Source organism: Drosophila serrata, unplaced genomic scaffold (genome assembly GCF_035046125.1).
Source record: "Drosophila serrata isolate PLE 108 unplaced genomic scaffold, ASM3504612v1 contig_361, whole genome shotgun sequence".
Classification (NCBI taxonomy): Eukaryota; Metazoa; Arthropoda; class Insecta; order Diptera; family Drosophilidae; genus Drosophila; species Drosophila serrata.
Genome location: NW_028257259.1, coordinates 62,807 through 134,895, shown reverse-complemented (window position 1 = coordinate 134,895; position 72,089 = coordinate 62,807). Strand labels below are relative to the sequence as shown.

At 40.8% G+C, this 72,089-nt stretch overlaps 4 protein-coding genes and 1 long non-coding RNA gene across 5 annotated transcripts; 1 reads left to right on the top strand and 4 right to left on the bottom strand.

Moving 5' to 3' along the window:
• Window positions 1-9,236: 9,236 nt before the first annotated feature.
• On the bottom strand, window positions 9,237-10,385 carry LOC147642755 (uncharacterized). Its single transcript, XM_086838971.1, has one exon. It carries the CDS (start codon window positions 10,383-10,385, stop codon window positions 9,237-9,239), a length of 1,149 nt encoding a protein of 382 aa, XP_086695097.1.
• Window positions 10,386-31,141: 20,756 nt separating this feature from the next.
• Window positions 31,142-32,426, top strand: LOC147642754 (uncharacterized). The gene is made up of 3 exons (XR_015273057.1): window positions 31,142-31,693; window positions 31,754-31,989; window positions 32,168-32,426. It is a non-coding gene; the product is annotated as an uncharacterized LOC147642754 (long non-coding RNA).
• Window positions 32,427-44,759: 12,333 nt separating this feature from the next.
• LOC147642753 (uncharacterized) lies at window positions 44,760-45,260 on the bottom strand. The gene has a single exon (XM_086838970.1). It carries the CDS (start codon window positions 45,258-45,260, stop codon window positions 44,760-44,762), a length of 501 nt encoding a protein of 166 aa, XP_086695096.1.
• Window positions 45,261-45,907: 647 nt separating this feature from the next.
• LOC147642752 (uncharacterized) lies at window positions 45,908-47,195 on the bottom strand. Its single transcript, XM_086838969.1, has 2 exons — window positions 46,696-47,195; window positions 45,908-46,493 (listed from the first exon to the last, which is right to left on the bottom strand). Exons 1-2 carry the CDS (start codon window positions 47,193-47,195, stop codon window positions 45,908-45,910), a joined length of 1,086 nt encoding a protein of 361 aa, XP_086695095.1.
• A 50-nt stretch (window positions 47,196-47,245) lies between these two features.
• On the bottom strand, window positions 47,246-51,025 carry LOC147642751 (uncharacterized). Its single transcript, XM_086838968.1, has 2 exons — window positions 50,447-51,025; window positions 47,246-48,256 (listed from the first exon to the last, which is right to left on the bottom strand). Exons 1-2 carry the CDS (start codon window positions 51,023-51,025, stop codon window positions 47,246-47,248), a joined length of 1,590 nt encoding a protein of 529 aa, XP_086695094.1.
• Window positions 51,026-72,089: the final 21,064 nt, after the last annotated feature.

Sequence of the window (72,089 nt, the reverse complement as noted above, 5' to 3'; positions counted from 1 at the left end):
ACAAACCGCTTTGCTTCGCTGTCGCTTACTGGCATTCGGTCATAAGCAATAAACGCGCGTGTGCCAAACCTCCGCTGTTGCGAGGCTGACAATTACAACAACATTGTCGGGGTTCCGTTGCATCTCGGTGACGCTGAATAACCTCTAAATTTGCAAGGTGAAAACTAAACGGGTTCCTATATACCGAAGCGGTCAGATATTTTCCCTTTATTAATTCTTTTCGCGTGAGAAAATAAAGATGTCTATCACAAAAAAACTCGGTTCAGCATCAAAATGAGTCGCCAAGTGACGTGGACTTCTACCGAGCCAAGGCCCAATCCCTTTTTCGGCAATTGAGCTCGATGAATTATTATATAAACCCGGAGACTGTAGATCAGTTTGATGAAGCTGATTTACTGGCGCGACTGGAGTAGATTAATTCATTAAATCTGGCCTTTGATTCCGCACAGACTTCGCTGGAAATATTTGACTTTTCGGAGATAGCAAGCGACCATCGGATTGAATTCTCCACGGCGTTCATGGATGTGAAGGCGAAGATAAATCGAGGTTTAGCGGCGCTTCGCAAATCTCAATGGCCGGCTGCAACCGCTGCAAATTCAACATCCATAGACATTATAAATCATCCGGATCTCTCTTTCCGATCTAGGAAGCCTCGGTTGCCAATTTTGGAGATAGCTAGGTTCCATGGATCCTACTCCGATTGGCCGGATTTTATTGCAACGTTCAGCACGGTCATCGGAAACGACGAAGAGCTAAGTGATATTGAAAAATTACAATATCTAAGGTCAAGTTTAGGTGGCGTGGCTCTAGAGACCATACGTTCGCTTGAGCCCTCGAATGCCAATTATACAAAGGCTTTGGACTTACTCAAAAATAGATTTGATAATAAAGTTCTACATTTTCAGGCACACGTATACGCAATATTTGGGTTAAAAGGTGTCGAGAAGGGATCAGCCAAGGGTCTTCGGGAGTTAAGCGATTGCATGAATTCGCATCTGCGAGCAATCCGTACCCTGGCCACTACGCAACAAATCTTGGACGGATTGCTGATTCACATCGTCGTACGGAAGCTCGATCAGAGGACGCGGGAAAAATGGGAAGAGGATTTGTCCATCAACAACCTAGCTACGTGGGATTCTATGGAGTCGTTCTTGCAAAGGAGGTGTAGGATTATGGAAAATTCGGATCAAGCCTTGGTAACGCAAATACCAAGCCGGCAGGTGGGAAAAGCTCTGCATGGGTATAGCTTCATTGCTTCAGTTGGTAGCTCAAATCTTCCCCTATGTACGTTTTGTGATGCGAGCGATCATTATTTGCCAAAATGCTCTCGATTTCTAAATTTGAGCCCGAATCTTCGATTTAGAGAAGCAAAGAAGTTGCACCTGTGCCTCAACTGTTTGCGCAAGGGGCATAGGTTGCAGCACTGCAAGTCAACGCACTGCAGATACTGTCATATGAAGCACCACTCATTGTTGCATTTTAATCAGGACCCATATGTACCATCCACCGCCTCATCTCTATCATCCGATCCATTTCCCAACTCTCAGCCATCAACATCATTTTCATCAGCATTGGCATCATCACATTCATCATCGCATTCATCATCCCAATCACCGTTCACCGAACCCTCCACCAAGCCCCACAGATATTGTGCCTGTTGATTACTATTATTAACTATTATTATTATGTGAGGAATAAGGCTGGAGAATTTATGCCTTGCCGAGCAATCTTGGACTCGGCGTCTCAGATAAATTTCATAACGTCTCGTCTAGCGAATCAACTTAATTTGAATTGTCGAAAGTCGCATACCCTAGTCGCTCGGATTGGGGAATCCTCTCTGAATTCCGATACGGCAGTCGACATTGTAGCGCAATCCCAGAATTCAAGCTGTCGTGCCTCATTCTCCGCGGTTGTGACTGACAGTATCGCTGAATTTAAGCCACATTTCAACATAAATGCCACATCATGGAAAATTCCGGAAAATATATCGCTCGCTGAACCTCACTTCAATCAATCAGATCGAACAGATCTTATAATTGGTGCTGGACTCTTTTTTAAAATAATGGCTACGGGACAAATTCATTTGGGTAGCGCGTTGCCAACCCTTCAGAACACCAAACTTGGTTGGATCGTGTCTGGAGGGCTGCCGAGTGCGTCAACTCCTCAGTCTGTCTCAGCTGCCGTCGTCAAGGATCCTACGAATCATTTTGATGGTGACACACTTGCTGTCGTAGGAAAGCCAGCTGCCTTCTGGAAAAGTTGTTGACCAATTGGAGGCCACAAAATCGCCAAGCTAGCCGTTCTGCCCCAGGATGCCGATATAGTTGGAACAGTACCTCTTCCAACGGGGGGAGTATGCTTGGAGCAGACCGCTAGCGCCTAATCATGCGCGCATGGGTGTATGGCTGCACCTGCTGCGCTCTTAGCTTTTCTCTTTTCTTATCTACTTCTCTCTCTCTTCTTCTTCTGTCGCCTTATCTTTTAAGCTAAGCTAAATTGTAAGCGTTTTTTAATATATATTAAAGCTATTCGATCTGTAGTTGCAGCTCCGACCAGAGAAGTGAAACTAAAATATACACAGCATTTAATTAACCTAATTCGAGCGTTAGTTATTATTGCTCAAGGGTGGCAAATTGGTTGTCTTCCCCATAAACATTTGGCTTGCATCATTATTTTGAACCTATGGACGCCGTACTGAAGGCTTCAAACGCAGAGTCCATATTCCGAGATAGAACGAAATAAAGAAATATATAAGGATTTAATAACATAGGGGTCTTTGGATTCCTTCGACCACCGTTCAATCCAATCACACCCCTGGCTCTATTTCCCACAGACGAAATATGATCGATAAAGTCAAGTTTTGGATTCGAGCGGACGCCCAAATCATCAACTGAATTAATACTTTCTGAGGAGCTGTAGTTCAACGTATAAATTACAAGCTTGGGAACGACACGAGAGAATGTCACTAGCTTGCATTTAGAGCCGTTTTAGTATAGTAAATTTACGCTGCACATGTTTGGAAAATATTAAGATACTTTTATAAATTTGACTGGCAGGCGAGGTCCTTGTATTGCAAGCAAAGATTGACGTCATCAGCGTAATGAAGTGCTATGGAGTTAGTTAAAACTTTAGACAGATAATTTTAAAATAATGTAAATAATATGGGACCCAAATGGCTCCCTTGCGTGACGCCAGAAGTAACCCTTAGAACATTAGATTAATTATTCAAAAAGAGGACCTGCCATTCAGATAACTTGAGATCCAATTAAGTAGATCAACTGCAGCTTCCATTAAATCGAGTTTTCTAACTAGTAGAAAATGGTTAACAGAGTGAAATGCTTGACAGAAATTAGTACAAATTACATGTGTCTGAAAGTTATTATTGAATTCCTATATAATATAGGAAGAGATATCCAAAAGATTTGTTGTTGATCTTTGCTAAATAAAATCATGTTGACATGGAGAAATAACTGATCTACAAAGGTGCTGCAAATGGGGAGTTATTACGTTTTTGAAAAGTTTTGGAATGGCCGACAACTTATAGATTCCTCTACAATTATTGACATCCGATTTGCTTCCTTTTTTGTGGAGAGGAATAAAAAACGATTCCTTCCAAATAAGGGCAGATTGGCAGGTTTCTAAGAATAAGGTACATAATTTCAGAAAGGGAAGACCTTGCGAATAAACTGGCTTGACACGAAGATCAAAAAGAAGAGAGCTTTCGTTTAAAATTTAATTAAAAATCATAAATATAAGTTATATATAATGCATAAAAATCAAATACATTCCGTGAAAAATGAATTTATGGTAGCTACATTGTCACATGAATAGTTCGGATCAATTAAATTCATATTTAAATTTATCAAGCCGTTCAAAGTCCGCCTTCCGAAAACAGAGGACTTTTAAGAATTGTAAGTTAGACCTGATGTCGAGAGACACATTGAAAGTAGGATGAAGGCTATCTTCGGGTTGCGTCAGAGGCTAAACTAACTCTCGCTGGATCTAAGACGAAATAAAGATCAAGCAAGCGCATGTCGAAGAGAGAGAGAGTATTGATGGAATTATTATTATTTTTTTATTTTTACCAAGTTCGGTAATTTTTGATACACACCTTGTATAGTCGCTATGTTTAGGAGTTTGGTCGAATTTGACTTCTCCTGATATTTCTCTTATGGCGGTACTTGATAAACTAACCAATTAACCTCAATCAGTCGCACAACTTAAGACCAACAAAGGCAACGAAATCTTTGGTATTCACCCGAAAACACTAAAAAACTGATGAAAAATGCAAAAGAAAAGGGAGAAATTGTGCATAGCGATGGCCACGTATCAGATATTGCTTGCAAAAAGAGACCAAACAAATTATGCTGGACCAAATCTAAATAAAATGAATTATCATAGACAAAGTAAATCGCTTTCGCAGTGTGCCAATACGCCTGCTTGGAGCGCATGAGAACGTGGCTCCTGGCGTACAGATAAATATTATAAATAAATAATAAATATAAGATAAGATAAATATTAGGGCTTACAATAATAACTATAGCCAAAGTGATGGCTAGCATAAGGTTCTGCAGTTCCATCATTAAAATTTTATACCTGGCGAGAGTGTTTCGTTTAAGTGACCTGTTTCGATTTGTGCATTTTTCGCAGATTTGAGAATCTGGTTTATTGTGGCGGTCAATTGATTGATTTTAGTTTGAACTTTAGTGTTTATCTTTATGATTCCTTGATTTTCCCAAATCACCGACATCCGGTGTTCCTGTTACCATCTTAAGTATTCATCCCCTAAAGTCTAAGCTTCTGGCAACTCTGTAGTGCACGCCTAACATTTTCAGTAGTTCTGGTATATGCGCGGTGTTTACTTCTAGAAACTTCTTCACGGGAGACTGTAGAATTTTGTCATACACAATTTGCCATTGTTGTTTCGTCTATTATTCGCGCTTACTCGGAAAGGTTTGCAGTGTGTTTCACGTATGCAAGTTCTTCCCATACTAGCATCTCACCATCAACCATATATTCGTTTATCACTTCATAGCCTTTTTGTCTTTTTGTGTCAAACCACCGGGGTTTTTTTTAATTCAGCATTAAATATTATTCATTTTATACACCGTTTTGCTACCTCGCGTGCATGTGATTTTCTGTGTCGTTTATATCTATTTCTTACTACTTTTAGTTTTGTGCAGAGACGGTTTTCTTACTTTTCTTTTGTTTTCATGTGAGAATGTTTTAAGGTATTGTCTATGCAATTAAAAATTGCCGTGAAGGTGTTTCGGCTGATTAGCCGAGCCTTCATTGTTGGTTCTGCGACGCGGTAGTGCATGCAAAATGCAATGAGGTCACAGGCCGCATAGCAGATGCAATTTCCACCAAGGTAAGGTAAGGTTGCTGTAAAGCCTGTCGATCGCTTGAGAGGGAAATGTTGTCCTTCATGAGCCAGACCAGGAGCGGAGGACTCAGTTTAAAAGTATGAAGCTGTTAAACAATTCGCTAAAACGAAAAAAATCCGCTACTAGTCGGCAGCAACTGTGTAAGTCACAGCAAGCAATTACCTGCCACACCCCCGCGCTACAGCCCCTGAATCCAGTACCAAGTCCAATGGTTCTGAGATCTTGAGCGAAAAAGGGTTGGGAAAGCGAATCGAGCGTGGGGATAATGGTAACAGCTTCGCTTCCATTAACGACCGGACTTCCCGTCGATGTTAGTAACAATACGTTACGTAAGACCCTTACAGCAGTTCCACCATCGAAAACTATATTTGTTTCAAGTCTTGCCCCTTATCTCGCATAAGAAGACGTTTTAGCTTATATACAAGGCAAAACACAAGCCGATAATGAAAAGGTGGAAAAGTTTAAATTTTCATATGCCAGAGACATTTCACCTTTTAAGATAAGTGTCTCCTTCAAACTTTTTGGCACTATTTGCTCTTGTGACTTCTGGCCCGAGCACGTAGTAGTTAAGGAGTACGTGTTTAAAAATAAAAGGAAGCAAGGCCGGTGGGTGTACAACTACCCACGCTGGCATAGGCTACAGTATCCACTGTTGTACCTCCTGTCCCAAAAAACTAACCTCTTTCTTCCTTCTTTCCTATCAGAATACTAGGGGCTTACGCAGCAAGCTCTCGAAGCTTTATTCTGATAGGTTTTCTTTTGCATCCCAGGTAATTGTGGTTACTAAAACTTGGTGGAAGCCGGAGATACTCTGCTCCGAAATTCTTCCGGGTAAGTACACAATTTATAGATGAGACCAGCTTTTCCAGTTTTGATTGCCGTTGACTCTTGCCTTATCTTGGAACTGGTAGTGTCTGGAGATTTCGCGGATATAGAATTTATCTGTGTGAAACTATCATTTCCAGGTAGTTTTATTTATCCATCCATCGTCTGAAGAGCCAACTTATTGGAAACACATTTCGGCAATTCGGACCGTTTCCAATAGGCTTTCAGATAGTGACCAATTACTGGATCTGAGGGACTTTAATATATCTGGAGCACGTTTGTGTTCTGATGGTGTGTCAAATGTCCTTCAGACTGTGGCACAGCATGACCTCTTAGATGTCTTGCATGATTTGTCTCTATCTCAAGTTAATCATGTACATAACTCATTAAACCGCTTACTTGGTCTGTACTTGGTTCCTGATGGTGTGTCGAATGTCCTTCAGACTGTGGCACAGCATGACCTCATAGATGTCTTGCATGATTTGTCTTTATCTCAATTTAACCATGTGCATAACTCATTAAACCGCTTACTTGATTTATGCTTGATTTCTGATCCTGTAGGCGTAAACCTTAGAGTTCCTCCAATGACGCAACCTGAAGATTCTTACCATCCAGCTTTCGAAGTGACTATCGATACGGATAATATCATAGGAACTAAACCTAATCGAAAAGCTGACAAAGTCCGATGTTTTCGAAAAGCTGACTACCAAAAGTTAAGTGCTTTAATATCCGAATCTAATTGTCCGATCTGTGTATGTGTTCTGACATGGCAACCGCCGTGCACATTTTTTACAGTGCCATAAACTCGACCTTTTCGTTAAGTGTAATTTTCCATTATAATTTCCCCTTATTTGGAAGAAATCTTTTGTTGTTCCTCTCCACAAAAAAGGTAACAAATCGGCTGGAGGAGAAAACTTTGTATAAACAAAAAAGAAATTAAAAAAAAAAATTGTTTTTTTTTTTTTATTTTGACCAAGTTTGGGAATTTTTTATACACACCTTGTAACTTTGTTACCACCTAATTTTTTCCTTCCTCGCTTACATTTAAAAATGCTCCCGCAAACTCTGATAAGGCCATTGTCGATCTTTTTACAGAGTTCTTTTAAAACAACTTATTCTCCCTCTACCACTTAATGTCAGAGGTTTTCTCTTGTCTCTATTAGCTTCTTCAGTCCCATCTTGAACGAAAGCTCTTTTATTTTAGATCTTCAACGTGTTAAGACAATATATTCACCAGGTCCCGATAGAATACCAGGCTGCGTGCTAAGGTATTGCGCCGTGGCTCTGTGCCTCCTTAAGTTGTTTATCTTATCTTTCGAATCCTCATAATTTTCCTTTATTTGGAAGGAATCTTTTGGAATTCCTTTCCACAAAAATGGTAACAAATCGGATGCCAGTAACTGTAGGGGTATTTCTAGTGCCGACACTTATGTAGATCCGTTATTTATCAGTAGTATAAAAACGGAATTTTTGGGACCTTTGATGTCGGCAAAAGGGGTAATAAAAATGCAATTAATGGGTTAGCTGTCAAAACATTTAATTGCTTTGAGTAATAAAAATGCAATTAATGAGGGTTAGCTGTCAACCTGTCAATGGATGGGGGTAATAAAGATGCAATTAATTAGTATCAGTGTATGTAAAAGGACACTTGTGAACAAGTGTTCAAGCGCCCCAACAAGGATGTGGATACGAGTGCGAAAGGGAGGGGAGCGATCCTGAGCGATCCCGGAGCGCACGTGTACGTTCCCACGACCCTCACTTAATGAAAGGGACGGGGGAGGCAATTGAAAAGGTCGCACCGCAGCGATCCTGGGCCGCATCGATCCCGTTCACGCACGTGGACGTTGACCCACAATCCTCACTTAAAAAAGGGGCGGGGGTGGAATGGAAGAAAGGTGCTAACGGAAAATTCCACGCTCTGCTCGATCCTCGAGCACACTTGGACGATCACCCACGATCCTGACTTAAAAAAGGGACGGGGGTGGAATGGAAGAAGGGTGCTAACGGAAAAATCCACACTCTGCTCGATCCTCGAGCGCACTTGGACGTTGACCCTCAATCCTCTCTTAAAAAAGGGATGGGGGTGGAATTGAAGAAGGGTACATGTTTGGATCGGAAAATTCCACGCCCACGCTCTGCTCGATCCTCGAGCGCACTTGGACGATCACCCACGATCCTGACTTAAGACAGGGACGGGGGTGGAATGGGAGAAGGGTACATGTTTGGAACGGAAAATCCACACTTTGCTCGATCCTCGAGCGCACTTGGACGATCACCCACGACCATCACTTAAAAAAGGAACGGGGGTGGAATTGAAGAAGGGTACATGTTTGGAACGGAACAACCAAAGTACAACCATATGAATGACGCACACCACGAGCGTGGATTTTCCCCATCCTTTCACAAATTCGAGGAAGGATCACCCTCACCACCCTTTCTTTCATTGACCAAAAGATGTGCCCTTCTTTGATATGGAATTGTGACTTTTAAGTGAAAGAGTAAATCTGAAAAATAAATACTGAAAAAAAAAAAAAAAAAATACATCCCCAAACCCTTTTTTCCCAATAAAAAATGGATATATATTTATTTATATATTATAATTTTATTTATCAAGATAAATATCAGAAGCGATGTTCTAAATCAACATACATTTTCATAATTTTTAATGATTTTTGAGAGCGAACACTAAAAAAATGACAGGCGCAAGTATCGAGACCATTGTTGACATTATCATTCGCCCAAGAGCAAGATGTGAAATGTTGTCCATGTATATTTGAAACCAGCGGTGTATCAGGCATCCTCTGATGGAAATATTTTATCGAATCCTCCAGATATTGCTCGTGTTCGGGGAAAATTTTATTCTTATACATTTTCATGAAATTATTTATTCTAATTACAAGTTGATGTATTGTAAAAGAGGTTGTGGGTTTGGTTTTGTTTTCCAATGACATCATTTTTGATTGCTCCGTGGACGTCTACTCCCAATGATTATAAAAATGGAATGATCTTATCCTATAAAAATTTTTAGACGATACGTTGAACTAATCCACTCAATGGTGTATATTCAACTAGTCGATCATGGATGAGAAGGCAATATACCTTTGTATTCATCTCACTCGCCACACTTAGCTCTGTGGAAATTTTTACATCAATCGGTCCTGATTTTACAGACTCATTCTGGTATGAGAGATCAACAACAACGACAGGAGCCTTCCTTATAACCTCGATGGGTGATAGAAGTGCCCGTGGTTCTCGATTGTAGTAGCTCTCTTGGAATTTTGTATACATGTCGTACAAGACGGCAAACCGATTCTCATTATATTTAATATTCAAATCCTCATAGGGATAGACTTCAGAATTTAGATATACTTTTGCATTTCTCAAATTGTTTGTAATTAGCTGTCCATTTAACGTAAATGCAATGACAGCAAAACGTGGGCGTTCCCTATTTGCAGCCAACTTTACATTCCAGATATGATGTGTTCCCTGCACCAATGTTGGATTAATATAACAATCCCAACTCCGGAATGCGAGTGGGAGAGTAGCTCCACTTTTCACTACATTAAACATTTTAATTTTAGCACTGTCACTTGGAACGATGTGGGGAATCTTCCAACATATGTTATGTATAGCAATATTGTGTGTTTTTCCATCAACTGTTTTAATATACATATCATCAGTGTTTTTTGTAAGCAAGAGAACGAGCTCATGTTTACAATTTAACACTACTTTCTTGTAGTCTTCAGCGAATCCCATCAACTTTTTTAAAGGTACAGAAAAGCTGAAATGTCCTCCCGAAGGCATATTGTCTCCACCACTCCACCCGGCATTACGACAAAGAACTCCTTCCTGTTGGCCGACTGAGAGAAAGTTCTTAATAGTTGTTGTAATTCCAGTAAACCGTGTCCTATCCAATTCACACCCGTTTAACTCATATCTTATTTCATCTAGAAAATAGGCCATGCAATTATTTTTGAGCATCCCAGTAACTCCATTTGTCGAAGTCGTTCCTGTATTTGTGTCAATAATTTTGCTAAGTGTTCCCTCAAAGTGGAGAAAACTTTCACATGGAAGGACATACAAATCTTGGTTCTGTATTGTGATATGAACTTCATCATTTGGCTTGAAGTTTTGTTGATATGGATATATGATATGGTCATCCTGTTTAAACATTATAATAAAATTCGCATTGTCTCGAATTAAATGTTTCGGAATATGTGTATACGTTTGAGATAAATAGAATGAATCAATCTTCCTATGTCGTCCCATACAAAAATAATCTCGAATATTATCTTGTTTTTCGGATGCGACATCATCAAATATCATAATGGAATTGTTTTTTGCTTCTTCTGGTGACAAGACACTATCATTTGACGAAAATGTGTAATATCCCATTCCTCGTATTGGTTTCACAAGATTTTCCAAATACTCATATTTTGGTTGATATAAACTCTTTGAAAATATGTAAATATTTTCAAATTTTAAGCCATTTGGAGTTTCGATAAGACTTATCATCACATTGGTTTTTCCACAATTGGATGGTCCAACAATTAAAGCTCTAATTGTGTTTGGTAACAATGAACTGTGTCGTGGATGAGTAATTTCACCATGCACACCACCTTCAATGTTTCTTACTGTGATACTTTTATTTTGTCTTAATAAACGCATGATTTGAAGATAAGTACTTCATTCGAGGACAATCATTCGTTAATTGAGGTTGATATAAAATGGGGAAACATTTTTATAATATAATCAGTCATAAATCAAATGTGAAACAGGGAACTGGTATCATAAATAATTTAATAAACACTTTACCCTTTGAGGCTCATATACCTGGGTACAATTACTGTGGACCTGGCACAAACCTTGAGAAACGATTACTTCGTGGTGACCGAGGGATCAATGGTTTAGATGAGGCTTGTCGGGAACACGACATAGCATATTCAAATAGCAAGGACTTGAGTGAACGACATAAAGCAGATTCCATCTTAATTGATAGGGCTCGGGATCGTGTAAAAGCATTGAATAGCAGCATTAGTGAAAGAGCTGCAGCATATTTTGTGAGCAACGTGATGAAGCTAAAGAAAAAATTTGGGATGGGAACAAAGCAGCAGAAAAAGAAAGTTGTAAAAAAAACTCTTGCCTCAATCATCAGAAAGGCAACAATCGAATTGCGAAAGAATAAACCTCTTGACTTATTGAATGCAGTAAAAGTGGCTCGCTCTGCAGTATCTAACTCTATGGGGTGTAGGAAAAATGTTGTAATTCCACGGGTTATAGCAGTCCCTAAAATTGGTGGTTTTTTACCATTGGTACCTATTTTAACAGCCCTTAGCGCTGTGGGAAGTTTAGCATCAGGTAGCGCTGCAATTGTAAAGTCTATTAACAATGCAAAGATGGCAAAGGCACAACTTGAGGAAAACCAGAGACATAATAGAAAAATGGAATCGGTAGCGTTAGGCAAGGGATTGTATTTACATCCATACAAGAAAGGTTACGGTATATCATTTACAAAAAATAATAATACCAACAAACAAAAACGCAATCAAAAAAACTTCTAAAGCTGAGCTACCTAATAGAGCGTTATCGAATTTTGATATATTGAAGTTTGCCTTTAAAAATATTCCTCATTTTCGAGGAGTTTATATGAAAGATGAAATACCGAAATTTCCTCATCATTCTGAATGTGGAATAATAAATTTAGCAGACTCGACATCAGAAGGAACGCATTGGGTAGCCTATTTTAAGAAGGGGACACACTCGTTTTACTTTGATAGTTTTGGGAATTTACAACCTCCATTAGAAGTAATAAGATATTTGGGTAAAAATATAAAATATAATTACAATCGTTTCCAAAAATTTGGTACTTTTAACTGTGGGCATTTATGTATCAAATTTTTACTAGAGTGCAATTCAAGCCATGTCCTGCCTAACCTTCACTTTACATGAAGTGGACAATATGAGTCGATAGACGTTTCTTAGAATCCCCTCCCATTCCACACATACTGTGTAGTCGGAGGAGGAGAAATGTTCTCCTCGTCGGGTATAAAATCAGGGACCTCGTCTAGGAAAAATATCATTCAGCGAAGAACCAGCGCCAAGACCAGCCACCAGCCACCAGCCACCAGCTCAACTCCATCAAAACCCCCCTTAAAAATGAAGATGTTTGCCAGCTCCACCGCCTCCAACAGCTCCACCAGCTCCACCGCCTCCACCAGCTCCACCGGCACCAACACCAACTCCACCACCTCCACCACCATCACCAATTTACCCGAAGGGGTATCACAGGAGGACCTCAATGCCCTGATGAGGGACATTGAGGAGGATCCGCTGATGCTTGCCCTTAACGAATGTAGGGTTAAGGGTAAGCTCAGCTTTAGCAAACTCCCTGTCAACATGGAGTTTGACATTTTTTCAGCGAGGAGGGTAGCTGGCAAGTTTGGGCAAAATATAATGCTCGAACTTGCCAATGTATTGATCTATCTTCCTGATAGATATAATGCTATTGAAGATAGCCTTATTTATTTTTTTTTTAAAGTGCTACACCCTTATCAAAAGGGATGATGGCAATATTGATTTTAATTTAAAAAATATGTAATAGCTTTTAAAAAATAAATATATAAATAAATAAACATTTTTAAACTCAAATCATAAACTTTTTATTATTGGGAAATGGGTATTGGGGTTCTTTTTTTCACCATTTTTATTTTTCAGAACTTACAAAACTAGAAAAGAATATTAAATAAATAAAAAATTAAAAATGTAAACTAAAAATCAAAATTTTTTATTATTGGGAAATGGGAATTGCGGTTCTTTTTCAGCATTTATTTTTCAGATTGATTAAAATTTAAAAAATTAATTTTCATAATAAATTAAATTAAATTAAATTCAAAATTTTTATTATTGGGAAATATATTGGGTATATTTTTTTTTCACAATTTTATTTTTCAGATTCTTTAAAATCTTAATCAGGTCAGGTCTGTTTATCAGATCCGATCAGGTCGTACAACCAGGTCTGTTTATCAGATCAGATCAGGTCGTACAACCAGGTCTATTTATCAGACCTGTTAATACCAGGTCTGTTTATCAGACCTGTTAATACCAGGTCTATTTATCAGACCTGTTAATACCAGGTCTGTTTATCAGATCAGATCAGGTCGTACAACCAGCTCTGTTTATCAGATCAGATCAGGTCGTACAACCAGCTCTGTTTATCAGATCAGACCTGTTAATACCAGGTCTGTTTATTAGATCAGATCGTCCAACCAGGTCTGTTTATCAGACCTGTTAATACCAGGTCTGTTTATCAGATCAGGTCGTACAACCAGGTCTGTTTATCACACCTGTTAATACCAGGTCTGATTATTACATCAGATAATACCACACCTCTTTAAATATATATGTATATATGCTTATGAATAATTAATTTTTTCTCAGTACATTCCCAACCCCAAGACTGAAATAACGACTCTTATTCTTCGAATTTAAATATTTTTAAATTGCATCACAATGAACCAAAATATTTTATCACAATTAAATAAAACTCGAAATGCTTTGAAAAAAAAGTTTTCAGAGTTAAAACAATTTAAGACCCAGAATATTATGGGTTTGGAAGAAACATTTAAACACATAACTGATCCATTAAATGAACTTGTTAATAATAATAAAAATATTAACAAAAAATTCCTGTCCAATACAGAGGGAGACAATCAAAATGATCAATTTGAATTTAACAAAGAGATTAAAACTCCGCTTATGAAAAAAAGGAAACTAACATTTTACACTGCAGCTACAAAAAATTCAAAACCCAAATAGGATACATACAAACCATTGGATTGGAGATTAAAAAGTGATGATGATTATGATAATATTTCTGGTGGGGATGAGGTGGACGAGAACGATCAATTTTATTCCCAATCAGCTATAGATGATGATTCTTCATTCTCACCACCGGATCATCACTCACATCAATCATCACCAGTATTATCAAATCAAGCAACTGCTCACACAATTCAAACCTCCCCCCATACATCACCATTGATTAGATCTCCACCCTCAGTGCTTGAAGAGAGTTCAAAAAATTTTAATGTTAGTGAACTAGCACGAGATCATATTTTGGATAAAACATATGGACCATACAAAAATGACTCTGGTCAATTAATGTTGGGGAATAATCAAATAAATGTATCAAATAATACAATTGAGTTTGAGGATGGACAAAACTGGAAACTCACTAGCGGATTATATTCTTTAATATTCCATCATCTTCCAAAAAATTATAATACAGATGATCTGGAGCTATATAGAGAAATTTTACAAAAAACTAATGCCTACCGAAGAAATTTTCTACCAAACGGACAAGTGAAAGGAACGAGAGCATTAAAATATTCTCAAATTATCAAACCACTTTTAGCTAATTTACCCGTCACCAAGTCTACACCCAAACGCAATAAAGAAAACGTAACCGGGTCTGGTTTCATGTCACTTGAAAGGAATAAACCTAATTATGTATACTGGGACGATCCAAATGAGTTAGTGGAACGACTTCAACTTTTAATAGCTTCGGAAACAGCTGGAAATACAAATCACACAAACGAAATTACATCGATAATTGAAGAGCTCCGAGAGGCCAAAATTATATTCTAATTTAGTATATATTTATGTTGTAATATTCAAATGAGATTATACTCATCATGACCGTTGACAAGTTTGGACGTTATATCCATGAAAAGCAGAACACTAATAATTTAAAACGATATGAGAAAACTGAGACGGGACTCTACCTAGATACTGATGGAAACTTTAATATACAAAAAAGACGTATAAAAAATGGTGGCTTCCCAAAAGAAAACGCAGACATCGTCATCAAAGAATATGTTGATAAAGCTATTCATGAGTTGAGAGTATCCTTAACATCATTGATTACAAAATTTCAAGAAGCAATTGGTCAAAGTTTTGATGGTGTTACGGGAATCGATACTGATACAGAGGGTAATTTTAATATTCAACGTGAAAAAAATGTTGGGATTCCCAAAGAAGCTAAAGATATAGCCAACAAGGAATACGTCGACAAGTCTGTAAAGAGGCTGAGGGATTCTATTATTTCACATCAACAAGAATTAATTGTTAGTATTCCTGATGTGAAAACTGCAGATATTGAAGATCGAATAGAGAGACTGGAGGTTGTTGTCTCATCTATTATTGAAAAAATAGGATTTTCGAAATAATTGAATAGTCTTTTACCTGATAATGAGTAGGCGAGGAATTATTAATGAATTACACGCTCCTGCGCGCAAACATTTTCTACGTCGGAGGGTTATTACAAAGGGAATAACTTCGTTATGGCAGGTTGATCTGGTGGAAATGGGAAAGTACTCTGCCTCGAATAATGGATATCGCTTCCTACTAACAGTAATTGACACATTCTCAAAATTTGCGTGGGGTGAAGCACTTAAGTCTAAGTCTGCAAAAGATGTTGTTGAAGCAATGGAGAAAATATTTAAATCTGGGCGTGGAGTACCAAAACATCTTCAAACAGATGATGGAAAAGAGTTTTTTAACGAACAATTTAAGTCTTTGATGAAACGACATCAAATAAATCATTATTCAACATTTAGTACTTTAAAGGCTTCAATTGTTGAGAGATTCAACAGAACATTAAAAGAACTTATGTGGAAAGAGTTTTCTTACAACGGGAGCTATAAGTGGGTTGAAATCTACAAAAAATTAATTAACTTTTACAACAACAAAATACACAGGACTATAAAAATGGCTCCTATCGATGTGAATGTTGAGAATGAGAAACACATCTTGGGAACGGTATACAATAATATAAAAATGTTTACAGGTAGCAAACTGAAAATTGGTGACAATGTTCGAATTTCAAAATATAAGGGAGTATTTGAGAAATCATACACACCTAATTGGAATGTTGAAATTTTTAGGATATACAAAGTTCAAAATACATATCCAACCACATATCTATTAGAAGACTTGAATGGAAATCCTATTAAGGGTGGATTCTATAAGGAAGAGCTAAAAAAAACTAGATTTCCCAATACCTACCTAGTTGAGAAGGTACTTAAAAGAGAGGGAAAAAGATGTCTTGTACGTTGGTTGGGTTTCCCGAAAACCGACGACAGCTGGATAAATAACTCTGAAATTTTATAATGAAATAAAGACACAAACAGTTTTATGTTTTCTTTGGATATTTATTTTTTTATATTATTTTATTTTTTTTAATTTTATTTTTTTTTCATTGATTCAATTTTATTCTAATCTTAATATTATATACACATAGACTTAATTTATTATTAGTCTTAAAGTAAGTATTTTTAAATAAATTATTATACTAGAAATACAAAATAAATGATGTTTTTATTTAAATACAATTTTTGGATCTCTCATTTTATCCATCGAAATATAATGCCAAATTAAATTTTCTTCGAATTCGTCGAGCGCACTTTCGGTATCTTCTAATTTTCTTTTAAGAGTTCCTCTCTCACCCTCATTATTTGGGGTGTTTCCTAGAGCAGACATTCGGCTAAGCCAAACCCTTGAATCTGCTTCTAGAGCTGTCATACAGCCTTCAATTTCCCTACGAACTGTTTTGTAATGACCTATTGCTAGAGTGGATATTCCATCATCACATATAACTCTTTTATCATCCTTATTATCTAAAGTTATTTTTGTAATTTTTAATGTACTTATTTCATGCCCTCTCGACCTAAACATGTACATGCTATCACATTCTTGTTGACCTGTGAACAAACAATTTTTATAATTGTTAAAAGTTATCTTCTCCAAACAACTTCGTTTCACTCCCTTATTTTTCTTAACACATGTTTTGGGCTCGCTACCTACACCCGCTGCTGTGTAGGCATACATTTTTGAGCGAAGACCCACAAACTCAGTCATTGACCTACCCTGCAGTTCGTCTTTGAAGAACCCTAAGCGCTTCTTATTACACTGCTGGAAATTATATAGCCTAGCCAATTGTTCTGGATATTCAGATGTATCAAATTTTAAAGCAACATCTTCACGAATGTCACTATATAAATCCTCTGTTTTAATAGAGTAGATAAATGAATCTGTATCCATATAATTTAATTTAAGTGCATTCTGAAATTTGGGTTTCATATATGAGTAGTGAAAATCATACATCTTCCATTTGGATAACTCCAACACTACAAAACCCAGGTATGTTGGCTTATCACAAACGTTATAAAGTCTATTCATTTGAATTGCATACATGTTTTCACTTAACTTTGTTGCACTGTGAAAATTCGATCTGGCTATTAAGTCCCTAGCACATAACCTAGGATGCCCACCTTTAGGACCCACAGGTGGAGCTTCCCATTCTGTTACTAGGCGAATGTCCTTGCGCTTTAAGCTATTCTCCATCGTCTTGCCATAGACAGAGTTGTTTAAAAGCTTAAAAAAGTCTTTCTCAAAATTACTTTTAGCCCTAGTCCTATGCTCTGTGTTAATATCAATATATTTTTTAAGCCACGGTTTTTGCTTGAATTCGAGGATACTATGTACCTTTTCGAGCTCTAAACCATTATCTATACACTGCTTTAAAGTTTTATAGTGTATGATATATTTGGATTTATTACAAAGATCGGCTATTAATTTGGGAGTCTTTGACGTTTTTGAAGGGAGTCTGTTCCCAGGACAGAAAGGCAGGTCATTGTGCTCATCGTGAAGCGAGTATGGATATTTCAAGTCTACCTCTAAAATATATCCATACTCGCTTTCATCACAAATAGAATTAATATTAAACATTTCTATTTCTGGTTGATTCAACCATTTAAAATTTCCATAAGGGAGTGCTTCTGACATTGCCCATCCATATAAATTATTAGCATCCACATACATTAAATATTCTGACTCCTTACTCGGGTCAAAATCTTCAAGATATTTGTGGTTTGCTTTGGTATATCTATGACTACTTTGAACAAGTCCCCCTCGAATTCCAGATTGAATATATGTTATCATATCAATATCAGTCAGTAATTCGAGGGATATTCCTGTAGTTTTCAACATCGCATCCCATGACAAGCCTGGAGTTGTATAATAATGGGCAGGATCGAGTTGGTAGATATTTGAGCAAATAGCCCTAAAATTCTGAAAAACGTCTGTGAGCAACAAAACATCTGTCTTTAAATAGAGTTCCAAATAATCTCTAAGTGTTTGACACTTGAAGTGACTCCAAACCTGAACGGCATGAAGATAATCAGCTTCAGAGCATTCGGAGTCTGTCAATTTACTATAAAAATTTTCTCGAGGTGGGAGAGAGGTTTCTAATCATTTTTTATCAGAATCCAAGTATTCATATGGGAATACACCTTTCCTACGAAGTAGAGAGAAATCTTTTATGTCTGGAAATTGATTTCGAAGAACTTTGAAATCCCCTTCATTTAAATTTCCTGCAAGTTTGTCTAGGCTAGAGGGCATGAAGCGAATGGTATCTAAAAATCTAATTTCCATCTTATTTTTCCCTAATGGAATATATTTAGAAATGGAAATATATAATTCCTTATTCAAAGGAATTATTTAATTTTGGTAAATAGCGGACAAATCGGATGTTAAACTATCTACAAAAGTGCGCCCGACATTTAATCCGGTCTTAGATACAAATTTTTCTAACGAGGGGTCGAATGAACATTTTATATAATATGCAAAGGCTATCGGGACATGCTTATTTACTAATTGGGTTTTTTCACTTACATCTATTGTTGTGGGCTCAAGTATGCATTCGAAGTCTGCATACACAGCGAAGGGCACCTCCAGCTGGCGATGGACATTCTTAAATTTGACGTCATTTTCCCCTTCCTTAGGCTGTTGAGACACAATGTTGCTACATCTTTCAGAGTGCCTGTGAGCCCTTTCCTCACTCGTTGAAAAGGAAAGGCACTTGTTGCAGAACCATCGCCTATTTCCTTTTTTTCCTAACTGTGAAGATAGGAGGCTGGAATTTAACAATTAAAAATTGAGTTAGTCAATTATCATCATACCATATATTTATATATTTTTTTATTTTTTGTTTTATTATTTTTTTTATTTATTTATTTATTTTTTTTTTTTTGAGTGTGCTTACCCGGAAATATTTTTGATCCACATTTTTTTATTTTTTGTTTTATTATTTTTTTTATTTATTATTATTTTTTTTTTTTGAGTGTGCTTACCCGGAAATATTTTTGATCCACACATAATGTCCATTAATATCGGTGGTAGGTCCATCCAGATACAGCAAATTGAGATGATGCTGCTTCTCACTTCCATTTGTATAGAGGGGTCCAAAAATAGTGTCCTTATCCTCGTCATACCCAAACACATTAAGACTTATGTGAGGGTTTTTTTGGATGAATACATTTATTTTATCCGTTTTCATTGGGAATGTCAACCCAGTGAAATCGATTCTGATGTTGTTTGTGTGTATGATGCTTGATTTGATATCAACATCATACACACAACACCGCTCTCCCTTTTCCTTTGGGTTTAATCCGGATACGATTGCCCACTTAAAACAGAAAACATCCTTGTTCTGTACATTGACGCATGCTCTACGGGCTTTAAGGCGTGCAGGTAGATCGAAATATTCCGATCCTTTGAGAGGAACACATTGAAGCATGTTCAACTCCACCCTAAGTATGCGTGTTAGGGTCCATCCACTGTCCTTCTCTTGGAACTCATCCATTTTCGATTTTATACTATCCGTATGGGAATCGTATAAATCAAATAGGTTGGATGATATCGTAACCAAACTCATCTTACTTTGGAACGATTTAATTTCCACTTGCGTTTCATGTTCTTTTACTAACATGTACTCCGCAAACAGCTCAAAATTTATTTTTGAAGCTGTATGGAAACTGAGGACTCTTTCAATATGAGGGAGCAGCGCCTGGCCCGCTTCATGCAAAAATTCACCAGGAATCCTTAGAGCTGCTCCCTCATTCGTAAACATATATTGAAGGATACGTCCCTTGTATCCATCAATAATTTGCTTTACTTGCCCATCTAGGGGTCGGGTAGCAAAATATTTATGTTGTTCTGTGCGAACATGGTGATGCCATTGCACATTAAGTGGAAGGTTCTGCTGACAGGAGTTACAGAAAATTCCTTGCATGTTGTTGAAGTTGTTGTTGTTGGCATACATTTTGATGACGATGATGGTGATGAAGATGAAGATGAAGATGAAGATGAAGATGAAGATGAAGATGATGAAGATGAAGATGAAGATGAAGATGAAGATGAAGATGAAGATGAAGATGATGATGATGATGATGATGATGATGATGATGATGATGATGATGATGATTTTGTTTTTTGATGATTGTTTTTTTGTTGATGGTTGATTGTTTTTTGTTTTTGATTTTTATTTAATTTAACTTAATATTTTTTTTTTCTGTTCTGTGCTTTTACACTTTTGTAGTTTTGCACTTTTGCACTTTGCACTTTTGCACGTTTGCACTTTATAAATTTTTTAATAAACTTTATAAATTTTTAATAAACTTTTAAAAATTTATTTAATTTTTCCACTCTGGATAGATCAAACCGCCAACTAGAAGTGATTCTTAGTACTCAACTAGTTCATACGCGGACCCACGAAAATCAGAAAATGTATACCAAACACTTGACATTTTCTTACCCTTTCCATCCTTTTTAAAGCCAGCTCCGCCTTCACTGAGAAACCGTTACAAGTGTATCCCTTTCACCCACCACCCCTATTTAGATAAGCTAATTGTATATGTCATCACACGCATTCGAACAACTCCAGATGCAATGAGTGTGGGAAAACCCCTTCCTCCCATCCTTTTTCAAGGAAGGAATTGTGTGTTTCTCTCAAGGAAAATCACATCCATCCCTTTTTTAAGTGAGGATTGAGGGTCAACGTCCAAGTGCGCTCGAAGATCGAGCAGAGCGTGGAATTTTCCGTTAGCACCCCCGTCCCTTTTTTAAGTGAGGATTGAGGGTCAACGTCCAAGTGCGCTCGAGGATCGAGCAGAGCGTGCATTTTTCCGTTAGCACCTTTCTTCCATTCCACCCCCGTCCCTTTTTTAAGTGAGGATTGTGGGTCAACGTCCACGTGCGTGAACGGGATCGATGCGGCCCAGGATCGCTGCGGTGCGACCTTTTCAATTGCCTCCCCGTCCCTTTCTTTCAGTGAGGGTCGTGGGAACGTACACGTGCGCTCCGGGATCGCTCGGGATCGCTCCCCTCCCTTTCGCACTCGTATCCACATCCTTGTTGGGGCGCTTGAACACTTGTTCACAAGTGTCCTTTTACATACACTGACCCTAATTAATTGCATCTTTATTACCCCCATCCATTGACAGGTTGACAGCTAACCCTCATTAATTGCATTTTTATTACTCAAAGCAATTAAATGTTTTGACAGCTAACCCATTAATTGCATTTTTATTACCCCTTTTGCCGACATCAAAGGTCCCGAAAATCCCGTTTTTATACTACTTTTATCCATGTCACTACACTACACTACACGGTTTATCACTATCTTCTTTTAAGGAAACTCGATTCCATAAGAACTTATATGCTTAACGAATGCGCTTTGGAAAGAATCTGTCTTGTTGACGATCTAAGTGTCCGACTAGATCCTAAACTTTCGTTCTCCGAGCATATTTCTCGCATTGTTAACAAAGCCACAGGCATGCTTGGATTTATTAAAAGGTGGTCGAAATAAATCGATTTTCCTTATCTAACAAAACACTCTTCACGTCATTAGTTCGCCCTTTGTTGGAGAATGTTTCATGCGTTTGGAGTCCTCAATTCGGAGCCCATAGCAGCCGCATTGAATTGGGCCGAATTAATTTTTTGCTGTTTGCCCTCCGAGGCTTAACCTGGGATGCTGATTTAAGATTGCCGTCTTACTCAAGTAGACTTCTCTTAATTAATTTGCTCTTCCTAGCAAATCGTAGAGCCACGCTTGGCGTCTTTTTTTACATAAACTCATTCACTGGAACGTGGAGAGCCCGTGTCTGCTTGGTCAGCTCAATTTCCATGTTGCCCGACTAACATCTAGAACTTATTTTCCACTTATAATACATCGCCGTAGGAGAAATTTTGAAGTAAATGAACCCTTCAGGGCATTGAAAGCGGCTCTAAATTATTTTTATAGAATTAGCTCGTAATGAATCTTAACTTTTCCTCGTTATTATTATGATGTATTTTCTTTCTCTCGCGTCTATCTAGTAGGTAATCGTGCCGTACGTCACACGGCTGCGCCACTTGGTCGGTTGGGCGGGAGGTGGGCGTGGGAAACTCGCGAGACAAAAAAAAAAAATGTACTTCGCTTATGAATAGTCGAAGATATGATTCGACATCAATGGAAGGGATAGTAGTAGTAATAGGTTGATAAATCCGCACATGTGGGATGAACCTTATTTATATATTTTTGCGGAAGTATTTGATAGTTTTAACTTAATTAATAAATGGAAAAAAATGGCATGACTTAATGGATAAACTGCCAGGTGGCCAAATTGAAATTTATTGAAAAAATTAGGTAATAACTCCCATTTGTCTTTGTGGACCATCCCCTTAATGAGGACCGCAGTTCCCAGGTCTGCTTTAACGGCTTTCTCCTCGCATAGTGATGTGAGTTTATTGCAAAGCCTTCGGCTCGATTTGACCAAGACTTTCTTGCCGACCTTGAATACCTAGATTTGTTGGATTTTATTTTGGACTTCCACCTGTGGGTCGTCCGGGTACTTTTGCACAATGTCAACTGGTCGTTTGTTTCCGAGTGAATCGACTTGTTATATTTGGCAGTAGCCAGTAAAATTACCTCCACAGTATTGGATATTCTGTCTATTTTCAGACATCGAGCTAGCGCGACTTACACGCTGTGGGTAGGTGGTTCATTTGCAATGCTAACACCAAAATGGTTGTCATTGTCGCAATAGTCTACTTTAGCTCTAGGAAGCAATTTCATAAATTGTTATAGGGCCGGCCGGTCCTCAATTGTCCTTGAGGGGATATGTTGTACGACAGCAAACAGTGAAAACTTGTCGATGCAAGTAAGAAGTATGATTTCGGCGGCTACATTGGATATTTTTGAAAAGAAGTATTCGGAGAGGACTTGCTTTACGTTTTCCTTGGCCCGTGTCTTAGCGACTGCAATAATGTCTGTTACGCGATTTTTGCAATGCCAAAATTTGGTGGCTGGAAGTTGTCGAGCTAGTTTGTCCAGTACTATTTCCAGCGTGGGCAAATCGCAATGGATGGCATTTACGCTCTTTGGAACGATTACATATGCGAGCTATGAGAGTAATGACTCTTTGCAGGAAAAGTTAATCGCATGCCGTCTCTTGTTTCCAAAGAGGACAAAGCTGAGGTCATCAAAATAAAAAGACGTCTTCATTTGTTGAGTTGTATTTCGAACTAAATTTGTATTTCGCTAAGTCTAACTTAGGTAGCTAACATGGAATTCACATAGTCTAATCTTATCTCAAACTAGACCAACGCGGGTAATTTCCACTGCACTATATTCCTTATCCTCAAGGAAATGTTCTACAACCGCTTGCATCTGTATCTAGGGGATGAGTTCGTGTAACGCTCAAGCGTTGTTTATTTTTAGATCTAAGCAGACAAATTTGTACAATGCTTTGCTGCAGCGGTTCAGTCGTTTTACATAAAATTCTCATATATTTTATATCCATGTTCATGTATGTTCATACATTTGTGCCAATATTTAAATTTTACATTTCGAAATAAAATTAGATAAAATTTAACTTATTTTAAACCTTTTTGCTTACAATTGCCAGAATTACTTTTTTTTAACAACGATTTATAGTATAAAGATTGATTGATATCAGATGCACAAAGCTAAAAATAGGCAAAATAACGCATAGGGTAAGCACATGAATAACGCACAAATCAATGACAAATTAAATACAGAAATTTATTCAATTTCCGGCAAACACAAATTAAATTCAAAATATACTCTACAAACATGTAAAATGGAATCACACATGAGCAATGCAATCAATTAAGTTAAGTTCAAAAGTCATCTAGAATGATGTGGATGAACTGTCCAGGCCGATCCATGTAGGGGCATAAATAGCCATTACAACCAAAAAAGAAATCCCGTCTCAGCCCTTTATCCATATTTTAGCTCCACTTAGGTAGGATGAAATGCTGAAAGAAAGGAGGAAGATGACCGGATGAGCCGTTGACCAGGAGGAATCCGAAAAGGCCATGTACCAAGGGGGATCCGATGAGATTTTGCGGATTCCAAGAAGGGAGAGTGCGTCATGTGTCTTTCCAGCCATGCCCCAAGGCTACGTCCGTGAGACAGGAAGGGGTGATTTTGAGTTGTGCAGTCGGTATTCTCTTAGTTCGAATTTTGTTTATCGATTTTTTTCTTGTTGTGGATTTCAGATCTGCCGAAATTATGGTGCGACCTGTGGGCAGACGAGGAAAAATCCCTGTCCGAGACGACTGGCTAGCTGGCATTGCCCCATTGGAAGTAAAGCAGGTCGTAGCATAATGGCGCTTAAAGGTTAAACTAGAAGTGGGGGCGAAGGTCCTTGAAAAGGGACATCCGAACCCATACGCAGGAGACGACAAAAATAAATATTTTTCCAGTTGAGGGTGGAAATCCAAGTGGTCCGGCGGTCCAGGCTGGAAGGTTGAGATTGCTTATGTTGGCAGCTAAAAGTTTAACATAATGGCTCGCCGCTGAAAAACCTGGGTTGCCGGAAGAAAAAAAACCATCGAGTAAATTGGAGCGGAGATCCTCCAGAAGAGAAGGGATGGCTTTAGCGGCGACAAAATGTCAATTAGTAGGTTTCCGATCGGTGCCTGGTGGCAAACTGAGGATCCGCATGATGGCCCATGGGAACACAGAGTTCATCCTGCACATCCGCGAAATTGAACAGGAAGCAACAAGTATGTGAGTGCTCTCGATGCCCTATCTTCAAGCAGAAGATAGCGAATCCGACAGAGCTCGCAATAAATGTGTAGGGATCCACGGTGTGGTGGTGATAGATTGTCTAGATTGGGTTTTGAGACCTCAAAGTCTGGTGACCAGATTTCGGGGCAGAGCGATCCAGGACCAACGGCAACAGCAGGGCGAATCCGTGGATCAGTACTTTCGAGCGATGAGCCGTCTAGGTAACCGACCGGTGACACCCATACTGTAACATTTAAAATTGTTATGAAGGGACTTACCGCTGAGATCGTCAGGTGGGGTGCCAAAACTCCAAGGCTCGATGGAAAGGCGGCTAAGGAGTCAGTAGAAAAGGAAAGATTAGAAACGGTAAAAAAGGAATTCCTAGCTTTTGAGGACGTCGGTCTGGGAAAGACATCGGTGGAGGAAAACCGAAACCAACTCGTGGAAGGAGCAGAACCCTTTATGAACCGGCATTATCCTCTGTCACCAGCGATGAAGGAAATAGTGTGGGCGGAAGTGAAAAAGATGCTGAAGCTTGGCGTGAATCTGCGAGACGCGTACCCGCTGACAAGCATGTGATTCCCGTGCAGGTCAAGTCGAATATATCGGATTGGTGGCGGTATGTCTAAGGAAGCCAAATTTGACGATAGGGCTAAAGAAGTCAAAATTTTGCTTCAAAAGTTTAAAATAGCTGGGGTTTATCTTTGGCGGTCGGCTAGTACTAGACGATGAGGCCAATAGCGCGATACAGGTGTTAAAGCATTTACCTCCGCCCCGGTTCTGGTTCACTCCGATTTTAAGTGACCTTTCATGGTCCAGTGCGACGCGTCACACCATGGTGTGGGAGTAGTCCTGTTTCAATACGACTAAGTTGTCTTCGAGTCCGATAGTCTGAAAAGCTGAATAAGCACCAGTTAAATTATTCGCTTACTGAGAAGGAGTGCTTGGCAGCAGTACTTGCCATCGCAAAATTACGCCGTATGTGAAGTTAATGCCGCATGGTCAGCGACCACGCCAGTCTGAAGTGGTTGATGACCATAAAAGACATCAGCGGACGCCAGGCGCAATGGTCCCTCACATTGCAGAGTTTCGACTTTCAGATCTTACACCGGAATGGGCCCGACAATGTGGTGTCCAATACGTAGTCCAGATGAGTGGAGGAGCTGGAGCTTGGTGCCGGCGACGCTTTTGGATTCGTCACAACGGATTTCCAATCTGCGGAGTAAAAAGAAATTCGAGATGAGATATGGGAAAACCAGGCTCGCCTACCGGATATTAGCGTAGAAGGCGACCTCAACTTCAAACGCCTCGGGTTCGGCCGGTTAGAAGAAGAAATCGAGGGAGGTACATGGAAACTATGGAGTCCAGCATCGCTGACAGCCGATGTCGGGACATGGAGGAATGAGGAAAACGCTACAACGCCGCCAGCGGCAGTATTAATGGCCGGGGATGACGAAGCAGGTACGAGACTTCGTGGGACGGTGCATCCATTGCAAGGAGGCGAAGGCTCCGAACTACCGCACGCAAGTCGAGGTAGGGTAGGAAGGGGTGACGGTAAGGACTTCCCAAAAGCTCTATATAGATTTCCTAGGAAAATATCCACGGTCAAAGCGAGGTAAAGCCTGGATTTTGGCGGTCTTGGATCATTTTTCGAAGTTCAGGTTTTTTTGTCGATGAGGGAAGCCACCATCACGAACGTCGTGGAGTTCCTGTCGAACTTACTTCGACGACGTTTCAGGACGATATGAAGGCGTATGGCGTGCAACATATATGAACGGCGGTTTACTTGCCGCAAAGCAACGCTGCGGAAAGGGTGAACCAAACAGTACTGGCTGCGATTCGGACGTATCTGGAGCGGAATCACCGAGATTGGGACGTATTTCTGCCGGATATCGAAGACGCGATCCGTTACTCGATCGCAATGTTCGGCCAGAACATGTACCTGCACGGTTGCTGCCATAAGTTTGCCAGAAAGCTGCATGACGGATCACGGGTGACGAGGTAGCCACGCTAAACGCACGGGACAAACGAAATGTCATCCGCGAACGCATGAATCAGCACTTACACTTGGCGTACGAGCGGAGCAGCTGGCAGTATAACAGGCGCGCCAGGAAGTTTCACATAAAACCTGACCAAGAAGTGTTCCAGTGAAACTTCACACTGAGCGACTTCGTAAAAAACTACAGCGCCAAGTTCGCTTATTGAACAACTCGGGGTGAGCTAGGAAGTTGTCCATCACTCTTCGTTTATTTTGTTTATTTATGTTTTGGTGTAGGAATGCTCGTGAATGTTAGCTTCCTCTTCGATTGGCAAATTTTCGGGTGGTGTTGCATTCTGATGCCGCAGGCGAAACCAAAATCGCCTGAAATGCACACCGAAAGTATGTAGCGCTTGCTCGGTATAAGATACTTTTTATTAGCGCTATCTGTTGGTCGATCATATGTCGAAAGTCGGCTTTGCCAGTGTAGCAAGCGTAGGTCGGCTAGGGCACGAAAGATCTGGTGAGAAAGCAACAGAGGCATTTGTCAACGGTCTCCCCGTTTCCCACACTTTCACATTGGGTTACCGCCACTTTTCCGGCGTCATCTTCCAGCATTCCATTTTTGGCTCCTGAGGCGTAGTGACTGTTATATTTTGGCGACTGGCGACAGAATTTCGAAAAAGTATTCGCGAGTGTTCAAAGTGCTGAGAATACAATTTTGTTTATTGGCCCCTGAGCCACGAATAGAAAGGTGAGCGTATAGATAGGGAAAAGCATAGGCAGCTTGAACTTATTTAAGAATTTTAAAGGCTGCAGTTTGTACCGCTCGAAGGCCCGAGGAGAGGAGAGGGGCAGGCAAGGAAACGACGCCGGCGCAGCTTCTTGGATCTTTTAAACGCCTGGATCAAAATTTTTGGAGAAGGACTTCCCCGTCGCCCCGCTCAGCAGAGCAGTGTGCGGCAATGAGGAATATTATTTCGTTGCGTTCCTGTAAAAATTAGTGAAAAAATCTAATTAAATAGCGCGGGCCGAATGCGTAATTTTCTGATAGTTTCCCCTTACCTTCGTAGTCTCTTTTAGGGCGTCCCCTTTGGTTGTGATTTTTTTTTTTTTTGCATGTGTCATTTCCTCCCAATTTCCAGCTAGCTTCCGAGGAAAGCGCTTTCATCGGTGGAGTTAAAAAAATGGTGAGTGTATCAGTAATAATTTAAATAATTTCAAGTACAAAAAAAATAAATAAATTGAAAAGAAAGAGAATGTCCCAAATCAGGAACCGTTAATGTAAAAGAAGGAAACGAAAATTTAACCGAACCAACGGCGGAAAACGAAGAGGGAAGGGGAAAGAAAAGAACGCTGATACATAAGGCGATTGCGCTTAAGGCTAGTTATGCTGAGAGCTACTATGCTTACTTTTCTTATCTAATTGTTGTTTTTATCATTGCAACATGTATATTAATTTGCAGTCAGCGTAAATAATATTTTCCTTCAACTTGCCCAAAATTGTTTTGCCATTATTCTTTATTAATGCCCGAAATCGAGTCGAAGGGCGTATATTTATTTAACATTTGTATTCTAAGTTTTATTGTTTAATTGTCTATCTACGTTTTCTATTTTAAGTAATGAATTTATATTTTTCAAGTTTAAATAAAATTATTATAATGTTTTAAAATGTTGAGAATTGGCCGCAGCTGGCATGCGTTGTGATGTAGGGTAGCACTTGTTAAAGGGGTCGCTTAAGCTATATAGCGCTGAGGATGGGAGCGACCATAGGAAGGGTGGGCAAACTAGAGGAGTGCTGAAGAGGGGCAAGTAAGCCGAAGAGAGTTCAATTTTTCCTCAACTTTTATTTATGTGTTGTCTGCTTCTCTGTCCCGGTATAAGCTTGTTGTTGCACACATTCATTTCTGTTTAAAATTATGCAAAGGCAACCCGAGATCCGAGCAAGACCATCACTCTCGTAGCCGACGAGCCGAAGCCGGAAATATATCTTGCGTGCGCTCCGATCTCGAGCTAACAACTTGCCTGTAACATACATTTTTAGTGTAGCGATTCGTTACATTTATAAATAATATGTTTATCTATATAAGTTCTGAACCGTTTAAGCCCAAATTTTTACACAACATGCGTTGAGGTTCCAGCTCGGTTATTGACTACTTTTGATGTTGATAGCTTATCTGCGGTGGCGAATATATCTATTTTTTTAGCGTTTCCAAGTGCCCCTACTGCTGCGCCATCTACAGGCAGCCAGCTGAATCAAAGCATTTCCTGTCAAACATTCAAAACATATTGAAAGAAGAAACTTGAAAAGTTCTGAACCGTTTATGCCCAAATTTTTAGAGAACATGCGTTGAGGTTCCAGCTCGGTTATTGACTACTTTTGATGTTGATAGCTTATCTGCGGTTGCGAATATATCTATTTTTTTAGCGTTTCCCCGTGCCCCTACTACTGCGCCCTCTACAAGCAAATCAAAGCATTTCCTGTCAAACATTAAAAACATATTGAAAGAAGAAATTGGAGATACAAATTTTATTTTTTGTTCAGGTTCAGTAAGAAACGAAGTCATGCCACCAAAGAAGTCGAGATTGGGTCGTCGTATTCGCAATACAGAAGCAAAAAGACGTAAGATTACGAGTATGACTGACGAAGAACGGGCCTCCATCCGAGAGACGCGGCTGCGCGATGAACTTTTACTCATACAGGTTAATGGTTCAGGGGACCAATTCTTCGGTCCGAGGAATATATCCATTTGCGGGATGCTGTGATGAATGACCGTAATACAACCAACGTTGGAAAGCTCACGATTTTGCCATCCTCATACATAGGTAGTCCGAGCTACATGCATGAATATGCTCAAGATGCCCAGGCATATGTTCGTTGCTACGGCCGTCCAGACTTATTTATCACCTTCACATGCAATCCAGCTTGGGACGAGATAGTTCAGCTGTTATTTCCTGGACAATCATATAGGGATAGGCATGACATCACAGCCCGTGTTTTTAGACAAAAGCTCAAGTCACTGATGGATTTCATTGTGAAACATGGAGTTTTGGGATCTGAGCGGTGCTGGATGTATTCAGTAGAATGGCAGAAGAGAGGATTGCCGCATGCGCACATACTGATTTGGCTGTATGATAAAATTACTCCAGACGAAATTGACAATGTGATATGCGCTGAGATTCCACGGGCAGAGGTTGATACAGATTTGCATGCAGTTGTCATCAAGAACATGATCCATGGCCCATGTGGTACCCTCAGCCGAAGTTCACCATGCATGGTAGACGGGAAGTGTTCCAAGCGATATCCTTGAGCATTTACACCCAACACCGTAACAGGGGACGATGGATATCCTCTGTAAAGGAGACGGTCAACTGAAGATGGAGGGACTTCGGCAACTTTAAACATGAGAATTGGTGATATTGAGGTAGACAATCGTTGGGTGGTTCCATACTCAACACTATTGTCAAAATCATACAAAGCGCACATCAACGTAGAATATTGCAGTTCCGTGAAATCGATTAAATATATCTGCAAGTACGTGAATAAAGGCAGCGATATGGCAGTTTTTGGTGTTCAGGCAGAAAATGGTGACAGCAATGCAGTACGAGTTGTCGATGAAATATCTCAATACCAGGCTGGAAGATACAAAAGCAGCAACGAGGTTGCATGGAGAATTTGTTCGTTCCCCATTCATGAACGCTATCCAGCTTTAGTTCACTTGGCAGTCCATTTGGAGAATGGTCAACGTATCTATTTCACAGAAAGAAATGTGCAAGAAAGAGTCCTGAATACGCCAGCGACAACTCTGACTGCCTTCTTCACCTTATGCCAGGAAGATGATTTTGCCGGAACATTGATGTATTCAGAAGTGCCCTCTTAACTACAATATGCCACAGAGAAACGTGGCAGGGTACAGCTAGTCTTTTTATAATTTTAATAAAATTGGCGCCCAACGTTAAGGCCACATACATATATGATTATCATTTATGATTATCTTCTATCTTCTATATAAATAAAAATGAATTGCTGTTCGTTAGTCTCGCTAAAACTCGAGAATGGCTGAACGGATTTATCTTATCTTGGTCTTGAATTATTCGTGGAGGTCTAGGGAAGGTTTAAAAGGTGAGAAAAATTCGATTAATTGCCGGGAAAATCCTCAAAACAGTATTTTTCTATTTCCCATACAAACGTTTTCTAAATAAAACTACCTTACATCTACCGCCCTCTACAGGCAGCCAAAGCATTTCCTGTCAAACATTCAAAACATATTGAAATAAGGAATTGGAGATAAAAATTTTATTTTTTTGTTCAGGTTCAGTAAGAAACGAAGTCCTGCCACCCAAGAAGTAGAGTTTGGGTCGTCGTAAGCGTAATACAGAAGCAAAAAGACGTAATATTACGAATATAACTGACGAAGAACGGGCCTCCATCCGAGAGACTGAGCGGCTGAGAGCAATGCAGATGCACAAAGAAGAATCAGCAGAAAGACGAGCAGATAGGCTTGAGAGAAAACGATTAAGAGTTAGACAGTCGCGTTCTGCAGCAATTTGATTCACTCTCAAAATAATGAACGCGACAGGGCAAGGGTAGCTGAAGCGCGTTTACAGCTTGCAGAAGATCAGATATAATCCAACTATTGATTACAGCTCGAATCGAATGTCGTTATTGGCCGGATGCATCAGGTCTGCATATACTGTCACGCCTCTTAGATTGAATCAGACGAAACTTCGGTCCGAGGAATATATCCATTTGCGGGATGCTGTGATGAATGCTGCAACTCTTTTGAAGGATGGCAAAACTGCTCATTCTACTTTTAAACTTCCACTATCCGTCAATCTTGAACAACAATCTACATGTTCCATCCGCAAAAATGGACCTATTGGTAAATTACTACAAGACGCCTCATTGATTATGTGGGACGAATGCACGATGAGCCATAGAGCACATATAGAGGCCGTGAACAGAACCATACAGGATCTAAGGAACTCCTCTGCAGTCATGGGCGGGATTACTTTTGTATTTGCTGGAGATTTTCAACAGACTCTCCCCGTTATTAACAGAGGCACGCGAGCAGATATCATCGTAATACAGAAGCAAAAAGACGTAAGATTACGAATATAACTGACGAAGAACGGGCCTCCATCCGAGAGACTGAGCGGCTGAGAGCAATGCAGATGCACAAGGAAGAATCAGCAGAAAGACGAGCAGATAGGCTTGAGAGAAAACGATTAAGATCGATTTGATTCACTCTCAAAATAACGCGACAGGGCAAGGGTAGCTGAAGCGCGTTTACAGCTTGCTGAAGATCAGATATAATCAAACTATTGATTACAGCTCGAATCGAATGTCGTTATTGGCCGGATGCATCAGGTCTGCTCTCTTAGATTGAATCAGACGAAATTTCGGTCCGAGGAATATATCCATTTGCGGGATGCTGTGATGAATGCTGCAACTCTTTTGAAGGATGGCAAAACTGCTCATTCTACTTTTAAACTTCCACTATTCGTCAATCTTGAACAACAATCTACATGTTCAATACGCAAAAATGGACCTATTGGTAAATTACTACAAGAGGCATCATTGATTATGTGGGACATTGGGATTAAGGACAAATATGAGAGCTCATCTTCATGGAATCACTGATAGCGATTTCCCACAGCAACTGCTAAAACTTGGGGAAGGAATTTTTCCAACTCCAAATTTAAGCGGTCATTGTGACATTCTTCTGGATGAGTCTCTAGGCCAAATACTCCATAATTTGGAAAATTTAATAGATTCTGTATACCCTGATATCGAGAATTTGCACGAAAGAGACGTCCATTGGCTGTGTTCTCGGGCTATAGTATCACCTAAGAATGATACTGTCAATGAAATAAATAATCTGATTGTTCAAAAAGTCCCCGGCCAAACAAAAACATACAAATCGATCGACACTGTAACGAATATTGAAGATGCAGTCCATTATCCACAGGAATTTTTAAATTCGTTGAACCCTTCTGGACTGCCACCCCATGAATTGACGTTAAAAATCGGAATCCCAATCATGCTTTTAAGAAATTTAAACCCTCCAAGCATGTGTAATGGGAGGAGGCTGCTTATTAAGGAGTTAAAGGACAATTTAATTGTAGCAACTAATATCACTGGCCCAGCAAGTGGTCAACTAGCTCATATACCGAGGATACCGATGATCCCAACTGATCTGCCAATCCCATTTAAACGGCTTCAATTTCCGGTAAAAACATCTTTCGCATTAACAATTAACAAGTCCCAAGGCCAAACCTTCGAATTAGTAGGGATCGATCTGAGAAATAAATGTTTTACTAATGGATCCGAGAGACTGAGCGGCTGAGAGCAATGCAGATGCACAAAGAAGAATCAGCAGAAAGACGAGCAGATAGGCTTGAGAGAAAACGATTAAGAGTTAGACAGTCGCGTTCTGCAGCAATTTGATTCACTCTCAAAATAATTAACGCGACAGGGCAAGGGTAGCTGAAGCGCGTTTACAGCTTGCAGAAGATCAGATATAATCCAACTATTGATTACAGCTCGAATCGAATGTCGTTATTGGCCGGATGCATCAGGTATACTGTCACGCCTCTTAGATTGAATCAGGCGAAACTTCGGTCCGAGGAATATATCCATTTGCGGGATGCTGTGATGAATGCTGCAACTCTTTTGAAGGATGGCAAAACTGCTCATTCTACTTTTAAACTTCCACTATCCGTCAATCTTGAACAACAATCTACATGTTCCATCCGCAAAAATGGACCTATTGGTAAATTACTACAAGACGCCTCATTGATTATGTGGGACGAATGCAAGTGGTCAACTAGCTCATATACCGAGGATACCGATGATCCCAACTGATCTGCCAATCCCATTTAAACGGCTTCAATTTCCGGTAAAAACATCTTTCGCATTAACAATTAACAAGTCCCAAGGCCAAACCTTCGAATTAGTAGGGATCGATCTGAGAAATAAATGTTTTACTAATGGTCAACTGTATGTTGGTCTATCGCGAGTCGGAGCCCCTGAAAATCAATTTATTTTGCTGCCACAAAATAAAACAACATCAAATATTGTTTACAGAGAAGCACTAACTAAATAAATGTAATAAACTCAATAATTGAAAAAAAAAGGATGAATATGTGTCATATTATTATTATTATAATGAATGTGTTAAAATTGACTAATCTAAATGTAATGGGATCAGTTGTCATCATGCTGCGTAACATTAATCAACCTCGACTATGCAATGGAACAAGACTGGCTGTGAAAAGACTGATGAATAATGTCATTGAGGCGACAATCATAAAAGGAAAATACAAAGGAGAGGATGTCTTGATCCCGCGGATACCGATGATTCCAACGGACTTACCATTCGATTTTAAACGGTTACAATTTCCAGTGCGTCTGGCCTTTGCGATGACCATAAATAAATCGCAAGGACAGTCGTTAGAAGTTTGTGGAATCAACTTGGAGTTTCCCTGTTTCGCGCATGGACAATTATACGTCGCGTGTTCGCGCGTCGGAAAACCGTCTTCTTTGTTTATTTACGCACCACAAAACAAAACAAAAAATATAGTTTATGAGAAAGCTTTAAATTAATTAACAGACTGTATTTTAACAGTGTGTGTCTGTGAATATCAAATTTAAACCTTATAAATAGCCAGTATTTCAGGATGAGGCAGTACGAAGTCTGCCGGGTCAGCTAGTCATTTCATAATTTTAATAAAATTGGCCAACGTGAAGGCCACATATATGTTCAATGTGACTCAGTAAGACTATGTTGTGTTTACAGGTAGTCACCAAGCCACGGTTGCTCCAGCTGGTAGGAAGGCATGTCAATTTTTTTTCTCTTGGACGTTGATGCACTAAGGTCAGTACATTCAAGTGGCCCGTATGACACCAGACACGTGCCTGTTAGGGTTAGGTGTTAGTAGGCGCGATGGAAAATATAGGACAGAATATGAGGAAAATTGACTACCGGCGTGCTGCCAGATTGTTAGCTTGCATGCTTACTAAGTGTGTTAGTATTAAAGATTTTAATTTGGGAAGGGAATCTACGTTAGAGATTAGTGTGTACAAATCATTATAATTTGCACATAACACTCTAAAAGGTTCATGCAGTTCAAAGGAGGTCCTATAGTGGCGCAACACTAATGGGATATAGGATCTAGTGGTTCTACATGGTACATGGAAATTAAGCTGACTCAACAAGTCAGCACTTTCCACATCACCATGGATAAGGTTAAAAATAAAGGTTATCCCTAGCATCGTTCTACGATTGGCTAAGGACGGCAAGTTTATTAATAGGAGTCTACTAGAGTAGGAAGGTAATCTTTGGTTTGCATCCCAATTTAAACCGCGTAGAGCGAAAAGTAAAAAGTTCTTTTGAACCGACTCAATGCGTTTACTATGGACGCCGTACTGAGGGCTCCAAACGCAGCATCCATATTCTAGGATAGGACGAACTAAGGAAGTATATAAGGATTTAGTAACATAGGGGTCATTGAATTCCTTCGACCACCGTTTAATTAATCCAAGCACACCCCTGGCTCTATTCACCATAGACGAAATATGATCAATAAAGTCAAGTTTTGGGTCCAAGCGGACGCCCAAATCGTCAACTGTATTAATTCTTTCCAAAGAGCAGCCGTTCAGCGTGTAAGTAGCAAGCTTAGGAGCGACACGAGAGAATGTCATTAGCTTGCATTTCGAGTCATTTAAGTTTAATAAGTTTACACGGCACCAAGTTTGAAAATTATTAAGATCTGTTTGTAAATCCGACTGGCAGGCAACGTCATTGTATTGCACGCAAAGCTTGACGTCATCCGCGTACATAAGTACTCTGGAGTTAGTCAAGACTTTGGGCAGGTCATTTATAAATAATGTAAACAATAAGGGTCCCAAATGGCTTCCTTGCGGGACGCCAGATGTAACCCTTAGAACATTGGATAAATTATTCTTAAAGAGGACCTTTTGCGTCCTGCCATTCAAATAACTTGAGATCCAATTAAGAAGATCACTTGGAAAACCCATTGAATCGAGTTTTCTAACGAGGAGAGAATGGTTAACAGAGTCAAAAGCTTTACTGAAATCAGTATAGATTACATCTGTCTGACAATTATTATGGAAGCCCTTTATAATATAGGAAGAGAGCTCCAAAAGATTTGTTGTTGTTGATCTTCGCTTCATAAAACCATGTTGACATGGAGAAATAACAGATCTACAAAGGTGCTGTAAGTGAGGGGTGATAATGTTTTCAAATAATTTAGGGATGGCCGATAACTTAGAGATTCCTCTATAATTGCTGGCATCCAATTTGCTACCTTTTTTGTGGAGAGGAATAATAAACGATTCCTTCCAAATAATGGGAAAGTGGGAGGTTTTCAAGGACAAGGTAAACAATTTCAGAAGGGGATAGCACAGGGCGTCGGCACAATACCTGAGCACACACAGTCCACTCACAGTTGCTCGGAAGCATAGGAACACGGAAGAAGATGACTCAGGTTTGAAGCATCTAGCCGGCCTCAGACGACAACAGAGGAATAGGGAATAGACAAACTCGTGTATACTCTACACCGTGTAGCCCGAGTGGGTGCATATCATACGCATAGGACTAGTAGGTGCATTTGCTTGCAGAAGCGAGCACTTAACCACGGATGATAGGCATAGGCAAAGGGACACAACAAATTTCATAGGGGCTTATTAATTTTGTTGTTATTTGCATAGGACTTACTGAGCGTTTATCTTTCAGAAGAGAAACTCAGGCCACGGATGATAGCAGAAGGCATAGACCCAACATTGACGGAAGAGTAGAAGCGTGGGCCAATCGGATAGCAGACAGCGAAGCTTTCGTCTGACCACGGCAACACGCTCTGCAGTATTGTTGTTATTGCCAAATAGCGATAAACAACGCTCGTCATAATTTTTTGTCTCGATTCTCTTTTGTGCTGACCGAAACCTTCTGTTTGTATATAAGTGCATCTTAATTGCAAGCATTGCTATGCTTGCTGGCCAGACTTTTTGTATTGATTTGTGATTGTCGATTTTTGATAATTGGTTTGATTTTTCGTTGCGAAGCAAAATTTTGATTGCTTGTGCTTAAATTTTTTCTATATTTCAGGTGTTATTATTGTATCCTTAAATATTATTATTATTACGAGTTCTATTAATAACATTTAACGAAGGGATTGGGAGTGAGGCTTCGATCTATATAGATTCCAGAGCGATCTTGAGGTCCGGAACTTGGATAAATTCTTCATTATTTATGTTCAATTTTTTTTGTATTAATTTTAGATTAAATTCTAGCTTGTTTTTAATTATTATATAGGGATAGGGGATCTTAGGAATTTCTATTAGCCGTATTTTGAATCCGGTTCGTTTTGACTGGTAGTCGTCCTGAATTTATTACTCCGCTTTGTTTTTATTTAAAAGTTAGCCATGGATCCAGAGGCTTCGGGATCCACGAAATGCATGCTTTGCGGAAAGGCTTTGTCCCCAGATCAAGTAAGCCGTGGGAGTTGTGGGCATATATTCCACAAGGAATGCGCAGATGCGTTGGTCAAGAAGCAGGGCAGTTGTCCTGGTTGTGAGGCCAAGGGAAATTCCGCCAAGGCGAAGACCCCAGCTCCGAAAAAGCAAGCGATGAGCAGCGTTGATGCTGAAGCTATCAGCGACATTGTAGCGCAACAACCAAAGGCAGTGCAGCATAATTTGCTAACCAAGCTTACGGAACAGATGGGGCAAATAATTCAGGCAAATTTCGCGGCGCAGATGCAGGAGCCGCCGAGGTCAAACGAATCTGTCCATAACTTCGGAACTCAATCAGTAGCAGGGGATATTGAAATCCCAGACAGGCCCACGTCAGCTTTTTCTAGCTCCAATTTAGGTAGTCGTCCGGATAAGGTTGGACAAATTATTAGCAGTTGGAAGCTGCGATTCAACGGGTCTCCAGACGGATTGAGCGTAGATACATTTTTGTATCGAGTGGAGGCGCTAACTCGACAAACCCTCAACTCGCGTTTTGATTTAATTTGCGGAAATGCCAGCGTACTGTTCGAGGGACAAGCGCGAGAATTTTATTGACGGTTTCATAAAGAATCCGATAGTTCCAGGTGGGATTTGCTTACCGAAGCTTTACGAAAGCAGTTCCGAGATACGCGTACGGATGTGGATCTGAGAAAGACAATTCGTGACAGAAAGCAGAGAGAGAGGGAGAGTTTTGACTCTTTTAATGATGCTGTGGTACAGATCACAGACTGCCTAGCAGTTCCCATGCCAGAGAAAGATCTGGTAGAAACTCTTCGCCGGAACTTGCGGCCGGAAATAAGGCACGAGCTGTTGAACGTGAGCATAGACTCAGACCAAAAGCTTCGAGATATCTGCCGGCGTAGGGAAGGCTTCCTTGAAGATGTGAAGCGTACTTATGGGTATCAGAAACCGTTCCTTTTCTGAAGCAAGTATCTGAACTTGTGCAAGAGTATCTGTCGGATGATGCAGCTGAATTCTCGGACGTTGAGCAGGTAGCAGAGGTAGATGCTCTAGCATTGGTATGCTGGAATTGTAGAAAGGAATGGCACCGGTATCACGATTGTGAGGAAAGATGGAAAATATTCTGTTACGGTTGCGGTACCCCTAATTCTTACAAGCCGTCCTGCCACAAATGCCAAAAAAACGGGAAGTTGAACACACGACCCTGACAACAGCCGTGTGTTCTCCGAAACAAGCCAGCGAATTCCGATGTCAGTCAGCAAAGAATACAAGCTTAGAGGAGGCAGCTACTGATGTAACAGTTTTTTGGCATCAGCAAATACACCACAGTCAATTACCGGATATATCAATAAACCCAGTTAGGACTTATTCTCGAAATGCAAAAAGAATGAGAGACTTTTGGAGAGTGGCTGAAACGATAAATGCTATCAGATACAAAAACATGGATAGGCGGCCGTACGCAAAGGTTCAAATTCTAGGCAGATTGGTGCTCCGGCCTTTTAGATACTGGTGCATCCATGAGTGCCGTCGGTGGGAATTTGGCCAATCAAATTATTAAACAGAGAATGGCGTTCAAAAGGGTGGCAACTACAGTTAACACAGCCGATGGCCAACAGCAAAACGTGGTAGGTCGATTAAAGACTCCAATTTAGTATGAGGGAAAAATACATGAGCTTGATTTATATATTATTCCTTCTCTGAGTCAGGACCTGTATTTGGGTATTGACTTTTGGACCAATTTCGAACTTTTGCCCCCTGAAATGAGTATAAATGAATTAAGTAGTGATGCCCATGTTTTGTCTGACATCCAGCAGTCTAAATTGCAGTCAGTCATTAGGCAGTTTCCATCTTTTGCGGTTTTAGGTCTGGGAAAAACGAGCATGCTTTCTCATTCTATCGATGTTGGAGATGCCAAGCCAGTAAAACAGAGGCATTTTCCAGTTTCGCCAGCTGTGGAAAAGTTGCTTTATAAAGAAGTCAATCGTATGATTTAGCTAGGCGTAATTGAGGAATCGGACAGTCCTTGGTCCTTGGTCGCCCGTTGTTTTGGTGCAGAAGCCAGGAAAAGTACGACTTTGCCTCGATAGCAGAAAGGTAAACGCGGTAACTAAGACAGATGAGTACCCTTTGCCACAAATTTATGCCATATTGAGTCGTCTTCCCAGAGCAAATTTTATTTAAAGTCTGGATCTTAAGGACGCCTATTGGCAAATTTCATTAGATCCGCAGTCGCGCGATAAAACTGCGTTCACGATTCCTGGCAAGCCATTATACCAGTATAAGGTAATGCCTTTCGGTTTAACTAATGCTTCGCAGACGATGACCAGGTTGATGGATAAGGTGATACCCGCAGAATTAAGAAATGAAGTCTTTTTGTATCTAGATGATCTCTTAATTGTCTCAGACAGTTTTGAGGGTCATTTAAAGGTTTTAGAAACGGTTTTCAGTCGCATAAGGGCCGCTGAACTTTGAATGTGGAGAAGAGCAAATTTTGCATGAAAAGCGTTAAATATTTGGGCCATATTGTGGGCGAGGGAGTAGTTCGAACTGACCCCGAAAAATATCGACAATGACGGATTTTTCACTGCCACGATCTTTGAAGGCACTGAGAAGATTTCTCGGAATGGTCGGATGGTACCGGAAATTCATTAGTAATTTTGCAGCTGTATCAGCTCCTTTGACAGACCTCTTGAAGACTAGGCAGAAGTTTGTAATGACTCCGGATGGAGAAAAAGCGTTTTCTAAGTTATAGGAAATGCTTTGCTCAGCTCCAGTGCTTCGTAGTCCGGATTTTAGCAAACCATTTTACATTCATTGCTATGCTAGCAACTCCGGAGTGGGAGGAGTTTTGGTGCAGAAAGCCGAGAGTGGTGAGGAATGCCCGATAGCATTTGTTTCAAAAAAGTTAAACAAGGCTCAAAAGTCGTACACGGTTAGCGAAAAAGAGTGTTTGGCGGAAATTATTTGCATAAAACGATTTCGAGCTTATGTGGAGGGCCATGACTTTACAGTCATCACGGATCATGCGTCCCTCAAATGGTTGATGTCCCAAACGGATTTGAACTCCAGGCTTGCTCGGTGGACGTTGAAACTTCAAGGATTCACCTTCAAAATTGAGCATCGAAGTGGTAAGCTGAACGTAGCCCCTGACGCGTTATCCCGAGTCAATGAGGAAGAGATAGCTGCCGTAGATGCGAGTCATGGATTATTAGTTGATTTAGAATCTGCACATTTTCTTGATCCTGACTATATAGAGTTGATCAAAAAGGTTGAGGCTAACGCTAGCAGCCTGCCAGATTTAAAAGTAGCGGACGGATTTCTCTATAGGAAGACAGAGCATTTAACAGGTGATCCTATGCATGACAGTTTTTGTTGGGCCTGTATCCTAGGTCAAGAAGTAGAAATGTGGCCATATTTATCGTGCAAGATCACTACAGCAAGTTCGTTTTTCTGAAGGCAGTGAAGAAATTGACAGCGGACGTGGTTGTGAAATATATGCAGGATGATTTATTCCATACTTTCGGGGTCCCAGAGACCATTGTTTCAGATAATGGATCTCAATTTAAATCAGAATTGTTCCAAAAGCTGTTGAGGGAGTACAAAATTTCACACACTTTTACCGCCGTTTTCTGGCCACAGGCTAATGCATCCGAGAGGGTAAATCGATCGGTAATAGCTGCCATACGATCGTATGTACGCAGCGACCACAAGGATTGGGACGAGCGGCTAAGCAGCATCTGCTGTGCTCTCAGATCAGCGGCTCACTCTAGTTTAGGCATTTATGATTTTCGGGCAGCATTTCATCTCATCTGGTGCAACATATAAGGTGTTGAGAGCTCTTAGTTTGCTCGAAGATAGGTCTTTGGCATTCACGAAAGAGGAAAACCAATTCGAAAAGAATGAAAGAAGAAATAATCTGCGATCGAAGGAAGTATCTTTTAGTAAAGGTCAAGAAGCTTATCGAAGGAACTTTAAGCAGAGCAATTTCGCAGCTGGGTACAACGCAAAGTTGGGTCCGTCTTTCATAAAAGCTAGAGTGAGAGATAAGATTGGACAAGTTTACTATGATCTTGAAGATTTGCAGGGCCGTTACGTAGGCCGATTCCACGCCAAGGATATAAAGCAGTAGCCTCCCGCGCTGTTTATCAGTCTTGGAGTGTTAATCCCCAAGCCTGATCTTGCTAGGGGGTATTTTGTAGCGCTTGCTCGGTATAAGATACTTTTTATTAGCGCCATCTGTTGGTCGATCATATGTCGAAAGGCGGCTTTGCCAGTGAAGCAAGCTTAGGTCGGCTAGGGCACGAAAGATCGGGTGAGTGAGCAACAGAGGCATTTGTCAACGGTCTCTCCGTTTCCCCCACTTTCACATTGGGTTACCGCCACTTTTCCGGCGTCATCTTCCAGCATTCCATTTTTGGCTGCTGAGGCGTAGTGACTGTTATATTTTGGCGACTGGCGACAGAATTTCGAAAAAGTATTCGCGAGTGTTCAAAGTGCTGAGAATACAATGAGCCACGAATAGAAAGGTGAGCGTACAGATAGGGAAAAGCATAGGCAGCTTGAACTTATTTAAGAATTTTAAAGGCTGCAGTTTGTACCGCTCGAAGGCCCGAGGAGAGGAGAGGGGCAGGCAAGGAAACGATGCCGGCGCAGCTTCTTGGATCTTTTAAACGCCTGGATCAAAATTTTTGGAGAAGGACTTCCCCGTCGCCCCGCTCAGCAGAGCTGGGGAAAATATTCATTTTATATAATTTTACGTGGTTGAATAATGATTAGTCGCCGAATGCTGTAGGACGACCTTTGTACCCCTTTGCGAACAGCTCTAGAGAGCACAACTAAGCCAGAGAAGTCGTTAGCAGTCGTACGAGCTTTTATGCCAGAGTCGGCGTAGGCGTAAATTTCGGCGAAGCATTGCAATCAGTTTAATGTAATTCGTTCGGGCGTTTTGAACTCGCCGCCGCGATGCGATCCCGGCCAAAGTATATTTAATTTGAGACCATGACCCGTCGCGACGAATAATTTAAAAATTTTTTTCGAGCCCCATTTTGTTCCAGTGACAGTGTAGAAAAGATTTGGAAAATTAGTGTAAGACAAAATAGAAATTTTAAGTTAGGGTATTATCATGAATTGGGAACGAAAAAATTCGCCATGCAGCCTCGTTGCTGCTTATGTATCTTCCAGCCTGGTATTGAGAGATTTCATTGACAACTCGTACTGCATTGCTGTCACCATTTTCTGCCTGAACACCAAAAACTGCCATATCGCTGCCTTTATTCACGTACTTGCAGTTATATTTAATCGATTTCACGGAATTGCAATATTCTACGTTGATGTGCGCTTTGTATGATTTTGACAAAAGTGGTGAGTATGGAACCACCCAACGATTGTCTACCTCAATATCACCAATTCTCATGTTTAAAGTTGGCGAAGTCCCTCCATCTTCAGTTGACTGTCTCCTATACAGAGGATATCCATCGTCCCCTGTTACGGTGTTGGCTGTAAATGCTATCGCATTTGTAAAGGATATCGCTTGGAACACTTCCCGTCTACCATTCATGGTGAACATGGGTTAAGGGTACCACAAGGGCCATGGATCATGTTCTTGATGACAACTTCATGCAAATCTGTATCAACCTCGGCCCGTGGAATCTCAGCGCATATAACATATTCGATTTCGTCTGGAGTAATTTTATCATACATTCAAATCAGTATGTGCGCATGCGGCAATCCTCTCTTCTGCCATTCTACTCAATACATCCAGCACCGCACAGATCCAAAAACTCCATGTTTCACAATGAAATCCATCAGTGACTTGAGCTTTTGTCTGAAAACACGGGCTGTGATGTCATGCCTATCCTAGACGATTGTCCAGGAAATAACAGCTGCACTATCTCGTCCCAAGCTGTATTGCATGTGAAGGTGATAAATAATCTGGATGGCCGTAGCAACGAACATATGCCATGGCATTTTGAGCATATTCCTGCATGTGGTGTGGACTACCTATGTATGAGGATGGCAAAATCGTGAGCTTTCCAACGTTGGTTGTATTACGGTCATTCATCACAGCATCCCGCAAATGGATACATTCCTCGGACCAAAGTTTTGTCTGATTCAATCGAAGGAGCCTGACAGTATATGCAGACCTGATGCATCCGGCCAATAACGACATTGCGATTCGAGCTGTAATCAACAGTTGGATTATATCTGAATGCAAGACGATTGTATTGCAGGTTTTAATCTGCTGCAAGCTGTAAACGCGCTTCAGCTACCCTTGCCCTGTCGCGTTCATTATTTTGAGAGTGAATCAAATCGATTGCTGCAGAACGCGACTGCCTAACTCTCGATCGTTTTCTCAAGCCTATCTGCTCGTCTTTCTGCTGATTCCTTGTTGTGTATCTGCATTACTCTCATCCGCTCAGTCTCTCGGAAGGAGGCCCGTTCTTCGTCAGTCATATTCGTAATCTTACGTCTTTTTGCTTCTGTATTGCGAGTACAACAACCCAATCTCGACTTCTTGGGTGGCATGACTTCGTTTCTTACTGAACCTGAACAAAAAAATAAAATTTGTATCTCCAATTTCTTCTTTCAATATGTTTTGAATGTTTGACAGGAAATGCTTTGATTCAGCTGGATGCCTGTAGAGGGCGCAGCAGAATATGATATATTCGCAACCGCAGATAAGCTATCAACATCAAAAGTAGACAATAACCGAGCTGGAACCTCAACGCATGTTGTGTAAAAACATGGGCTTAAACAGTTCAGAACTTTTCATATTTTATATATATAGATAATAAGCTCGAAAATAATCTGTTAATGCACTTATCACCTCTTTTGTATTCGTCGTTTCTTTGTGTTCAACCTAACAAACTTTGTAAAAGCCTCTGTTTTGAGGAGGGCATTAATTTATGCCACCTATTAAGCGAGTTGATTTAGCGAGGGGTTTGTTTTGTGTTGGCGTAAAATTAGTTATGTTTTTATTTGTGCGTGCTTGTGTGTGGTTTTGGTTACAAAGTAAGTGAGCGAATGAAAGCGAGAGAATAGATAAGCAAAACAGAAGAGCTGCGGCGGAAGAGCTTTCAAGCCGACTTATGAGTTGGAAAGCTTCTGCCGCAGCTGATCGCTTGTTTACATATAATGATTTTAAACATGTTGATATTAAATCTGCTGCTTCTGCTCCCGACATGCTCCCCCCGCTGGATGCGGCACGCTACCAGATGAGGTGGTTTCCAGGGGTAGAACAGCTATTTTGCCAACAGCCCTTTTTATTAGGCCGGTGGCTGTCCGAATGACAGCGACACGGGCCACACCGTCAGCTCCATGGATGATGCTCTCCACACTGCCAAGGCGCCATTGAAGCGGAGGGATGTTGACCTCCTGGAGCACCTCAATGCTATGCGGTAGGATGTTGGGCCTTGATGCACGCCATTTCCCACGCTCTTGTAAAAGCGAGAGGTAGCTGGTACTCCACTTCCGCCAGATGATTTGCTGAATTTGGCAAACTCGTTGCCAGGGGCTAAGCCGATCGATGCTGAGGTGCGTGATGTCGGGCTCCTCGATTGTGGCGAAAGAAGACCCAATCAAAAAGTGACCAGGTGTAAGGATATCCAAATCGTTAGGGTTTTCTGAAATTGGACAGAGCGGTCGAGAGTTAAGCATCGCTGATATTTCATAGACTAAAGTGCGAAGCTCATTGAATGCGAGAATAGTGTTGCCAACGACCCGATGAAAGTGATATTTTGCAGATTTGACGGCAGCCTCCCATAGGCCGCCGAAATGAGGCGAACGAGGGGGAATAAATTGCCATTTGATCCCGATGGAAACGAAGGCCTGCTAAAGATCGCTGTTTTGAGGTTTGTAGCGTTATCGGACCATATTGTGCCAGGCTTGCCCCTTAGGCCTTTGAAGCGCTTGAGGACAGCGATAAATGAAGCCGCAGACAAATCCTCCACCAGTTCCAAATGGCAGGCTTTAGTGGCGAAGCAAACAAATATTGCGATATAGCATTTGACGGGTGGTCGGTTTCTGACTTCAGATTTGGAGTAGAATGGACCACAGAAATCGATTCCCACTGTGACAAATGGTCGACTTGGGCGCCATGATGTGCTCAGCTAATTTGGGTTTTAATCGAAAGCAGCGAATGCATTTGTTGATAGTGGCGGCGAATATTTTTCGACCACCAATTTCAAATGAAAGTGAGCTATGATTGCTGACGTGACTGGATGATCCTTGGGAAGCAAAATTGGGTGTTTTGCATCATAATCCAATAATGAATTCTGCAGCCGACCGCCAACTCGAATTAGTCCCTATTCATCGCAGATTGGATGCAGCGAGTACAGCTTGCTTTTTGAGGAAATCTGCCTTTCGGATTGCAGGGCCTTATACTCCTCAGCAAAGTTGATGAGCTGGATTCCCTTGATGAGCAGATGCGTGCCTCCCTTGATGTCGTCTACTGTAAGAGGTCCTCGCCGTCGTGGCTCATCCTTGGCTTTTAGCATTAGGAACCGATGTATGTAGCCAAAGACTCGCTGCAGCTTTCCAAAACAATTTTGAAACTTGCAGCCATAAGAAATATCCTGGCTTTGCGTCAGCACCAGCGCGAGGCGGCGGCGTTCAGGCGCATTTACTAGAGTAGGCGTATGAGGCGGCCAGCGAGCTTCGTCTGTCCGCAGGAATGGTGGGCCCTCACGCCACAGCGTCGAATCCAAAAGTTCGAGCAGAGTACATCCTCTGGATAATATGTCAGCCGGGTTGTAGTGGGTCGATATATGATGCCAAGCCATATCCTTGGTCCTTTCTTGAATCTGCGCGATTATGTTGGAAACGAAAATGTTAAAGTCTGATGGGGCCTGGCGAATCCAAGAGAGCACAATTGTTGAGTCAGCAATAGAGCTGCGCATAATTCATGCTTGGGTATGGTTAGTGTTTTAAGCGGCGAGACTCTAGACTTGGAGCAAAGCAAATGTGATGAGTAGGTGCCCCCTGTTTCGGAGCGCACATAAATCCATGAATTTCCAAAGATGAGTCAGATTGCATGATGAAGCGAGGAAATTTTAAATGGCTGACTGCCGAGATTTGCGCGGAGTGTTCCAACCATAAGGAATGCAAAGATTGTGGCAAAGTCTCATTCCAGTCGAGCTTTTCTTTCCACAGGATTTGCAAGAATATTTTGAGCCTGGTTATAATAAGCGCTATAAGACCTAGGGGATCGTAGAATTTGGCTACGGCTGATAAAATAGACCGCTTGGTAGCTGGCTTGTCTGCTACATTTCCAGAGAATCCAAAAAGCAAATTATCGGAACTTGTATCCCAGTATAGGCCAAGTGTTTTGGCGTAGTCAGTCCCATCACTGAATTTGAGCATTTTCTCGCGATCAGCCTCAAGTTCTCCTTCAAGCGCTGCCGGCTCATTGGAGCACCATTTACGAATTGGAAATAGGCCTTTTGCAAGTAACGATTTAATCTGCTGCCGGATATAAGCGACCTCTTCCATCGAGTCGCCTCCAGAAATAAGGTCGTCAACATAAAAGTCCCTACGCACGATCTTGGCTGCCACAGGAAAATCCTTCTCTTCATCATAGGAGAGCTGCTGCATAGCACGAATTGCTAGGAATGCAGCAGGCTTAGTGCCATAAGTGACGGTGTCTAGGGTGTATATTTTAATTTCTTCGCTTGGACTATCACGCCAGAGAATACATTGGAGCAGATTATCATAGCATTTTCAATGTTTTCCATCATCCGACATCTCTTTTCAAAAAAGGCAGCCATATCCGTCCATTTTAGCAGCTTATTGGTAGGCAATCCCTCTTCCCACTTCTCCTGGTTATGCTGATCCAGTTTGGAGGACACCAGGGATATGAGCATTCCATCCGCAATCTCCTGGGTTGCCATTGTATTAAATGCTCGCAGATGAGAGTTGATGCCGTCGCTCAATTGCCGCAAACTCCTTGCCGACCCTTTCACCATACTAGAAAGCCTGAAAATAGATCGTATGTGCGCCTGAAAATGCAAAAGTTTGTTATCAAACCTAGCAGTCAATAGGTCGACTGCCTTGTCATAATTGGCCTCTGTTGGCTCCAGCGAGCGAATTCTGTCTAACGCGGGGCCATCCAAACAGGAGCGTAGATGCTGGAATTTTTCCAAATTGGTCAGGTCCTCGTTGTTGCCGATGACTGTAGTGTACATAGCGTAGAAATCTGGCCAGTCCATATAAGCGCCTCCAAACCGTGGCAGCTTAAACTCGGGCAGCCTAGTGGCCCGGACACCAGCCCTGGAGGTTGAAGCCTGCTCGATGTTGAAATTTGCGAGGGCAGTCGAATTTATCACTGACACTCGGCGGAGTTTTGCTAGTTCGCGAGATAATTTGGATTTCACCGCACAATAAATGTTTAGAAAATTTGCACGCACATCACTAGCCAGCTCTAGTAGATTGAGACTTTCGACAGCTGTTTGAGATTTATCAAAATTATCTTGCATTTGTTCAATAAGCTCAAGCCTGACTTGAATTTCGGCCTTATCAAAATGAGCCACGTCTTCTGAGCCGAAAAAGTCATTTAAAACCACTAGCTGTCGAAAAACCGAGTCCGCTTTGGCTTTATAAAAGTCCAAGTCACTATTGGCCCCGGATGGGCACACAGTAACCGAATCATTCTCTGCCTTTTTATTTTTCAAAAAGAGTATTCAAATGCCACTTTGGGTTTGCGGCCGATGCAGCTGTACCAAACGCAGAGAATAGAGAACGAAAGAATAGCGGAGCCAAGCTTGGTGTTCACTGACCGCGAGCTAACGGTTCTATCGGACCACCAAAACCAACAGCACAAACACAATTTGCACAAAAAGTATATAAAAGGGCTGCAACTATATGCTAGTGCACAAATATATAAAGATATGCTATGTACTCGAATGTACCGATAGAGTTCAATAGCGATGCAACGATATGCAATTGTATTGTGTGAGCATACGAACTATATATAAGCACTTTTCACCTTTTATTTTAACGAAAAAGATTTTTTACGCGATCACGTCGGGGTCACCAATGTTTTGAGGAGGGCATTAATTTATGCCACATATTAAGCAAGTTGATTTAGCGAGGGGTTTGTTTTGTGTTGGCGTAAAATTAGTTATGTTTTAATTTGTGCGTGCTTGTGTGTGGTTTTGGTTACAAAGTAAGTGAGCGAATGAAAGCGAGAGAATAGATAAGCAAAACAGAAGAGCTGCGGCGGAAGAGCTTTCAAGCCGGCTTATGAGTTGGAAAGCTTCTGCCGCAGCTGATCGCTTGTTTACATATAATGATTTTAAACATGTTGATATTAAATCTGCTGCTTCTGCTCCCGACAGCATCTACGACCATGCTTTTCGATCTGCTACTATCCGCCGGCCCATAAAGATCTATATGAATGATCTCAAAAAGTTTGTTGCCTTTTGGTATGCTATGTTAATGTCCATCTCCTCTACCTATTTTCAGAGCATACGCTATGCACTTTAAACAATTTTGAATGTGTTCTACGACTTTATCTTTCATCCGTGGAAACCAATAGCTCTTCCCAATAAAATCTAACATTTTACTCCTTCCAATATGACCCATTTCATCATGATACTTGCATAGCACATGTTCCTCCATTCGATTCGGAACGTAAAACAATAATCTGTTGTCGTTGCTTTTCCTATAGATCACGCCATTTCTCATTTCATATAACCTTTGCTCGCTACTTTCTAACATTTTCCTAATTTCCTGAACTTTTACATCTTTCATTGACAAATTACTAAATTTGTTTCGAATGTATTTGCCTCCACTGTCATAATATTGTTGCATCTACTCAATGCATCTACATGTTGCATTTGTCTTCCTGCTCTGTGCTTTAATTCATAATCGAATTCCTGCAGCTCTATAGCCCACCTTGGTATTCTTGGGTTCAACTCAATCTTATTGAGGGTTAAAGTTAGAGAGTTACAGTCTGTTGCAATTTTAAATCCTTTGCTTAGCAAATATATTCTAAATCTTCTTAACGCGTAAATTATAGCTAAAGTCTACAATCACAATCCTTATCGCTTACTTGCTCACCAATATTATAAAGTTTTTCTTCCTCACAGTTTTCTAAAATGTTTATATCCATCACTTATCGAAATTTTCGTCCAACACACCTCATTGTTCCTCACCGAACCCTTTTGTACCTAAGGTTTGTTCCCGTATAACATCTGTACCTAAATTCTTTCCTTCTAAACATTCACCTAAGCTTTTACCTAAACTATTTTCTCCTAAATTTGCGCCAAAAATGTTTTCACCTAAACTTGTACCTAAAAGATTCTCTCCTAAACTTGTACCTAAATATTTTTGATCTAAATCTGTACTGAAACTACCTTTATATACATTTTTGTCCAGTAAAATTTCACTTTCTAAATTTTCGCCATCTAATTCTCTATCCAATTCATAAGGTCCCTTAGTATTGTCATTCATTAAACTAATGTTCGTATTACGGCCGACTTGAGTTTTAAATTCCTCGATTGTAATCATTTTTTCTTCTTAATTTCTAAATTAATTTACAAATTACAAGCTTCAATAAAATCCATCCCCAGGACAATATTATAGAGCATAGATTCGCTAGCCACAACAATTAATTTAAACCAAATCTTTATTTCGTTTTTCAGTACAAAGCATAATATTTTTCCATAGCTTTTCAATAAGCCTTTGTTTAATCCAAAATAACTCTCCTTTAGAGGTTTTAACTTAATGTCTTTCGGTGTTCAAGAACGCTTTATGAGCGAAACCGGGCTTCCCGAATCTATTTGGCACTCCGTAATAATAAGCTGGTTAGTATTTTCCACACAAAAAATTTTAAATACTCTTACATAGTTGTTTTCCACCTTCTTCTTATTCTGGGGATATACAGCAATTCGGTGATCCTCTACGCCACAGCCATAGCACGAACCAGGCTCTCGCTTTGGCTTGGTGCACTCCCACTTCCAGTGCCCCTTGCCCTTGCAGTTGAAACATCGAATTTCGTTGTTCGTCAAAACCTTTGCTGCCAACGCCTTCGCCTTAATTGACGGCCTTGCTGGCAGCTTGATGTCCGCAAACGCTCGCAACATTTTCCTCGGGTCATCAAAACATTGAATTTTAGGCTGCATTCGAAGACTTGGTAATGGAATGCCCTCTACGAGCCCATCCACCAGTTCATCCTCTTCCATCGCTACATCCCGAGCCAATCTGCACTTCTCCTCAAAGTACATCGTATATTGTTCATCCGGCGACCAGACCCGTGCCTCAAACTTGCGCCTTAATGCCGCTTTTGATTCAATGCCCCCAAAAGCTAGCTTTAATTTTTCGATGAGCTCGTCCATTGGTTTCGCCAACCGTCCGGCCTCAGCATGCAGCCATTGTAAGGAACCTCCCTTAAGCTTGCTGATCAACAAAATTCGCCGCTGCATGTCTGTCAATCTATGAAGGGCCGAAATACTGTCCCACTGGTAAATCCACGATCGCACACACACCTTGCTACCGAAGTCCATTAGCATTTCTCTGGCCATGTTAAAACCAGGTGGTGCAAAACTCTCTGTTGCCATTTCGCCATCTCGCTGTACGTTGCCTCTGTTTTCGCCTCTGCCGTCGCCTCGTTGTGTGTTCTGGAAACTTCTGGTAGGTAGCTGTTCAAAGTTCTCGGAACTGTTGTTGTTGTCGTCGTTGTTTCGTCGCCCGCCACTCTCGCCAACTCCACTGCCTAGATGTCCTGCCTTCTCGGAACCATGCCGAAGTCGAGCATTTTCGTCTCTTTCATTCCCGCCGTCTTCGTTGCTCTGGCTGCTGCCGACATTGGCGCCGATCTGGTTTTCTGCCAAATTTGCCAGAATTTTTTTCGCCTTGGCAATTTCCTCGCGCAATTCTCCAAGAGTTTCTTTGGCGATCTCCAGCTCACCGTCGCTTTCCACGTCCGTGTCACCTAGCTGTTCCATCTCCACACACTCTTCCGGAGCACTGCCTCGAATTTCAATCGGGACCTTGGCTAGCCTTGCGATCAGTTCCACTTTTGTGCCCTTCGTGGGCAAATTCAACAGCTCCAAACACTGTTTTAATTGCACAACCGTTATGTTCAGATCCATTATTTTATTTTAGTTTTCCAAATGATGAGAAAAATTTTGATTCAGAATCCCACTTCTGATGTTTGTGACCGCCTCTTCGTATTGAACACTTCACTTTCGTTTCTTGGTTTTATTTATTCTTTATTATTATTTCTTGTTCTTATTTATTATTGTGATTATTGTTAAATATACAGTTTTGATACTTCGTTTTGTCTTTTCTTTGGTCTTGTCCTTTTTTACTTCTTCTCTTGTTCAGTTTCTCTCACCAAGTGATCTGCCGCTCTCAGCAACCACTCAAAAAACCCCCATGCTCTCAGCCAGTCGCTCTCCCAAGCTCTCTCTTGAGAGAGCGTAAAATCTCAATTAGAGTGGCCAGAGCATACTTCTCTTAACTGGCCTGCTACACAACCTTTACCTTTGGACTAACTAGTGTAAAGAATTGTCGGATTGTAATGATTGTAATGTTTTTACCGACGAGACGGACAAAATGTCCCTTATGTGGGTATGGGTGGGTTCCGCAAACCAAACTGATTTCACGTTCAAATATATTATTGATGACAATGTTAACTAGAGCCAATGTGATGGCAAACATAATTTTCTGCAGTTCCTGTAGCGCTTGCTCGGTATAAGATACTTTTATTAGCGCCATCTGTTGGTCGATCATATGTCGAAAGGCGGCTTTGCCAGTGTAGCAAGCGTAGGTCGGCTAGGGCACGAAAGATTGGGTGAGAGAGCAACAGAGGCATTTGTCAACGGTCTCCCCGTTTTCCCCACTTTCACATTGGGTTACCGCCACTTTTCCGGCGTCATCTTCCAGCATTTCATTTTTGGCTACTGAAGTGTAGTGACTCCTATATTATGCGACTGGCGCCAGAATTTCGAAAAAGTATTCGCGAGTGTTCAAAGTGCCGAGAATACAGTTTTGGGTATTGGCCACTGAGCCGCGAATAGAAAGGTGAGCGTACAGAAAGGGGAAAGCATAGGCAGCTTGAACTTATTTAAGAATTTTAAAGGCTGCAGTTTGTACCGCTCGACGGCCCCAGGAGAGGAGAGAGGAAGGCAAGGAACGACGCCGGCGCAGCTTCTTGGATATTTTAAGCGCCTGGATCTAAATTCTAGAAGGAGAACTTCCCCGTCGCCCCGCTCAGCAGAGCTGGGGAAAATATTCTTTTTTAATTTTATGTGGTTGATAAATAATTAGTCGCCGAATGCTGTAGAACGACCTTTGTCCCGTTCGCGAACAGCTCTAGAGAGCACAACTAAGAGGAGAATTCGTTAGCAGTCGTACGAGCTTTTATGGCAGAGTCGGCGTAGGCGTAGATTCCGTAGTTTTGGAATGGCCGACACTTAGAGATTCCTCTACAATTATTGACATCCGATTTGCTACCTTTTTTGTGGAGAGGAATAAAAAACGATTCCTTCCAAATAAGGGAAGATTGGGAGGTTTCTAAGAATAAGGTACATAATTTCAAAAAGGGAAGACCTTGCGAATAAACTGGCTTGACACGCAGATCAAAAAGAAGAGAGCTTTCGTTTAAAATTTAATTAAAAATCATAAATATAAGTTATGTGGGATTCGAAATAGGCGGGTTTCCTTTGCGGCGTACTAGAAGCGGGTTAAGCTATCTGGCAACCCATAATTAGTTTCGATATTTAGATAAATGTTTAATGTTTAAACCAATCTTGTAAATAAATTATTGTATGTGAATTATTAAACTAAATTCCCCTACAATTTGGGGGCTCAACCGGGATTGACCCAAACATTAAGTGCAAGACAATTAGAGATTGGCGAAGTGCGTTTTCACACACAAATACATATGAACAAAGATTGCGAATTGTGGTGAAATACCAAAAGCTGGAGGAAACGGCATGAGTACAGTTGCAGATTCCTAAGAAAACGACGGCGAAGAGCAGCATTTCTTGGCATGTGTGAGTGCATGTGAGACGAGCTGGAAAACGTGCAGACAGACGCTTGTAGAAGTAGCGACTGCAGTCCAGGAGGCAGTGCGTCAAAGATCGTCAGAGCTGCAGTCGGAGATCCGGCCGGTCACGGTGAACTAATTTGCAAAGGCTGATCTGTGGAAGGCGTTGAGAGCAGCGTTAGGCAGAGGCGAGCGGAGCAAGTCAGGAGCGTGAGGCGGTGACTGGAAGAGCTGAGGCGAGGTGACGAAATCTGGAGCAGGCTGGAGCAGACGGAGCAAGCAGGCTGGAGCAGCGGAACAAGCGGGCAAGCAGCGACGGTTACAATCTGGAGGGCACGAAGCCTCCATCAGTGGGCAAGCAAATCCTTGTGGCGAGGCAGTTGGCCAGGAGATCTGGGTAAGCAAGCAGTTTGGAGCAGGCGGATCTTCCTAGAAGAACTGAGGCGAGGTGACGAAATCTAGAGAGCAGATCTACATATGTATATAGTAACCGATATACGATAAGCAGTGCGATATAAGCAGTGCATCGAAATAGGTGCAAACCGGAACTGAAAACCAATTGGAATTGTCTGGCAAGCAGTCCAAGCAGTTTTTGCCATTAAGATAATATCAACCATTGTAAACAAAATTTCTCAAAATGCAGCTCGAGGAAATAATGTTAATGAGATGTAGCGATTTGCGCACAAAGCTAGGAGAATTGCATTTAGTAACAACCGGTAGGAAGCGCGATTTACAAGATAGGCTTCTTGCTCATTTTGGCATTCAGGATGACGAAGATAACGATTCTGATGAGGTCGAATCTGTAGTTACCGCTCTCGATCGTAGCGTGCAGGAAAGACGTTCTTTGTTTACACTCAAGGACGTAGAAGGCAGCGTATCAATTTTTGCAGGAACAGGTAGCCCAGATGTAGACCAATGGATAGTGGAGTTAGAGGAATGCGCTTTGACAATTGAGTGGAACCAGCTTCAAATATTCATTTACGCCAAGCAGTTGCTCAGTGGAGCCGCAAAGTCATTCATTCGTAGTCAGGTTAATATTCGCAACTGCGATTCTCTTAAGGCAGCATTGCGTGAGGAATTTGCCATCAAAATATCGTCTGCTGAGGTGCATCGTAAGCTAGGTCAACGGGTGCAAAAGAAAGGAGAAACATTACAAGAATATTTGTATGCTTTAATGGAAATTGCGAAGCCAGTCAAATTAGATGAAGAGAGTTTGATTGAGTACTTTGTGAAGGGAGTGCCGGATGCAAAGGCAAATAAGATAATGTTGTACCAGGCTAAAACGATAAAAGATCTAAAGGAGCAGATGGAAGTCTACAAGAAAGTTCGAGGCACGTACAAGGTATCGTACAAGAATGAAGAGCGTGCAACGGAGACAGAAGGATCAAAAAGTTTGGATTCGAAACCGAGTTTTGTACGTAAATGCTTTAAGTGCGGGGATTCATCCCACTTAAAGAAAGATTGCAAGAAAAGGGACAACTACAATTGTTTTCGTTGCGGACAGCCAGGTCATCGTGCTGCACAGTGCACGGTCGAGGTGAAACAGGAGAGTAACACCAATGCCGTTCACTTCGAGAGTGAAGCCGCGAAACCAAAGAGCGAGTTTACTATTTCCGGACTTGAACTAAAAGTTGTCAAGCATTCCGTCGTCCAATTCAAAGGACTTGTCGACACAGGTGCAGATTTATGTTTACTGCGCAGGAATATCTTCCTTAAGCTGGGCAGCAAACTTCTTACTGGGAAAGAGAAATGCTTGACAGGAATAGGCGAGAGTCAGGTGTTGACGTTTGGAAGCATAACTCTGCCAGTCGAAATAGACAACATACAAATGAATGTAGAATTCCACGTAGTACCGGAGGAAGACATGGGTTTCGAAGCTATATTGGGCAGAACTATTTTGGAGCAAGTGGACATGAAAGTTACCAAAGAAGGCACTGAGTTTCTGCGTCGGATCGAATCGAGAAATATTGACGAGGAGCAGAGCAACATGGATATAGAGTTTCTGCAGGAGTTTAGGGGCATGTGCGCAGAACAGGTGGCAGTTTCAGATCAGGTTGATTTGTCCCATTTAAATCAATTTCAGAAGGTCGAAGTCAAGAGAGTTATTGAAGAATATGTACCCGAACGAAACGTAAATGCACCGGTACATATGAAAATAATTCTAAAGGACGAAATACCAGTTTTTCAGCATCCACGTCGTTTGCCAGTCTGTGATCAGAAAACAGTTGATGACCAAGTTAAGGAGTGACTTGCTGAGAAAATTATCCAACCGAGTAATTCTGAATATGCATCGCCAGTAGTTTTGGTATCGAAGAAGAACGGAAAGAAACGTCTGTGTTGTGACTATCGAAAGTTGAATGAAAAGATTATTCGAGACAATTTTCCGATGGCTCACATGGAGACCGTTTTAGACAAGCTACAAGGGTTCAAAATATTCACGACTTTGGATTTGACTAACGGGTTTTTCCACGTTCCAATTGAACCAGGTTCTCGGAAGTATACGTCATTTGTGACACAGTCAGGACAGTTTGAATTTTTATATGTTCCATTTGGCATATCTAATTCACCGGCAGTTTTCACCAGATTTATCATGGCAGTTCTAAGGGACCTCATCGTCACCAAAATGGTTGTTGTGTATATGGACGACGTAATTATACCCAGCCAGGACATTGAAGAAGGACTTGTTAAGTTAAAGGAGGTACTAGAAGTTGCTGCTAGAAACGGTTTGCGGATCAACTGGAGTAAGTGCCAACTATTACATAGCAGAGTACAGTTTTTAGGATACATCATCCAAGGTGGAAATATCACTCCAGGTCCCGAGAAGATACAAGCCGTAAAAGATTTTCCCGATCCACGCGACAAGAAAAGTATTCAACGATTCCTAGGTCTGACTTCATATTTCAGAAAATTCATTGAGGGATATGCTACTATTGCCAGGCCTTTGTCGGATTTGTTGAAAGGTGATGCCAAGTTTGAATTCGGGGAAAAACAACGATTGGCGTTTGAAAAGTTGAAGACTGCTCTCATCAGTGAACCAGTCCTCAAGCTATACAATCCAACTTTACAAACTAAGATCCATACAGATGCGTCCAAGTACGGTTTTGGAGCAGTCTTGCTGCAGAAGGATCCCGAAGACAGTTTATTTCATCCGGTTCAATATATGAGCCGAAAGACTTCACCATTTGAGGAGAAATATGACTCGTACGAGCTGGAGGTGTTAGCTATCATTGGAGCTCTAGTGAAGTGGCGTGTTTATGTGTTGGGCATAAATTTCACAATTGTTACGGACTGTAACGCGTTCAAGATGACCATGAACAAGAGGGAAGTTCCTCTTCGCGTAGCTCGTTGGGCTTTATACTTGCAGGATTTCAACTACAAGATTGAGCATCGTTCCGGTACGAAAATGAAACATGCGGATGCTCTGAGTCGAGTCTCGTGTTTCTTTTTATCAGACTCTATAACCCACCGTTTGAAAGAAGCCCAAACTAAGGATGAATGGACACAAGCAGTTAGAAGTCTTGTCGAAAGGGATACATACCAAGATTTCTACATGGAGAATGACGTTCTTTTAAAAGACCCGAATCGCGAACTAGTTGTTGTGCCTTCGTCGATGGAAAATGAAATAATTCAAAAAGCGCACAATCAAGGACATTTCTCAGCCAGGAAGACACAAGAACTTATCGAAAAGTCGTATTATATCCCCAAGTTAAAAGAAAAGACAGAGCGAAACGTCGAGAGTTGCATCAGATGTATAATTGTAAATTGGTATAAGCACGTTGGAAGAGTTCAGCAGATTATAAACAGCACCGAGCCAAGAAGTACCAGGATCACGCCTTTTAAGCTTTTGACAGGAGTTGAAATGCGATTGACCGACTGCAGCGAGCTGAAAAATTTGATGCAGGAGTTTGCAGTAAAAGAGTTGGATGAAGAAAGAGAGAAATATCGCCAAACAGCCAGAGAAAGTATCAAACAGTTGCAGGAAGAGAATAAGAAAGCGTTTGATTTGAAACGGAAACAGGAAAGAGTTTATAAAGTCAATGACCTAGTAGCGATTAAGAGGACCCAGTACGGAGTAGGGTTAAAGCTTAAGGGAAAGTTCTTAGGGCCATACAAAATAGTTGCTGTCAAAGATCATGGGCGATATGAAGTTGAGCGTATAGGGGACACAGAGGGTACGTTCAAAACATCAACCGTTTCTGAATTCATGAAGCCATGGCCAGGTCCATTCGGGGCGAATGAACAGTCAGGAGGGCCGAATGTGGGATTCGAAATAGGCGGGTTTCCTTCGCGGCGTACTAGAAGCGGGTTAAGCTATCTGGCAACCCATAATTAGTTTCGATATTTAGATAATAACCGATAGATTTAAGACCTAATAATAAAAGCTAGAAGTAAGAGAGTCGTCGTTTGAGAGAGCTAGTGAGAAGTTGTGAAAAGAAGACGCTGTGTGTGAAAAACAGAAAATGAACTTGTGAACCTAATCTAAGCACTTATGTTTAAACCAATCTTGTAAATAAATTATTGTATGTGAATTATTAAACTAAATTCCCCTACAGTTATATATCTATATATATAAAAATGCTCTGTTCGTGTCTACTTCCTTTATAGACTTGAAAAGTTCTGAACCGTTTAAGCCCAAATTTTGACACAACATGCGTTAAGGTTCCAGCTCGGTTATTGTCTACTTTTGATGTTGATAGCTTATCTGCGTTTGCCAATATATCACTTTTTTTTCGCGTTTCCCCGTGCCCCTACTGCTGCGCCCTCTACAGGCAGCCAGCTGAATCGAAGCAATTCCTGTCAAACATCCCAAAAATATTGAAAGAAGAAATAGGAGATTAAAATTTTATTTTTTTGTTCAGTTTCAGTAAGAAACGAAGTCATGCCACCCAAGAAGACGAGGTTGGGTCGTCGTACTCGCAATACAGAAGCAAAAAGACGTAAGATTACGAATATGACTGACGAAGAGCGGGCCTCAATCCGAGAGACTGAGCGACTAAGAGCAATGCAAATGCGTAACGCGGAATCAGCAGAAAGACGAGCAAGAGAAAACGATTGAGAGTTAGGCAGTCGCGTTCTGCAGCAATCGATTTGATTCACTCTCAAAATAATGAACGCGACAGGGCAAGGGTAGCTGAAGCGCGTTTAAAGATTGCAGAAGATCAAAGCCTGCAATGCAATCGTCTTGCATTCCGATATAATACAACTGTTGATTATAGCTCGAATCGCAATGTCGTTATTGGCCGGATGCATCAGGTGTGCACAGGCTCTCAAATTCAAAAACGAACCCAAAGGATTGTGTTGCGCTTTCGGGAAAGTGAAATTGTCTCAACTTGAAGCACCACCAGAGCCTCTGCACTCTCTATTTGCTGGATCTACTGCTGAATCCAAGCATTTGCTGTCGAACATTAGGAAATACAACTCTTGCTTCGAAATGACGTCATTTGGTGCGGAAATTATATATGCGCAATTCATGCCAACTTTTAAAATCAAAGGACAAATCTATCACAAAGCAGGTTCCCTTCTTCCGTTCCCAGACAGCGAACACAAATTTCTTCAAATGTACTTCATTGGTGATGATGGAGATGAAGTAGATGCAAGTTATGGAATCAATACCTCGCTGAAGAGGCACATTATTTCGCAGCTACAGAAGCTTTTTCACGAAAGGAACAATTTGGTGCGTTTGTTCAAAACAGCAATCGATATGATGCCTTCGGATACCAATAAAATTGTCATTCATGCAGACAAAACGCCTGCTGGAGAACATATCAGGAGATTATATCTCCAACTATAGACGAAGTGGCAATTGTCATAGTCGGGGATCAGTTCCAACCTCGAGATATTATTCTCCATCGACGAAACGATCGATTGGTAAACGTCGCAGAAACTCACCGTTGTTACGATGCTTTGCAGTATCCACTCATCTTCTGGGATGGTGCAGATGGATACCATTTCAATGTGAGGATGGTAGATCCAGTCAATGGTGTAGAAACGAATAAGAAGTGCAGCGCGATGAACTTTTACTCATGCCGATTAATGGTTCGGAGGACCGATGACAATCATATATTGAAATGTCGTTAGTTGTTTCATCAGTACATTGTCGATATGTATGCAAAAATTGAAACAGAACGTTTGCTGTTCCTCCGATTGAATCAGACGAAACATAATACATACATAATACAACCAACGTTGGAAAGCTCACGATTTTGCCATCCTCATACATAGGTAGTCCACGCCACATGCAGGAATATGCTCAATATGCCATGGCATATGTTCGTTGCTACGGCCGTCCAGACTTATTTATCACCTTCACATGCAATCCAGCTTGGGACGAGATAGTGCAGCTGTTATTTCCTGGACAATCGTCTAGGGATAGGCATGACATTACAGCCCGTGTTATCAGACAAAACCTTAGTCACTGATGGATTTCATTGTGAAACTTGGAGTTTTTGTATCTGTGCGGTGCTGGATGTATTCAGTAGAATGGCAGAAGAGAGGATTGCCGCATGCGCACATACTGATTTGAATGTATGATAAAATTACTCCAGACGAAATTGACGATGTGATATGCGCTGAGATTCCACGGGCCGAGGTTGATACGGATTTGCATGCAGTTGTCATGAAGAACATGATCCATAGCCCATGTGGTACCCTCATTCCAAGTTGACTATGCATGGTAGTCGGGAAGTGTTCCAAGCGATATCCTCGAGCATTTACAGCCAACACTGTAACAGGGGACGATGGATATCCTCTGTACAGGAGACGGTCAACTGAAGATGGCGGGACTTCGGCAATTTTAAACATGAGAATTGGAGATATTGAGGTAGACAATCGTTGGGTGGTTCCATAATCACCCGTATTGTCAAAATCATACAAAGCGCACATCAACGTAAGAATATTGCAATTCCGTGAAATCGATTAAATATATCTGCAAGTACGTGAATAAAGGCAGCGATATGGCAGTTTTTGGTGTTAAGGCAGAAAATGGTGACAGCAATGCAGTACGAGTTGCCACAATATGCCACAGAGAAACGTAGCAGGGTACAGCTAGTAATTCATAAAAATCAAATACATTCCGTGAAAAATGATTTTATGGTAGCTACATTGTCAGGGCACATGCATAGTTCGGATCAATTAAATTCATATTTAAATTTATCAAGCCGTTCAAAGTCCGCCTTCCAAAAACAGAGGACTTTTAAGAATTGTAAGTTAGACCTGATGTCGAGAGTCACATTGAAAGTAGGATGAAGGCTATCTTCGGGTTGCGTCAGAGGCTAAACTAACTCTCGCTGGATCTAAGACGAAACAAAGATCAAGCAAGCGCTATAAGGAATTTCGTACATGGTTGACTTGATACAGGACCCAAAACAGTTTTATAATTTCGTTAACACTAAACGTAAACCTAAAACAAATCCTTCCTCGCTTTCATTTGAAAATACTAGCGCAAATAATGATCAGGCAATAGCCGATCTATTTTCGCAGTTTTTTCAAACAACCTATTCTAGCTCTTCGTATATATACCAGACTTATTCCTACGACATACCCAAATCGAACTTAATTTTCTGTCCTAGCCTAAACGAAAGCTCTCTCCTTTTAGATCTTCATCGTGTCAAGCCAGTTTATTCGCCAGGTCCCGACGGAATTCCTGGCTGTGTGCTCAGGTATTGTGCCGACGCCCTGTGCTATCCCCTTCTGAAATTGTTTACCTTGTCCTTGGAAACCTCCCACTTTCCCATTATTTGGAAGGAATCCTGTATTATTCCTCTCCACAAAAAAGGTAGCAAATTGGATGCCAGCAATTATAGAGGAATCTCTAAGTTGTCGGCCATCCCTAAATTATTTGAAAACATCACCCCTCACTTACAGCACCTTTGTAGATCGGTTATTTCTCCATGTCAACATGGTTTTATGAAGCGAAGATAAAACAACAAATCTTTTGGAGCTCTCTTCCTATATTATAAAGGGCTTCCATAATAATTGTCAGACAGATGTAATCTATACTGATTTCAGTAAAGCATTTGATTCTGTTAACCATTCTCTCCTCGTTAGAAAACTCGATTCAATGGGTTTTCCAAGTGATCTTCTTAATTGGATCTCTAGTTATTTGAATGGCAGGACGCAAAAGGTCCTCTTTAAGAATAATTTATCCAATATTCTAAGGGTTACATCTGGTGTCCCGCAAGGAAGCCATTTGGGACCCTTATTGTTTACATTGTTCATAAATGACCTGCCCAAAGTCTTGACTAACTCCAGAGTACTTATGTACGCGGATGACGTCAAGCTTTGCGTGCAATACAATGACGTTGCCTGCCAGTCGGATTTACAAACAGATCTTAATAATTTTCAAACTTGGTGCCGTGTAAACTTATTAAACTTAAATGACTCGAAATGCAAGCTAATGACATTCTCTCGTGTCGCTCCTAAGCTTGCTACTTACACGCTGAACGGCTGCTTTTTGGAAAGAATTAATACAGTTGACGATTTGGGCGTCCGCTTGGACCCAAAACTTGACTTTATTGATCATATTTCGTCTATGGTGAATAGGGCCAGGGGTGTGCTTGGATTTATTAAACGGTGGTCGAAGGAATTCAATGACCCCTATGTTACTAAATCCTTATATACTTCCTTAGTTCGTCCTATCCTAGAATATGGATGCTGCGTTTGAAGCCCTCAGTACGGTGTCCATAGTAAACGCATTGAGTCGGTTCAAAAGAACTTTTTACTTTTCGCTCTACGCGGTTTAAATTGGGATGCAAACCAAAGATTACCTTCCTACTCTAGTAGACTCCTATTAATAAACTTGCCGTCCTTAGCCAATCGTAGAACGATGCTAGGGATAACCTTTATTTTTAACCTTATCCATGGTGATGTGGAAAGTGCTGACTTGTTGGGTCAGCTTAATTTCCATGTACCATGTAGAACCACTAGATCCTATATCCCATTAGTGTTGCGCCACTGTAGGACCTCCTTTGAACTGCATGAACCTTTTAGAGTGTTATGTGCAAATTATAATGATTTGTACACACTAATCTTTAACGTAGATTCCCTTCCCAAATTAAAATCTTTGATATTAACATACTTAGTAAGCATGCAAGCTAACAATCTGGCAGCACGCCGGTAGTCAATTTTCCTCGGATTCTGTCCTATATTTTCCATCGCGCCTACTAACACCTAACCCAAACAGGCACGTGCCTGGTGTCATACGGGCCACTTGTATGTACTGACCTTAGTGCATCAACGTCCAAGCGTAAAAAATACAGCGAAATGTCGAACAAGCCAGCGATAAAGTCATGTTGTATATAAGTTAGGAGAGTATTGGTGGCATTATTATTTTTTTTTATTTCTACCAAGTTCGGTAATTTTTTATATACACCTTGTATAGTCGCTATGTTTAGGAGTTTGGTCGAATTTGACTTCTCCTGATATTTCTCTTATGGCGGTACTTGATAAACTAACCAATTAACCTCAATCAGTCGCACAACTTAAGACCAACAAAGGCAACGAAATCTTTGGTATTCACCCGAAAACACTAAAAAACTGATGAAAAATACAAAAGAAAAGGGAGAAATTGTGCATAGCGATGGCCACGTATCAGATATTGCTTGCAAAAAGAGACCAAACAAATTATGCTGGACCAAATCTAAATAAAATGAATTATCATAGACAAAGTAAATCGCTTTCGCAGTGTGCCAATACGCCTGCTTGGAGCGCATGAGAACGTGGCTCCTGGCGATACGGATAAATATTATAAATAAATAATAAATATAAGATAAGATAAATATTAGGGCTTACAATAATAACTATAGCCAAAGTGATGGCTAGCATAAGGTTCTGCAGTTCCATCATTAAAATTTTATACCTGGCGAGAGTGTTTCGTTTAAGTGACCTGTTTCGATTTTTGCATTTTTCGCAGATTTGAGAATCTGGTTTATTGTGGCGGTCAATTGATTGATTTTAGTTTGAACTTTAGTGTTTATCTTTATGATTCCTTGATTTTCCCAAATCACCGACATCCGGTGTTCCTGTTACCATCTTAAGTATTCATCCCCTAAAGTCTAAGCTTCTGGCAACTCTGTAGTGCACGCCTAACATTTTCAGTAGTTCTGGTATATGCGCGGTGTTTACTTCTAGAAACTTCTTCACGGGAGACTGTGGAATTTTGTCATACACAATTTGCCATTGTTGTTTCGTCTATTATTCGCGCTTACTCGGAAAGGTTTGCAGTGTGTTTCACGTATGCAAGTTCTTCCCATACTAGCATCTCACCATCAACCATATATTCGTCTATCACTTCATAGCCTTTTTGTCTTTTTGTGTCAAACCACCGGGGTTTTTTTTAATTCAGCATTAAATATTATTCATTTTATACACCGTTTTGCTACCTCGCGTGCATGTGATTTTCTGTGTCGTTTATATCTATTTCTTACTACTTTTAGTTTTGTGCAGAGACGGTTTTCTTACTTTTCTTTTGTTTTCATGTGAGAATGTTTTAAGGTATTGTCTATGCAATTAAAAATTGCCGTGAAGGTGTTTCGGCTGATTAGCCGAGCCTTCATTGTTGGTTCTGCGACGCGGTAGTGCATGCAAAATGCAATGAGGTCACAGGCCGCATAGCAGATGCAATTTCCACCAAGGTAAGGTAAGGTTGCTGTAAAGCCTGTCGATCGCTTGAGAGGGAAATGTTGTCCTTCATGAGCCAGACCAGGAGCGGAGGACTCAGTTTAAAAGTATGAAGCTGTTAAACACTTCGCCAAAACGAAAAAAATCCGCTACTGGTCGGCAGCAACTGTGTAAGTCACAGCAAGCAATTACCTGCCACACCCCCGCGCTACAGCCCCTGAATCCAGTAGCAAGTCCAATGGTTCTGAGATCTGGAGCGAAAAAGGGTTGGGAAAGCGAATCGAGCGTGGGGATAATGGTAACAGCTTCGCTTCCATTAACGACCGGACTTCCCGTCGATGTTAGTAACAATACGTTACGTAAGACCCTCACAGCAGTTCCACCATCGAAAACTATATTTGTTTCAAGTCTTGCCCCTTATCTCGCATAAGAAGACGTTTTAGCTTATATACAAGGCAAAACACAAGCCGATAATGAAAAGGTGGAAAAGTTTAAATTTTCATATGCCAGAGACATTTCACCTTTTAAGATAAGTGTCTCCTTCAAACTTTTTGGCACTATTTGCTCTTGTGACTTCTGGCCGGAGCACGTAGTAGTTAAGGACTACGTGTTTAAAAATAAAAGGAAGCAAGGCCGGTGGGTGTACAACTACCCACGCTGGCATAGGCTACAGTATCCACTGTTGTACCTCCTGTCCCAAAAAACTAACCTCTTTCTTCCTTCTTTCCTATCAGAATACTAGGGGCTTACGCAGCAAGCTCTCGAAGCTTTATTCTGATAGGTTTTCTTTTGCATCCCAGGTAATTGTGTTTACTGAAACTTGGTTGAAGCCGGGTAAGTACACAATTTATAGATAAGACCAGCTTTTCCAGTTTTAATTGCCGTTGACTCTTGCCTTATCTTGGAACTGGAAGTGTCTGGAGATTTCGCGGATATAGAATTTATCTGTGTGAAACTATCATTTCCAGGTAGTTTTATTTATATCCATCCATCGTCTGAAGAGCCAACTTATTGGAAACACATTTCGGCAATTCGGACCGTTTCCAATAGGCTTTCAGATAGTGACCAATTACTGGATCTGAGGGACTTTAATATATCTGGAGCACGTTTGTGTTCTGATGGTGTGTCAAATGTCCTTCAGACTGTGGCACAGCATGACCTCTTAGATGTCTTGCATGATTTGTCTCTATCTCAATTTAACCATGTGCATAACTCATTAAACCGCTTACTTGATTTATGCTTGATTTCTGATCCTGTAGGCGTAAACCTTAGAGTTCCTCCAATGACGCAACCTGAAGATTCTTACCATCCAGCTTTCGAAGTGATTATCGATACGGATGATATCATAGGAACTAAACCTAATCGAAAAGCTGACAAAGTCCGATGTTTTCGAAAAGCTGACTACCAAAAGTTAAGTGCTTTAATATCCGAATCTAATTGTCCGATCTGTCTATGTGTTCTGACATGGCAACCGCCGTGCACATTTTTTACAGTGCCATAAACTCGACCGTTAAGTGTAATTTTCCATTATAATTTCCCCTTATTTGGAAGAAATCTTTTGTTGTTCCTCTCCACAAAAAGGTAACAAATCGGCTGGAGGAGAAAACTTTGTATAAACAAAAAAGAAATTAATAAAAAAATTGTTTTTTTTTTTTTATTTTGACCAAGTTTGGGAATTTTTTATACACACCTTGTAACTTTGTTACCACCTAATTTTTTCCTTCCTCGCTTACATTTAAAAATGCTCCCGCAAACTCTGATAAGGCCATTGTCGATATTTTTACAGAGTTCTTTTAAAACAACTTATTCTCCCTCTACCACTTAATGTCAGAGGTTTTCTCTTGTCTCTATTAGCTTCTTCAGTCCCATCTTGAACGAAAGCTCTTTTATTTTAGATCTTCAACGTGTTAAGCCAATATATTCACCAGGTCCCGATAGAATACCAGGCTGCGTGCTAAGGTATTGCGCCGTGGCTCTGTGCCTCCTTAAGTTGTTTATCTTATCTTTCGAACCCTATAATTTTCCTTTATTTGGAAGGAATCTTTTGGAATTCCTTTCCACAAAAATGGTAACAAATCGGATGCCAGTAACTGTAGGTGTATTTCTAAGTGCCAACACTTATGTAGATCCGTTATTTCTCCATGTCAGCATGGTTTTTTGGAACTTACCTCATTTGTCATTAGAGGCAACCAACGTAACCTTCAAACCGATGTGATCTACTCCGACTTTAGTAAAGCTTTTGACTCGGTTTATCACTATCTTCTTTTAAGGAAACTCGATTCCATAAGAACTTATATGCTTAACGAATGCGCTTTGGAAAGAATCTCTCTTGTTGACGATCTAAGTGTCGGACTAGATCCTAAACTTTCGTTCTCCGAGCATATTTCTCGCATTGTTAACAAAGCCACAGGCATGCTGGGATTTATTAAAAGGTGGTCGAAATAATTTGATTCTCCTTATCTAACAAAACACTCTTCACGTCATTAGTTCGCCCTTTGTTGGAGAATGTTTCATGCGTTTGGAGTCCTAAATTCGGAGCCCATAGCAGCCGCATTGAATTTGGCCGAATTAATTTTTTGCTGTTTGCCCTCCGAGGCTTAACCAGGGATGCTGATTTAAGATTGCCGTCTTACTCAAGTAGACTTCTCTTAATTAATTTGCTCTTCCTAGCAAATCGTAGAGCCACGCTTGGCGTCTTTTTTTTACATAAACTCATTCACTGGAACGTGGAGAGCCCGTGTCTGCTTGGTCAGCTCAATTTCCATGTTGCCCGACTAACATCTAGAACTTATTTTCCACTTATAATACATCGCCGTAGGAGAAATTTTGAAGTAAATGAACCCTTCAGGGCATTGAAAGCGGCTCTAAATTATTTTTATAGAATTAGCTCGTAATGAATCTTAACTTTTCCTCGTTATTATTATGATGTATTTTCTTTCTCTCGCGTCTATCTAGTAGGTAATCGTGCCGTACGTCACACGGCTGCGCCACTTGGTCGGTTGGGCGGGAGGTGGGCGTGGGAAACTCGCGAGACAAAAAAAAAAATGTACTTCGCTTATGAATAGTCGAAGATATGATTCGACATCAATGGAAGGGATAGTAGTAGTAATAGGTTGATAAATCCGCACATGTGGGATGAACCTTATTTATATATTTTTGCGGAAGTATTTGATAGTTTTAACTTAATTAATAAATGGAAAAAAATGGCATGACTTAATGGATAAACTGCCAGGTGGCCAAATTGAAATTTATTGAAAAAATTAGGTAATAACTCCCATTTGTCTTTGTGGACCATCCCCTTAATGAGGACCGCAGTTCCCAGGTCTGCTTTAACGGCTTTCTCCTCGCATAGTGATGTGAGTTTATTGCAAAGCCTTCGGCTCGATTTGACCAAGACTTTCTTGCCGACCTTGAATACCTAGATTTGTTGGATTTTATTTTGGACTTCCACCTGTGGGTCGTCCGGGTACTTTTGCACAATGTCAACTGGTCGTTTGTTTCCGAGTGAATCGACTTGTTATATTTGGCAGTAGCCAGTAAAATTACCTCCACAGTATTGGATATTCTGTCTATTTTCAGACATCGAGCTAGCGCGACTTACACGCTGTGGGTAGGTGGTTCATTTGCAATGCTAACACCAAAATGGTTGTCATTGTCGCAATAGTCTACTTTAGCTCTAGGAAGCAATTTCATAAATTGTTATAGGGCCGGCCGGTCCTCAATTGTCCTTGAGGGGATATGTTGTACGACAGCAAACAGTGAAAACTTGTCGATGCAAGTAAGAAGTATGATTTCGGCGGCTACTTTGGATATTTTTGAAAAGAAGTACTCGGAGAGGAATTGCTTTACGTTTTCCTTGGCCCGTGTCTTAGCGACTGCAATAATGTCTGTTACGCGATATTTGCAATGCCAAAATTTGGTGGCTGGAAGTTGTCGAGCTAGTTTGTCCAGTACTATTTCCAGCGTGTGCAAATCGCAATGGATGGCATTTACGCTCTTTGGAACGATTACATATGCGAGCTATGAGAGTAATGACTCTTTGCAGGAAAAGTTAATCGCATGCCGTCTCTTGTTTCCAAAGAGGACAAAGCTGAGGTCATCAAAATAAAAAGACGTCTTCATTTGTTGAGTTGTATTTCGAACTAAATTTGTAACATGGAATTCACATAGTCTAATCTTATCTCAAACTAGACCAACGCGGGTAATTTCCACTGCACTATATTCCTTATCTTCAAGGAAATGTTCTACAACCGCTTGCATCTGTATCTAGGGGATGAGTTCGTGTAACGCTCAAGCGTTGTTTATTTTTAGATCTAAGCAGACAAATGTTTACAATGTTTTGCTGCAGCGGTTCAGTCGTTTTACATAAAATTCTCATATATTTTATATCCATGTTTATGTATGTTCATACATGTGTGTCAATATTTAAATTTTACATTTCGAAATAAAATTAGATAAAATTTAACTTATTTTAAACCTTTTTGCTTACAATTGCCAGAATTACTTTTCTTTAACAACGACTTATAGTATATAGATTGATTGATATCAGATGCACAAAGCTAAAAATAGGCAAAATAACGCATAGGGTAAGCACATGAATAACGCACAAATCAATGACAAATTAAATACAGAAATTTATTCAATTTCCGGCAAACACAAATTAAATTCAAAATATACTCTACAAACATGTAAAATGGAATCACACATGAGCAATGCAATCAATTAAGTTAAGTTCAAAAGTCATCTAGAATGATGTGGATGAGCTGTCCAGGCCGATCCATGTAGGGGCATAAATAGCCATTACAACCAAAAAAGAAATCCCGTCTCAGCCCTTTATCCATATTGGAGCTCCACTTAGGTAGGATGAAATGCTGAAAGAAAGGAGGAAGATGACCGGATGAGCCGTTGACCAGGAGGAATCCGAAAAGGCCATGTACCAAGGGGGATCCGATGAGATTTTGCGGATTCCAGGAAGGGAGGGTGCGTCATGTGTCTTTCCAGCCATGCCCCAAGACTACGTCCGTGAGACAGGAAGGGGTGATTTTGAGTTGTGCAGTCGGTATTCTCTTAGTTCGAATTTTGTTTATCGATTTTTTTCTTGTTGTGGATTTCAGATCTGCCGAAATTATGGTGCGACCTGTGAGCAGACGAGGAAAAATCCCTGTCCGAGACGACTGGCTAGCTGGCATTGCCCCATTGGAAGTAAAGCAGGTCGTAACATAATGGCGCTTAAAGGTTAAACTAGAAGTGGGGGCGAAGGTCCTTGAAAAGGGACATCCGAACCCATACGCAGGAGACGACAAAAATAAATATTTTTCCAGTTGAGGGTGGAAATCCAAGTGGTCCGGCGGTCCAGGCTGGAAGGTTGAGATTGCTTATGTTGGCAGCTAAAAGTTTAACATAATGGCTCGCCGCTGAAAAACCTGGGTTGCCGGAAGAAAAAAAACCATCAAGTAAATTGGAGCGGAGATCCTCCAGAAGAGAAGGGATGGCTTTAGCGGCGACAAAATGTCAATTAGTAGGTTTCCGATCGGTGCCTGGTGGCAAACTGAGGATCCGCATGATGGCCCATGGGAAAACAGAGTTCATCCTGCACATCCGCGAAATTGAACAGGAAGCAACAAGTATGTGAGTGCAAACGCAGCATCCATATTCTAGGATAGGACGAACTAAGGAAGTATATAAGGATTTAGTAACATAGGGGTCATTGAATTCCTTCGACCACCGTTTAATAAATCCAAGCACACCCCTGGCTCTATTCACCATAGACGAAATATGATCAATAAAGTCAAGTTTTGGGTCCAAGCGGACGCCCAAATCGTCAACAGAATTAATTCTTTCCAAATAGCAGCAGTTCAGCGTGTAAGTAGCAAGCTTAGGAACGACACGTGAGAATGTCATTAGCTTGCATTTCGAGTCATTTAAGTTTAATAAGTTTACACGGCACCAAGTTTGAAAATTATTAAGATCTGTTTGTAAATCCGACTGGCCGGCAACGTCATTGTATTGCACGCAAAGCTTGAAGTCATCCGCGTACTTAAGCACTCTGGAGTTAGTCAAGACTTTGGGCAGGTCATTTATAAATAATGTAAACAATAAGGGTCCCAAATGGCTTCCTTGCGGGACGCCAGATGTAACCCTTAGAACATTGGATAAATTATTCTTAAAGAGGACCTTTTGCGTCCTGCCATTCAAATAACTAGAGATCCAATTAAGAAGATCACTTGGAAAACCCATTGAATCGAGTTTTCTAACGAGGAGAGAATGGTTAACAGAGTCAAATGCTTTACTGAAATCAGTATAGATTACATCTGTCTGACAATTATTATGGAAGCCCTTTATAATATAGGAAGAGAGCTCCAAAAGATTTGTTGTTTTTGATCTTCGCTTCATAAAACCATGTTGACATGGAGAAATAACCGATCTACAAAGGTGCTGTAAGTGAGGGGTGATGTTTTCAAATAATTTAGGGATGGCCGACAACTTAGAGATTCCTCTATAATTGCTGGCATCCAATTTGCTACCTTTTTTGTGGAGAGGAATAATACAGGATTCCTTCCAAATAATGGGAAAGTGGGAGGTTTCCAAGGACAAGGTAAACAATTTCAGAAGGGGATAGCACAGGGCGTCGGCACAATACCTAAGCACACAGCCAGGAATTCCGTCGGGACCTGGCGAATAAACTGGCTTGACACGATGAAGATCTAAAAGGAGAGAGCTTTCGTTTAGGCTAGGACAGAAAATTAAGTTTGATTTGAGTATGTCGTAGGAATAGGTCTGGTATAGATACGAAGAGCTAGAATAGGTTGTTTGAAAAAACTGCGAAAATAGATCGGCTATTGCCTGATCATTATTTGCGGTAGTATTTTCAAATGGAAGCGAGGAAGGATTTGTTTTAGGCTTTTATAGGTTTTTATAACACTGCGCGTTCAGCACGGTAAAGTTTGACCGAGCTGATAAATAAGATGAAAGGGTAGATTGAGAACCGGTGATTTTAAATTTAGCATACAGTCTAGATTTTTTATTTTTAAGTCGGCTCAACTCTTTAGTAAACCACGGCGGTTTATTCGAGCTTGGCGGATAATATAACGGAACACATTCAGTAAAAAATGAATTCATGGCACTGTAAAAAATATCAACGGCAACTGCCATGTCAGTGCACATGTATAGATCGGACCAATTGAACTCGTTTATAAAATTATTCAGCCGTTCAAAGTCCGTTTTGCGAAAACATAGGACTTTATTGGCTGGACGGTCAGAAATATGCTGTACGTCACACCCAATATCAAGAGTCACATCGAAAGTTGGATGATAAGGATCTTCGGGTTGCGTCAGAGGCGCCACCCTTGCTAAACTGACTCTCGCAGGATCAGAGACGAAGCAAAGATCTAGCTGGCGCTGTAAGGAATTTCGAACATGGTTGACTTGAGACAGCGAAATGTCAAACAAGCCAGCGATAAAGTCATGTTGTGTAGGTGTACTGAGAGTATTGGTGGAATTATTCGAGCACCAAATAGCACCAGGGATATTGAAATCTCCAAGAACTACCAACTGGTCTCTATCCAAAAGTCTACTGGAAACCATCTGAATAGCGGAAAGGTGATTCCAATAAATAGGAAGTTCCGACAGTGGAGGTATGTAGGAACAGGTAATAAAAATGGAGCTACCTTTGATAGATAGCTTCACACAGAGGAATTCAACATCGTTGCATTCCTCGAAGGTTAATAATTCTGACGTGAGTGAGGAGTCCACCGCTTTAAGAACTCCACCCCCGCACAATAAATGTGTATGGATCCACGGTGTGGTGCTGATAGATTGTCTAGATTGGGTTTTGTGTTGAGACCTCAAAGTCTGGTGACCAGATTTCGGGGCAGAGC

Coding starts and splice junctions, on each gene's coding strand:
- LOC147642755 (XM_086838971.1), bottom strand. CDS start 10,385: ATGTTTAAACAGGATGACCATATCATATATCCATATCAACAAAACTTC.
- LOC147642753 (XM_086838970.1), bottom strand. CDS start 45,260: ATGCTTAACTCTCGACCGCTCTGTCCAATTTCAGAAAACCCTAACGAT.
- LOC147642752 (XM_086838969.1), bottom strand. CDS start 47,195: ATGCAGCAGCTCTCCTATGATGAAGAGAAGGATTTTCCTGTGGCAGCC. Junction 46,494..46,695: donor CAATCTTTGCATTCCTTATG/GTTGGAACACTC, acceptor AATTATGCGCAG/CTCTATTGCTGACTCAACAA.
- LOC147642751 (XM_086838968.1), bottom strand. CDS start 51,025: ATGCAGCGGCGAATTTTGTTGATCAGCAAGCTTAAGGGAGGTTCCTTA. Junction 48,257..50,446: donor AGAAGGTGGAAAACAACTAT/GTAAGAGTATTT, acceptor AAAAATAAAAAG/GCAGAGAATGATTCGGTTAC.